General features: G+C 38.6%; 2 protein-coding genes across 2 annotated transcripts in view; both read right to left on the reverse strand.

The window, feature by feature from the left end:
• Window positions 1-5,831: 5,831 nt before the first annotated feature.
• PPP2CB (protein phosphatase 2 catalytic subunit beta) lies at window positions 5,832-38,342 on the reverse strand. The gene is made up of 7 exons (XM_029935709.1): window positions 38,213-38,342; window positions 15,214-15,423; window positions 13,468-13,641; window positions 11,377-11,466; window positions 11,108-11,269; window positions 9,374-9,492; window positions 5,832-6,613 (listed from the first exon to the last, which is right to left on the reverse strand). The coding sequence occupies exons 1-7, from the start codon at window positions 38,312-38,314 to the stop codon at window positions 6,541-6,543; spliced, it is 930 nt and encodes a 309-aa protein (XP_029791569.1). The 5' UTR covers window positions 38,315-38,342; the 3' UTR covers window positions 5,832-6,540.
• A 27,745-nt stretch (window positions 38,343-66,087) lies between these two features.
• The window catches only part of TEX15 (testis expressed 15, meiosis and synapsis associated), a 70,808-nt gene continuing 64,806 nt past the window's right edge, over window positions 66,088-72,089 (reverse strand). Inside the window, exons 9-11 of the mRNA XM_029935720.1 lie at window positions 70,152-71,037; window positions 69,926-70,028; window positions 66,088-66,171 (exon numbers count right to left, since the gene is read on the reverse strand). Of these exons, the coding sequence (XP_029791580.1) occupies window positions 66,134-66,171; window positions 69,926-70,028; window positions 70,152-71,037 (1,027 nt within the window). The 3' untranslated portion in view covers window positions 66,088-66,133. The remainder of the gene's footprint in view (window positions 66,172-69,925; window positions 70,029-70,151; window positions 71,038-72,089) is intronic.

Below are 72,089 nucleotides of genomic sequence, written 5' to 3' on the forward strand. Positions count from 1 at the left end.
TTCAGGGGAGGGCTCTGAGCTGTCCACACAATGCCCAACATGGGGTTGGAAGCTGAGCTGAAGTCAGAGGCCCAACCGATTGAGCCACCCAGGCACCCTGGTATTAACTCTTCTTTAAATGTTTGGTAGAATTCACCTGTGAAGCCATCTGGTCCTGGAGTTTTGTTGGGAGATTTTTGGTTACTGAGTCAATTTCTTTGCTAGTAATCAGTCTGTTCAAATTTTCCATTTCTTCCTGATTCAATTTTGGAAGGTTTTATGTTGCTAGGAATTTATCCATTTCCTCTAGATGGTCCAATTTGTTGGCATATTATTTTTAGTGGCATATTATTTTCAGCAACATTCCTTTGTATTTCTGGTATCAATTGTTATTTCTCTTTCAATTCTAATTTTGAGTTCTCTTTCTTTCAGTGAGTCTTATTAAAGTTTCATCAATTTTGTTGATATTTTCAAAGAACTAGCTCCTAGTTTCATTGTGTTTTTAATCTCTATTTCATTTATTTCTGTTCTAATATTTATTTTTCCTTTCCTTCTACTGACTTTGGGTTTTGTTCTTTTTCTAGCTGATTTATGTATAAGGTTAGGTAGTTTCTTGCTTTATTTTTTAATGTTTATTTGTTTTTGAGAGAGAGACAGAGACAGAGATGAACAGAGGAGGGGCAGAGAGAGAGGGAGACACTGAATCTGAAGTTAGCTCCAGGATCTGAGCTGTCAGCACAGAGTCCGACACAGGGCTCGAACTCACTAACTAACTGTGAGATCATGACCTGAGCCAAAGTCAAACGCTTAACCAACTGAGCCATTCAGGTGCCCCCAGATGTTTCTTGCTTTTTGAGGACATAGGCCTGTACTGCTATCAGCTTCTCTCTTAGAATTGCTTTTGCTTGGGGCACCTGGGTTGCTCAGTTGGTTCAATGTCTGACTCTTGATTTTTGGCTCAGGTCATCCTCTCACAGTTTCTGAGATCAAGACCCATGTCAGGCTCTGTGCTGACAGAGTGGAGCCTGCTTGGGATTCTCTTCTCCCTCTCTCACTAGCCCCTCCCCAAGCTAGTGCTTTCTGTCTCAAAAAAACAAATAAAAACATTTAAAAAATTGCTTTTGCTGCATCATAAAGATTTAGACCACTGTTTTCATTTTCATTTGTCCCCAAGTATTTTTAAATTTCTTCATTTTCTTGCTTGACCCGTTTAGTAGCATACTATTTAACCTTCCTGTGTTTGTGTTCTTCCGGATTTCTTTTTAATGTTTGTTTATTTATGTTGAGAGAGAAAGAATGCATGTGTGTGTGAGCAGGTTAGCAGCAAACAGAGGAGAGAGAATTCCAAGAAGGTTCTGCACTGTTTTTTTTTTAATTTTTAAAAATGTCTTATTTATTTTTGAGACAGAGACAGAGCATGAGAGGGGGAGGGGCAGAGAGAGAAGGAGACACAGAACCGGAAGCAGGCTCCAGGCTTTGAGCTAACTGTCAGCACAGAGCCTGACACGGGGCTCGAACTCACAAATGTGAGATCTGACCTGAACCGAAGTCGGAGGCTTAACCGACTGAGCCACTCAGGCACCCCTGCACTGTTAACACAGAGCCTGAATTGAAGCCTGGTCCCAGGAACCACAAACTCATGAGCTGAGCTGAAACCAAGAGTCAAACACCTAACTGATGACTCAACTGAGCCACCCAGGTGCCCCTCCAAGACTTTTTCTTGTGATTGAGTTTCATGCCATTGTGGTCAGAAAAGATGCATGATATGACTTCAATCTTTAATTTGTTGAAAATTTTTAATTTGTTTTGTGACCTACTGTGATCTATTCTGGAGAATGTTCCCTGTGCATTTGAAAAGAATGTGTATTCTGTTTTGGATGAAATTCTCTGAATATATCTGTTAGATCCATCTGGTCCAGTGTATCATTTTCTTCTGTTTAAAAAAAATTTTTTTTTTAATTTTTGAGAGACAGAGACAGCACAAGCAGGGGAGGGTCAGAGAGAGGGGGAGACACAGAATCTGAAACAGGCTCCAGGCTCTGAGCTGTCAGCACAGAGCCCGACGTGGGGCTTGAACCCACGAACGGTGAGATCATGACCTGAGCTGAAGCCGGACACCCAACCGACTGAGCCACCCAGGCAACCCTCCAGTGTATCATTTAAAGTCACTGTTTCCTTGTTGATTTTCTTTATCCATTGATGTTAGGCAGTGTTAAAGTCCCATACTATTATCACATTACTATCCATTTCTTCCTTTGTGCCTGTTAACAGATGCTTTATGTAGTTGGATGCTTTCATGTTGGGTACATAAATATTACAGTTGTTATATTATCTTACTGTTCTCTTAATTATTAGTTTTTGTGTGTGTGTTTTTAAGATTTTAAGTAATCTCTACACCCAACATGGGCTCAAACTTACAATCCTGAGATCAAAAGTCACAAGCTCCCGCAACTGAGCCAGACAGGTGCCCCAGTTACTATTATTACATAGTGTCCTTTCATTGTCTCTTGTCACAGTCTTTGTTTTAAAGTCTGTTTTGTCCAATATAAATTGCTACTCCTGCTTTTTTATTACGTTTGTGTATTTTTCCATCATTTCACTTTCAATCTGCAGGTGAATTTAGGTCTTATAGGCAGCATACTGATGGGTTGTTTTTTTATCCATTCAGTCATCCTATGTCTTTTTACATTTACATTCAAAATAACTATTGATAGATACATGCTTATCGCTATTTTGTTCATTTTAAGGTCACTTATCTGTAATTCTTTTCTGTTCCTTTCTTCTCTTTCTCTCTTCCCATGTGAATTGATGGTTTTCTCTACTGATAGCCCGGATTCCTCTATTTTTTTTGATATCTATTACAGATTTTTGATTTGTGGTTACCAATAGGCTTATATATAACATCTTGTGCATAGAGCAGTCTATATGAACTTGATGGTCACCTAAGTTTGAATCTATTTTTTTAAACTAATTACTTTATTTAATTTACATACAAGTTAGTTAACATATAGTACAACAATGATTTCAGTAGATTCCTTAAAGCCCCTTACCCATTTAGCCCATCCTCCCTCCCACAATCCCTCCAGCAACCCTGTTTGTTCTCAAGTCTCCTGTTTTGTCCCCTTCCCTGTTTTTATATTCTTTTTGCTTCCCTACCCTTATGTTCATCAGTTTTGTATCTTAAACCTCTTATGAGTGAGGTCATGATATTTGTCTTTCTCTAATTTCACTTAGCATAATACCCTCTGGTTCCATCCATGTAGTTGTAAATGGCAAGATTTCATTCTTTTTGATTGCCCAGAATACTCCATTGTGTGCAAATATATCATGTATGCGCCACATTTTCTTTATCCTTTCATCCATAGATATACATTTGGGCTATTTCCATACTTTGACTATTGTTGATAGTGCTGCTATAAACGTTGCATGTGCCTCTTTGAAACAGCACACCTGTATCCCTTGGATAAATACCTAGTAGTGCAATTGCTGGGTCACAGGGTAGTTCTATTTTAAAAGTTTTTGAGGAACCTCCATACTGTTTTGCAGAGTGGCTGCACCAGTTTGCATTCCCATCAGCAGTGCAAAAAAGAGATCCTCTTTCTCCACATCCTTACCAACATCTGTTGTTGCCTGAGTTGTTAACGTTAGCCATTCTGACAGGTGTGAGGTGGTATCCTGATGTGGTTTTCATTTGTGTTTCCCGATGATAAATGAGCTTGAGCATTTTTTTCATGTGTCTGTTCGCCATCTGGATGTCTTCTTTGGAGAAGTGTCTATTCGTGTCATTTGCCCATTTCTCCACTGGATTATTTGTTGTTTGGGTGTTGTTTGAGAAGTTCTTTATAGATTTTGGATACTAACCCTTTATCTGTCATGTCATTTGCAAATATCTTATCCCATTCCTTTGGTTGCCTTTTAGTTTTGCTGATTGTTTCCTTCGCTCTGCAGCAGCTTTTTATTTTTCTGAGGTTCCAATAGATCATTCTTGCTTTTGTTTCCCTTGCGTCTGGAGATGTGTCTACTAAGAAGTTGCTGTGGCCAAGGTCAGAGAGGTTTTTGCCTGCTTTCTCCTTGAGGATTTTGATGGCTTCCTTGTCTTACATTTAGGTCTTTCTTCCAGTTTCTTACAGCATACACGAAAATAAAGTGGTCCAGGTTCATTTTTCTGCAAGTCACTTGCTGTCCAGTTTTCCCAGCACCATTTGCTGAAGAGACGGTTTCCTGCTTTGTTAAAGATTAGTTGGCCGTTACGTTTGTGAGTCTATTTCTGGGTTCTCTATTTTGTTCCATTGATCCGTTTTTGTGGTGGAGCACTACAGTTTTGTAATAGAACTTGAAGTCCGTGATCATGATGCCAGCTTTTCTTTTTCAAGATCGCTTTGACTATTCAGGGTCTCTTGTGGTTCCATACAAATTTTATGACTGTTGTTCTAGTTCTGTGAAAAATGCTGGTGGTATTTTGATAGGGATTGCAATAAATATGAGGATTGCTTTGGGTAGTATAGACATTACTTTTCCTTTCAATCCATGAATATGGAATGTTTTCCCTTTTTTTTTTGTCATCTTTCATAAATGTCCTACAGGTTTCAGAGTACAGATCTTTGACATCTTCTGGTGAGGTTAATTCCTAGGTATATTATGGTTATAGTGCAATTGTAAATGGCATCGATTCCTTGATTTTTCTTTTTGCTTCATTATTGGTGTACAGAAATGCAACAGATTTTTGTACATTGAGATTGTATCTTGCAATGTTACTAAATTTATGCCTCAGTTCTAGCAATTTTTTGATGGAGTCTTTCAGATTATCTACAGAGAGTAGCCTGTTGTCTGATTTTTGCTATTTTCTAAATTGCAATGCAGTCAGAATTTGGTGTCTTATCAATTTTTTTTGAAAAATTTTAAGAGTTAGGGACTTATTGCCAATTTTTATAACTTTTCCATATAAATTTGACAAAATCTATATTGTTAGGGTGCAGAGATCTACATGTTTATTATAGCAATCTTATTAAGGACATACTCTACATCTTTGATTTAATAAGGAGTTGAAATCTGTTTTAATGAAAACTTGTCAGTTTGATTTCTAAGGATTTTTGCTTTTAAATTGAGGTTTTAGCATATACATACAGGTTTGGAATTAGGATTTAACTGTTTATTTGCATTGTTCTTGTGTTCTTAAATTTTGTCTATTTTACTAATGTAGCTCTATTCCAGGATCTTCCTGGTCTACTGCATCTTTTTATTTTCAACGTTATTGGACTTTGTTTTGGCATGTGCCTTGTAATTAGGATATAGCTGGATTAAAAAAATATCAAGTTTGACCTTTTGTCTTTAAATAGAGAACCCAAAAAATTTAGTTTTCTGTGTCTTCTAAGCTCCCACACTCTCTCAACACCGACGCTGTACTTCCTTCCCTACTTGGAACTTCTATTATACATCAGCAATGGTGCTATTACTATACTCCTTCACTAAACTCTTTTGGAGATGACCGTAATTTCTAGAGAAATATAACATATATTTGGGTTTTATTTTTTAAAATGTTTATTCTTGAGAAGCAGAAAGAAAAAGCAACCAGGAGTGGGGGAGGGACAGAAAAAGCGGGAGAGAGGATCCCAAGCTTAGTCCTGTCAGCGCAGAGGCCAGTGCAGGACTTAAGCTCTTGAAGCGTGAGACCATGACTTGAGCCAAAATCAAGAGTCAGATGCTTAACAGACTTGAGCCACCCAGGTGTCCGTAATATTTTTATCTTAAAATGGCTTTTCTATGGTCTAAAAACCTATTATCCCAATTTTTCTTCTCAAAATAAGCCTTACACAGAGAACACTACACTTAAATTACCCCAACACAACTTTTTATCGCACATCAGGAGGTTTTATTAAGTGTCAAAAAGCAGAACTTTCATTTAAAGTGTACCCCAGTGAACCAACTCGTTTCTGTTTAAAATGGAAAGTTTATTTGCTCAGTACACCAAATAGGATGCAAGCACTGTCATGACAAATATACAGAATTATGCAGATCAACATAAAACAGTAATTTAGTTTAAATGAAGGGAAACCTTTTTAAATGTTATGACAACATACTCCCAAGAATCTTTCTTCAGTTAATTTAACTATACGTTTCAATAAAATAAAGGGTGATGGGTTAAGTGGAAGTTAGCTTGCAAATTTTTGTTAAAAATAAAACTCCAACTGTATCAATTCATGCCAGTTAAACACTAGAACTAAAATTTCCAAATAAGTGCAAAAGGAGAGGAAGGAGTTAGTTACCTTTTTTGCTTAAACAGTCCAGAGGAAAATGGTTACTACAAATACAGCAGGCAAACTGTGAAGACTGACCGATCTAGAACATAGTGTTGTACTAAGTTTCAGTCTCAAATTGTGCTAAATGCTCATCATTAGTATGGCACATTTTGGTCCATGATATGGTTTTAATGCCAAGACAGATCCCAATTTGTTACAGAAACTCATAGATTACTGTTGCTTTTTTTGTTTTGTTTTTAAATATATATATTTTAAAAAGCCAGGAATACTTCCATATACAAAGGCAGGATTTTCCAGGAGGAGTTTACAGGAAGTAGTCTGGGGTGCGCCGGGTGACATGAGGCTCTCCACGACGAGGTGCTGGGTCAAACTGAAGGCTATCGGTGGCAAAAAAAAAAACAAAACAAAAAACACAAAGCAAATAGTTTATTGATTAATTTGCTTGCAAATTCAAATCCTTTTAAGATGACACTGTAGGGGCACCTGGGTGGCTCAGTCGGTTAAGTGTCAGACTTCGGCTCAGGTCATGATCTCACGGTTTGTGGGTTCAAGCCCCGCGTCAGGCTATGTGCTGACAGCTCAGAGCCTGGAGCCTATCTTCCGATTCTGTGTCTCCTTCTCTCTCTGACCCTCCCCTGCTCATGCTGTCTCTGTCTCTTTCAGTCTCTCAAAAATAAATAAATAAACATTTAAAAATAAAAAAAAAAAGATGACACTGTAGATCAGTGCTGGTTTCCCATTTTTACCGCATGTTGTTTACAACTATGCAGATTTTCTAACTGAGTCAATTTTGGCAGTTTTTCTTTCTAGGAATTTGTCCATTTCACCTAGTTACCTAATTTGTTGTCATACAGTTACTCATTGTATTCTCTTATAATTCTTATTTCAGTAAATTCTGCAGTGATTTTTTGGTAATATGAATCTTTATTCATTTTTGGTTGGCCAATCAAGGCTTTTTTAATTTGTGGAAAAGAATCAACTTCTGGTTTTGATTTTTTTCTATTTGTCTACTATTTACTTCCATATGTCTGCACTGGGTTTAGTTTGCTCTTCATTTTCTAGGGTCCTTCAAGTGTAAAGTTAGGTTACTGACTTGAGATCTAAGAATCTAACTTTTAATACAGGCATTTACAGTTATTTCCCTGCAAACACTGCTTTCATTGAATCCCATGAGTTTTAGCGCATTTGGGTAGAGTGCTCCCTATATGTTAAGTTAGTTTAGCAGTGAACTAGAAGACTGAAGAAACTATAATCTTTTGCCTAGTTCTGTCACTGAAGGTGCCATAAGTCTCCAACTACTGTTGAACTGTCTACTTTTCCCTTTGATTCTGTTCATTTTTGCTCCATAGTTAAGTGTGTATGTTTGTAACTAGTATGTTTTCCTAAGGGTTTGAGTCTCATCATTGTGAAATGTCTTTATGTAAAAATTTTTATTTTGAAATTTATTTTGTCTGATACTAGTTTAACCAGTTAAGCAGTCATGTGGTTGCTGTTGGCATGGTCTAACCTTTTTCACCTGATTTATTTTTAACCTACTTGTTTTTAATCTAAATTATGTGTCCTGTAGACATCATAAAGCTGGATCTTAGAAAAACAATTTAGTAATCTCTGCCTTTTGAGTGCATTACTTAAACCACTTATTCATGTTTAATATTGATGTGACTGGATTTATACCTGCCATTGTTTGGTCTTGTTTCTTGGTTCCTACTTTAACTGCTTTTTTATTAAAAGCATATTTTGGGGTGCCTGGATGGCTCAGTCAGTTAGGCATCACTCTTGATTTTGGCTTTGGTCCTGATCTCACGGTCAGAGCCCCATGTCAGGCTCTGAGGTGACAGTGCAGAGGCTGCTTGGGGTTCTCCCTCTATGCCCCTCCCCTATCTAAATAAACGAGCATTTAAAAAATAAAGCATAATTTCTAGTGTGCCATTTAAATTCCTTTAATAACTCTAGTTAAACTGAGAAGAGTGTGTATTTAGATTAACCTCACTTTTTCAAACAGTTTTTTTAATTTAAAAGAATATTTTTAATGTTAATTTATTTTTGAGAGAGACAGAACATGAACAGAGAGGGGAGGAGCAGAGAGAGAGGGAGACACAGAATCTGAAGCAGGCTCCAGGCTCCGAGCTGCCAGCACAGAGCCAATGGAGGGCTCAAACTCACAAACTGTGAGATCATGACCTGCGCTGAAGTCGGATGCTTAACCGACTGAGCCCCCTGGTGCCCCTAAAGTTTATTTTTTGATAGAGGAAAACTACAAAACTACTGGAAAACTACTCTACGTGCCATCCTTATGGTTGTGCCCTCTCACGACTAATCGAAGAAACAAACAAAACCCAACATACTGGTGCTTGATTGAATTGTGAGCCAAAATGTAAATTCCTTCAACTGTGATAGCAACTTCTACATACATTACCAGCCTTCTCACTAGATAAGGGTGGGCTCTAAAATTTTACTGACCAAGGAGGCTTCAGCACCACCTCTGACCAACAAGTAGCATGTGCCTACAGAGAGGGAACTTCTAAATAACTCTGTTGTGTAGTTAACAGAGGCTAAAAGATTAAAACCAGAAAAAAGTCTGAGCAGGGTCCAGGGTAGAATGATTGTGGGATGGTTTTGTACGAGGGATCTGGAAAGAGAGGGAAGGGACATGTTATGGCTCAGATACCACAGATGGTGGCTGTCACTACTGAGATTTAGTAGATTTTTTAGAATGTTTCTCTATGGGCTGTATGCATTTAGAATATTCAAAAACATTTAATTATTGTTTAAAATCACTTTTTCCAGATTGCCTCTGTTGGGGAGAGGGTTTGCCATGTTCTTCACTCCACTATTCCAGAAGCAGAAATCCTAAATTGTTTTTTCTTTTCTTTTTTAAGAGTTTATTTTGAGAGAGAGCGAGAAAGTGAGCAAGCATGTCTGAGCAGGGGAGTGGCAGGGAGAGACAGAATCCCAAGCCGGCAGTGTGGAGCTCAATCCAAAGCACTGAAAAAATAACCTAAGCCAAATCTGGAGTTCGAAGCTTAACTGACCGAACCACTCAGGAGCCCCAGAAATCCTCTACCTACATTTAAAATTTTCCTTCTAAAAGCAATTAAACACAGTTTTTAAATTGTATATAACATTAAGTTACTTACAAGGAGTACTTTAAAGTGTCATCTAATTCCATGATAGCAGCCTGGTTCCCACAACGGTAGCAGTAGTTGGGCGCGCTGAAAATGGTGACCACGTTCCGATCATGACACCAATTGTATCCCTGCAGCATTAAAAAACCCACAAAATTTCACCATAAAATAATTATAATCTCGACACAGGTAAGTTCAGAAAACTAAATCAAAAATTATAAATATTCTTGGTGGAAACACAGTCTTCTATGTCACCTCACATGGCATCCATCCTAACACTGTGCACTTGCACTGAACACTCAACTGTCGGGCACAGGGTCCTGGGGCACGGAGGCTCAGTGACGGTGCTGTTCTGCTTAGTCCTATGCTTAAGCTCTTGGCCAGGATGGGTACTAAAATTTCTCCCACAATGATGCAAGATTTCACATAACTTTTCCATATAAACTATATCAACTTTTGCTTTATATATATTCGAGTCTATTTATTACTAGGTAAACACAAAGCTAGAATTATTTCTTCCCTAGATCCCTGGGCCAGTTTTCAATAGTAATGACCTTTTTTAAATTTCTAACTATACCTTTTATCTTAGAGCCTATTTTGCTTCACATTTTTAGTTGTATTTTGGATAAAAATCTACGCTGCAGTGTCATGTTTTAAGTTTTATTATTTTTTTCCATTATGTTTTAGACTCATCCCAAGTAACAGCTGAATTTTGATTATCTACTTCAGAGTCTCAGTATTTTTGGGAAGTAGAAATTTTCATCCATTCACATCTCTTATGATTACTGATAGAATTAGGTTTATTTTTACCATTTGAATTTATATTCCTTATTAACCATATTCTCATTCCTCCTGCGTCACTTGGGCTGAAGTTTTCTCGAACATCTTGAAGCCATTCCCTACTGATCTGAAAGGATAAAATTCTATTTCTATTCCTTTAGTATTTATAAAATAGTAACATCATGGTCGAGAAATCTGGCAGCCACCACCAACAAACAATAGGATAAACAGATTCCGTGACTCTAATATGATGCATTGAGAAGCATATCACATTATTCTGCAATATGTCTGCCCAAAATGCCTGTTCTGAATCATAAGGACATCAAACCACAAATGAAGGCTATTTCTATAAAACAGAATTGCGTGAGGTCTTTAAAAATATAAACATTATGCAACACAGAAAATCTGAGGAATTATTTCTGCAACAAAGGAGTCCAAATACAGCATGATCCTGGATTAAACATGCACATACATAATTAAATTTTTAGTATATCATTAATGTTCTTGATAGAAAAACTTCAAATGAAGTGTTTAGATCATAGTAATACATCAATGCCAATTTCTGGACTGTAAGAACTATACTGTCTTAAGAGAAAACTCTGTTTTTGCAAAATATACACCGAAAATTGGAGACAAAGGAGTATCATGTCTTTAGCTGGCATTCAAATTAAGTTCAAAAGAAAGTAATGTGTGCACGGAGGAGGGCAAACTAGAAGGTAGAGATGGAATGATAAGCAAAGATGAAAGTATATGAAAATTCTTTTATTTGAGGAATCCCAGTGTAGGATATAAGGAAATTTTTTGGTAATATTTCTGCAACTTTTCTCTGGCCAACTAGTTCTTTCTCTACCTGCTAAAACCAGCCAAATATTTTCTTCATTCATTTAGGTAATAGGGAGGAATATTTCATGAAGCCTTATTCCAGAGATACAGATTTATTAAAGATCCTGTAGCAAAAGGACGTACCTCCATTACAAGTTGGTGAGCTCGAGAAACCAGTGTGAGGCCGTTGGCATGATTAAATGTTTCAGAAATGTCTTGTCCAAATGTGTAGCCAGCACCACGCGGTGAAATACCCCACCCACCACGATCATCTGGATCTGACCACAACAGATCACACATTGGGCCCTGGACAAGAAAATTAAGTGTAAGTTATAAACTGACAGTTAAGTTTAACTCCTTTAGCTTTACCATAGTGTGGTGGTACTTTTTTTTAAAATTAAAACTAAGATTACCTCATGTGGAACTTCTTGTAAACGATCCAACGCTCTTATATGATCCAGTGTATCTATGGATGGAGAGAGGCCACCGTGAAGGCAGAATATCTGTTTATGAATTAAAAAAATTTTGTTAAATACTGAATATTAATGGAGAGTCAGCAACAGTTATAAATGTCAATCCTAATAGCTCTCCTTTTTAAAATAAAGTTTAATAATACTCAGTTGGAAAGTTTATAAAATACAATGGAAAAGGAAACAAAAATTGTATCATGAGAGCGAGCTATTGATGGCTCAGTTGGTTACGTATCTGACTTCGCTTTGGCTCATGATCTCATGGTTCTTGAAACTAAGCCCCCAGCCAGCCTATGTTCTGACAGCACGGAGCCTGTTGGGGATGGTCTGTCTCCCTCTCTCTGCGCACCCCCCACTCCTGTGCATGTGTGCTATATGCACGCTACCTCCCTCAAACTTAAAAAAAACTTCCCCCTTATATTCCTAAATATTCTGTATTGTGTTTTTCCCCCTTCTTTAGTGAATGTGATTTCCATTCTTGTGACTCACCATTACATTTTCTGACATATAAGAATTTTTTGTTTTTCTTATAGCAAAGACACTATCAATTCTTACTCCGTTTTTCAGCTTTCTTAAGAGTTCTGAGTACATAATCGTGTTAGCAAAATATTTGTTAATTTCTTAATGTTTATTCTTTTTAGTACACAGGTTAGACCTTCCAAAACAAAACTGAAAAATCTAAATTTTGGGGGGAGGGGAATAAAATATCTATTCCAAGACCTATTCTCTAGGGATTGTGATCAGAGAGATAATACAATTTTAAGAGGGCATCTTTGTCCTGATTTTGAGGAGATTTCTGGTGTTTTGCTGATTAAGTATAGTCAACGTAAGTTTCTTTATTCAATTTATATTTTATTTTACTGAACTGAGTTTTATTTTTTGGTGCTTGCCATGTCTGGTTTGGTATGGAGATTATACTAGCCTCAAAGAATGAACTTTGAAGCGCTCCATCTTTTCCTAAACTCTGAAACACAGATGTTTCCTAAAGGTTTGGTACAATTTGCCTACTTACCTATCTAGACCTGGTTACTTTTCCAATTTCTTCTATGTTTAGCAGTCTATTTACACTGGCCTAATTTCTTTAAAAACTAATTTGCCAAAATAAATTTCATCTATCTTTACAAGTTGAACAAAATAAAGCTGTACCCTGTTATTGGTATGTAAGTAACCACATCCACACTGATAGTAATGCCTTCTCATTCCCTAGTGTTTTTTGGTACCCATTTCTGCCTCTATCCTTGTATTTTTAATGTTTGTTTATTTTGAGAGCAAGAACACAAGTGAAGGAGGGGCCGAGAGAAGGAGAGAGAATCTCAAGCAGGCCCCGCACTTTCAGCATGGAGCTTGACAAGGGGGTTGATCCCACAAACATGAGATCATGACCTGAGCCAAAATCAAGAATGTGTGTGGGAGCTGGGGAGGGGAAAGAGAATTTTAAGCAGGCTCCACAGTCAGCATGAAGCCCAACTAAAGGCTTAATCCCACAACTCTGGCATCATGACGTGAGCCTGATCCTAAATTAAGAGTCAGACGCTCAACCAGCTGAGCTACCCAAATGCCAGAAAAGATGCCCTTCTTAGTGAAGAAGGTGTGATATACAATATTACTGCCTGCAATTACCATGAAAATAGGAATAGAAAGTTAATGGTAATCAGCAAACTGTGTATACCTGTGGAGCTAGTTTTAAAAAATAGCCTTGCTTTACTAGTATTGCCCATCAGGGTCTTAAGCATTTATTTATGGTATTTATCTATAATAAAAAAAGCATACTAGCAAATTCTTTGGCCAAAATATTCACACGTCTGAGACCAACAACAGAGATATCTGCTGGTTCCAATATGCATAAAACTTATCCCCAATTCCATATCCTAAAATTTTAATTACAAGGAAAAGAGACAGATAAAGCTAAGGAGATGTAGGTAGCATGTCATGTAAATCTAAACCCTAAATTACTATCAGAAAATCTTAAAGAGGAAAACAAAAACATGGCTTTTCTTCTATTCCTCCCCGCCCCAACCATATAAGCACACACACCTGTCCATCTACTAATGCTGTAAGTGGAAGATAATCAAACAGATCTGTAAAATACTTCCAAACATTGGCATTTCCATACTTCCGTAGACATTCATCATAAAAGCCATACACTTGGGTAATTTGTCGGCTTTCGTGGTTTCCTCTCAATATTGTAATGCGCTCTGGATAACGTACCTGGAGGAAAAGCAAAAAAATTCTTGGTATTAGTGTTAGGTCAGAAATTTGCTTAACATCTTTCTTTAAATGGCTCTTTTGTATTACCTTTTTTTTCCTTCTCTTTTGTATTACCTTAAATGCTAATTCTTTTTCAGAGTTAAACATTTTCTCCTTCTTTATCGATTGACCTTTGAAATATTTATATTCCTTCTTCATTACTATTTATACCACCCTCATTGGAACCCTTATTAACTGTTATCAATATTAATAAAATTATATCTGATTCTTGGTATTTAATGTCTTCTTTCATCCTCAAATAATCACCAGTCTTCTAGGTCTTTCCAGAACACTATGATATCTTACTAATAAATGGATACCAAAGGTCAATGATTTGGACCTGAGACACAAATCACACTATACAGCAACTTCTCTCTCCCCTTTCAATTTTTATTTCCCACAGAAAGACTGTATTTGCTAACAAAAACACAAATAGGCCCTTCCCAAATCTGGGCAAGGTTTCCTATGTATTTATAGCCTCCTTTTCATAACAAAACACAGAGACATACCTTATAAGCATACTATTTAATTAGGAGTGTGATAAGAAGTATGAAAAAGCATCAGATTTTATAAACCAAATTAACTAAAAAGCAAATACATACTTCAATTTATATATTTATTAACTAACCATTATATGTCCAAAATTAAGCTTAGTGTTTGAAGGTAGGTGCCAGGTCCACATAGAGGTAATACATGACTTAGGCTGTTTAGGGACTAATGTTACTATGCAGCTATGAGACATAAATACTACAAGGCAATAAACCACTATGTAATATAAATTAGGAGTGAAAGACTAAGTTTCCCAGTACTTGAGAGTAGAAGGAACAAGGCTAAAACTGGCTGAAGGCTTCCAGGAAAATGTAGGACTTAAGCGGACTCTTGACAGATGGGGGTAAGAAATCAGAGTCATCTTGTGGGGAAATTTAGATAAGGAAATAATGAGACAGGCAGAGTGTTTTGAAACTCTTTGGTTTGAAATACAGAGTTTATGCTACCAACTACTAGGAGGTAAATTCAGGCTAGACTAGAGGGCCAACCACGGGGTTTCATTCTATAGGCTATATGGAATCTCTGAAGAGTTTGGGACCAAAGATGAAGTGCTAAATAACAGATTTAATCTCAAAGCATATGCAAGGCACATTTGGAGAGGTCAGAAACATTAATTACCACACTTACACTATTTGAAGCTATGAAGCAATGAAGATATGTATTGTGTGATAGAAAAAAAAGACAAGAATAATAGACTTCTCAAGGCAAGAATTAAAAAAAGACTAATTATGAAGGATACCTGACTAAGTAAAAAAACGATTCCAAGACCTCAGCTGTGGATTACCTAAGGGAATGATCAAGTTCAATGTTATTTTCCTTTCTCTCTCCTTTTACAAGATGTGAAAGAAACAATTATATTTTAAGGGGCTATAAACTAAATGGATCATAAATATAACAGATGATCTGCAATACCGTCATCCTCGTCTTTGGCTGGTTTGAAGCCTGACCCCCCTCCAAAAAATATTAATGTTTCATTAATCATACCTTTAATGCCACAAGAAGAGTCACAGTCTCCACTGAGTAATAGCCTCTGTCTACATAGTCGCCCATGAATAGATAGTTTGTATCTGGTGATTTCCCACCAATTCTAAAGAGTTCCATAAGATCATGGAATTGACCATGTACATCTCCACACACGGTAACAGGACAACGGACCTCTTGTACATTTGATTCTTTTGTTAAAATTTCCTTAGCCTGTTAAAAGAAAAAAAAGGCCTTTAATGATTTCATTTCTCTTTTTATTTGTTGTGTATTAAAATATGGGGGAAAAGATACCTGAAAGGAGCCTTAGAAAATCATAAAAGCATAAAACTAAAACCACAACGAGACACCACTTTACATATACCAGAATAGCTAAATATCAAAGGTAAGAAATGTTGCTGAGGATGTGGAGAAATTGGAACTCTCACCACTGTTGGTGGGAATGTAAAACGGCACAGCTGCCGTGGAAAAGTCTGGCAGTTCGTAAAATGTTAAACATAGAATTACCATGTGATCCAGCAATTCTGTTCCTAGGCATATACTTAAGAGAAATGAAAACTTAAGTTTACATGTGTTAATGGCAGCTTTACTCGTAATAGCCAAAAAGTGGAAACTACCCAAATGTCCAGTAAATGATGAAAGGATAAATGTGGTATTACTCGTTCGACGGAGCATTAGTCAGCAACGCGAAGTATTGATACATGCCATAGCTCTGAACACGTCAAGTGCAAGAAGACAGGCACAAATGGCCCTATGTTTTATGACTCCATTTACATGAGATGTTCAGACCAGGCAAACATATAGAGATAGAGAGATCAGTGGGTGCCTAAGGCTGACAGGACTAGGGGAGAAAAGCTAAGTGGTACGGGTTCCTTTGGTGGGAATGAAAATGTACTAATATTTTGGTAATATTTAGTATATCTGCAAAATGCTAAAAGCCAGTGGGCTGTATGTTCTGAATGCACTGTATTTATCGAAATATATCAATAGAAATTCCATCTCAAAAAGTTTTTTATCTAAAACAAAATCTTATTTGCATTTTTAAAAAGGTCAATAAAGAAAAGTTACATACCAATTATTCAAATGTTTTGTATTTCTGGCACCAAATTATAGGCTAACATTCAACTTCCTTATTCCAACTATTTTACATTTGAGTCAAATTAGAACATGGCATTATTTGGGGCGCCTGCGTGGCTCAGTCTGTTAAGTGGCTGACTTTGGCTCGGGTCATGATTTCATGGTTGGTGAGTTCGAGCCCCGTGTCAGATTCTGTGTCTCCTTTTCTCTCTGTTCTTCCCCTCCTCGTACTCTTGTCTTTCTCTCTCTCTCAGAAAACAAAACAAAACACACACACACACACACACACACACACACACACACACACACAAAACCATAGCATTTGACAGCCCTGAAGGACAGAATTTATACATAAACGATGGCAAAATATGTAAATAAGTGTATGGATTAAATTAAAGTTCATTATGTCTCAGCTACTCAGCAACTCTGCCTAATAGAAAATGAGCCCAGAATCAGAGAAAATTAAAAAGGCCTCTTAAGTAATAAAACAATTATGTAAAGGTTTACGTACCTCCCCACCAATCTGCCAATAGAGTGTCTTAGGAATTATGTACAAAATTTCAATAAGCTATTTATAGAGTTTCCAGATCTATGGCAGATTAGGAGCGGAAAACCATGAAGAATAAGAGGTAAGAACTGGACCAACGAAGACAGACAATGTAAGATGAGGGCAGAGACAACGACACGGCAACAAAAGTCAAACACCAAGGATGAAACAAAGTAGGACCGGGAAGAGGAGAGCTTAAGGCTGGGAGGAGAGTAGAATTTTAGGGACGGACATTTCCCTGTCTTGCAGATGTGATCATCTCAAGAGCACTTAAAAACATGGATTTTGAACATCTATACAGAAGTTCTTGCTGCTCTGGCATCTCTGTCAACAGACTTCAACATTCTTGCCAATGGGTATGAAATAGTATCTTTTGATTTGCAACTCTAATAGGCACACCTTTTTTTTTTTTTTAAATTAAGCAGCTTTTAATGTTTTAGTGGTCATTGGATTTTATTTTATTTTATTTATTTTTTTTTTTGGTGAAATGCCTACTCACAAAATTAGCCTCATTTTCCTATTTGGTTGTGTATATTTTCCCTATAGAGTTGTACCAATTGTTTTAATTATGAATATTCACCTTTTATTGGTTTTATGCATTTTATATATCTTCTCTCAATTTGGGGCTGGTGTTTTTATTTTGCTTCTAGGGTCGCTAAGTTTCTTTGGTTGTTTCAAAACTTGAAGACAGCCAAATTTATCTCTCTTCCTCCTTTACAGGTTCTGCTCCTTGGGTCTTATTTTAGAAATTTTCCTCCAGATATAGGTCAAAAAGGCACTCTTGTATTTTTTTTTTAAGTAGGCTCTCCACCTAGTGCAGAGCCCAACACTGGGCTTGAACTCAAGACTCTGAGATCAAGACCTGAGTTGACATGGGTCTGAGCCACCCAGGTCCTACAGCCCTCCTGTATTTTCATCCCAGTGTGGTTTTTCACATTTAATAGACCTTGATTTCAGAAGGAATTTGTTATATGACAATGTAGGAATTCATCTAAGCAGAAGTTGTGGACCTGGGTGGCCCTCACGCTGAGCCCTGACTATGCAGTTGCTCCTCTACTTCCAGGCATGGAATGCCACATGTGGGGATGTGGGATCTGGTTTTTTGAGCAGGTAAAGGCAGGACGCACAGTCTGGAGATAGGTGGGAGCCAGGTGGAGTGCACCTTGACCAGTGACAACAGGGAGTAAAGAAGGGAAGAGGGCACTGATCTGCCAGCCTGTTTGTTCCTTTCATGGACACTTCTCCGAGGTATGATTTCTCTGGATTCGGCAGACGCCCCACCTCCCAAGGCAAAGCATCACATACCACACTGCCTCACAGTTTTGGGCTACCTGGGCTTACACAGCCCCCGAATAAAGTGTCAGCATCTTCATCCTTGCGTCAGATTCCCTTCTCAGTGGTCTACTACCCCTGTTATCAATAACAGACTGATTTAATTACTATGAGAAATGATGGTAACGAGAAGTGAGGCTCTCATTTCTTCAAAACTATCTGGTTTTGGTCATTTCATTAGAACCTGCTGTATGAATTAAAAAAAAAATTTGTCAAGGCTCATTAAAATTATGTTGAGATTTTGATTCAAATTGCACTGAATTTATATAGTAGACATTTTTAGAATACTAAATTTTTCCACTGATAAATATGGTATTGACAATTACTTAGATTTCCTTTATTCTTCAGTCAGGTTTCTGTTAATTGTCTAGAAATGTCTACATGTTATTACAGCTGTCATACGTAATCCAAGGTAATCTATATTTGATACTATGCTGGGATTTTAAAAATATCTCTTATGCCAGACTTTTATATAATACTCTTAGAATACTTAAAACTTTATTTAACAATTTAAAAATACATATTTATTTTTGAGAGAGAGGGAGAGCACAGTGGGGGAGGGCAGGGAGAGGGTGCCTGACACCAGAGCCGCATGTGGGGCTCAAACTGAAGAACACGAGATCATGACCTGAGCTTAGGCCAGTGGCCCAACCGACTGGGCAACCCATGCACCCCAAAAAACTTAAAACTTTCGTTTATAGATTCTCTTGGATTTTTCATATACACTACAGAATGGTTATTTTTTTGTTTATAAATCCTGTAATTACTAATGTCTTAGTCTGTCTGGCATGCTATAATAAAAATGCCATAGACTGAGTAGCTTAGAAACAACAGAATTTTCCTTCTCACAGTTCTGGAAACCAAAGAGTAAGATTTTCTGAAACTTAGTAAGATCACACTCCTTTGACTTATAAATCTCTTAATTTCTTAAGTTAGGGGATATTTTCTTGTCATGATATGGAATCTGCTGTGTTTGTTGAATTTCCTATTTCAGAGGTTTTTAAGGCGGTGGGAGATTAAGGAGTATACTTGTGATGAGCACCAGGTGACGTACGGAACTGCTGAATCACTACACTGTTTCCCTGAAATTAATATAACACTGTGTTAACTACACTGGAATTTAAAATTAAGAAATTTTAATTATTTGAATTATTTTTAATCATATTGTCTTTCTTTTTTGTCACTTGCATTCTTAGTGATTATCTTAACTTTCTGGAGGAAGGTTTTTTTCCTGCTACCTCTGTTCTGCTAATTTTGTTACTAATTATTACTACTGATTTTTGCCCTCAACTTGCTTCCTAAATCTCTATTCATCTGCTATGCTATGTTTTTTTTGAGCTTTTTACTTAATCCACATCAGTTTTTTTTATAACTTGAGCACATCTGGGTAATTTCTTCCTGTTCGTTGGGGTAAGGTTTGCTTTTATTTTTACTTTGGGTTCTTTGTGTAATATTTCTCAAGCTCTGTTCCTTTCTTGCTTGCTGTAATTTGCTTGCCATGCTATTCTCATTTTGTGGCTCTCAGTCTAAACCTTCTATTTCTGCCAATATATGGTGGGTGATTTATTAACTCCCACATGTGAGACTGGTTTGTTTTTCCCAATGAACCAAGGGTTTCAAGTTAAAAAAAGAATTTTTTAAATAACCTTGACACTCAACATGGGGCTCGAACTCATGACTCTGAGATCAAGTTGCATGCTCTTCCGGCTAAGCCAGCCAGACACCGTGAACCATAGGTTTAAAGATGAGGTAGTTAATTTCATTTATGTTTGTAGCCAAAAGAGGAGGTAAGAGGGCTCAGAGGAGGATGTGTGGGGTCTAGAATGCCTGCAAACTGCATTCACTTCTGAGGTTTTTTAGGGCTCACTCCATTCTCATAGGGGAACACCCTCAGGCTTTGGACATATTTCCCAATGAATGTCTTGTCTTTGGGCAGCTGTGACGCATTCAGTTCTGTCACTGTCAGGCCCACTGCTCATGGTCCGTTTCTTTCCAATAGCTATTTCCACTATTTCTCAGACAAGAGACCAAGGTCTCATTTAGTGGTCTCTTTTTGGAGATGAGGAATATCAGTGGAAACCCTCTGGGGTTTGCTGGTTCACTCATATGGCTTGGTGTGGGAGGGTACAGTGAGGAGTGGGTGCCACTTGGTGATCACAGCCCTGGGCTGTGTCTCTTTTCTTTATAGTTACTGATTATTTCTTGTCAGTAAATAAATGGCTCAGGTCATGATCTCATGCTTCATGAGTTTGAGCCCCGTGTCTGGCTCTATGCTGACCGCTCAGAGCCTGAAGCCGCTTTGGATTCTGTCCTCACCAATCTCTGCCCTACCCCGGCTCACGCTGTCTCTCAAAAATGAAACGTTAAAAAAATATGCTTCTTTTCCATTCATGAGATTGGCAAAAAAGACATTCACTTACAAGCTTATTCTCATATCCTCATAAACATATGGACATTTATATATCTTTTTTGGAGAACAGTTGACATTAGCTAACAAAATGTGAAGTGATCTAAGGCAAAGACTGCTTAACCTCAGTATCTAGTCTCTCTTTCCTTCTCCATAATCAAACTAGTTATAGTCAAGGGAGCCATGCTCCCACCTTGAAGGCTGCCTTAGTTCAAGCTGCTACATCAAATACCACAGCCTAGGTGGCTTCAACAACACAAACTGCTTCCTCACAATCCTGAAGGTTGGAAAGTCCAACTCCAAGGTGCCAGCTGATTCGATTCCTGGTGAGGACCCTTTTGCAGAGGCATGCCTTCTTGCTACATTCTCACATGGTGAGAGAGAGAGATCATCTCTCCAGAGTCCCTTCTAAATAAGGGCTCTAATCCCATTGGCGGGAGCTTTATCCTCATGACCTAACTACCTCTCAAAGGCCCCATCTCCAAATACCATCACACGGGTAATTGGGCTTCATCTATAAATTCTGGGAGGACACAAATTATTCCATCCACAGCACCAGCCTCTATGTAGCTACAGACGGCAATGAGACTAAGTTCTGGTCAGTGAGATGTAAGGAGTGTTATGTGGGAACCAGAAAATTTCCCTAAGAAGGGGCCATGCCCTTCATTACTCTCCATCCTGTTTCCTGAAATGTTTATTTGATGCCTGGAACTCCAAAAGCCACCTCAGACCACAAGGACAAGAGCTGCTGCCTATTAACAGCAGAGGAGAGTGCTGGAAGATGTGGCAAGGCTAAAAAACATCCACAAAGATATATTCACTTCCTAATCACCAAAACCTGTGAATATTACCCTCTTACGAAAAAGATGTGATTGTGGATTCTGACAGGAGGAGCTTGTCCTAGATTATCCGACAGGCCCTAAATGAGGCAGAAGAAGTTTTGAACACACACACACACACACACACACACACACACACACACCCAATCTATGTGAAGACAGAGGCAAAAGGAAGTGATGTGGCTAAGAAATGCCACGAGCCACCAGAAGCTGTTAAAAGGTGAGGGACAGATTCTCTTAGAGCTTCCGGAGAGTGTGTGTGGCCCTGCCAACACCTTGATTTTGTACTTCTGGCCTCCAGAGCTGTGAGAGACTATATTCCTGTTTTAAGCTACTCAGTTTGTAATATTTTGTTACGGCAGTGACCGGAAAATAATACAGCAAGTGTCTGTGGGTTCCTAGTAATTTTGTAGGGCTACCATATCACCTCTAGATTTGCCTATACATAAGAAAAATATAAACTGCTACTTTGGTTAAACCTTTATTTTGGGTTTTCTGTTACACATATGAAACCTAATGCTGATACTTGATATAAAGGGCACATTTGATATATAAATGAAAAAAATTAAGTCCTAAAACTACTACATGATCACCTACTAAATAAGGAAAACGATCTAGGTGCTCCACTCCAAGAAGCTGTTCTGCCAATTTTTAAATATGTTAGGTTCTCCAAATAGCTGGTTTAGATCACAAGGGCAAAATACTTACAGCAAAGTCAGCCAAGTCCAGTCAAACCACTAACGCATCAGGGGAGTGGAGTGTAAAGAAAAAAAGTCCTTAATATAAGAACAAGTTTACAAAGGGCAAATCCCAAACAGCTAAAGACTGAGAAAACAATCAGCAGAAGACCTTCAAAAGTTACATAACCTCCTGCAATGGAACTATCAACTAGGGGGAAAAGGTCAATGGCAACAGGCTTAAAATGAGAAAATTGTTGTCGTTTACTTAGCAAGCAACAAGTCATTTGCTTTTCAAGTTAGATAGGAGCAAGTAACCAAGATTTTGCAGAGTTAAAACAGTCAAATTATGTAACATTAATAAATTAACAAGCTAATCACATGAACAAATCTGCTAAAGGAAACATTACCAAAAATAGAGGAAACATTACTTAACATACAGTAACTGCATAGGACAACATTTGTTAGGACGGCAGACCATTCACTTTGATGTACACCATACACAGCAATAACCCGACAATCACCTGGCACATCAAAATATCCCTGAAGAGTAACATTCATGTATACATGTAACACACATTTGCGAAGTATATGTTGTAGGCCAGGCATCAGAGGTAAAAAGAGGAAAGATAAACTCTCTAGCATCAACAGGCTGGCTTAGATGGGCTCAACCAAACAAAATAATAATTTCTTATACAAAAAATAAATAAATAAAAAGGAGAAGCCTAGGAAAATATTTATAGCACACAAGGTAACAGAAACCTATTGACATCTATCATCTAAAGATATATGGAGAACAAACTATAATAGTTCTTAAAAAAATCACTATTGGTAGTCAGTATTAAGAGGTCATATTTTTGAGAAACCCTAAGAAACTATAGAACAGTGGGAATATAAAGCTCCGAATTAGCGATCTTTGTTTCAATTGTTAAACGAAAGAGGGCTTGTAATTATTTTTATAGTAATTGACTAAAAATGTAATTTAAAGTTATACTTTTCTGCATTAAAAAAATTTTTTTTAAATGTTTATTTATTTTTGAGAGAGAGAGAGGGAGAGAGACAGATCATGAGGTGGGGAGGGGCAGAGAGAGAGGGACACACAGAATTGAAAGCAGGCTCCAGGCTGTGAGCGGTCAGCACAGAGCCCGATGTGGGGCGTGAACCTACAAACTGTGAGATCATGACCTGAGCCAAAGCCGGATGCTTAACCAACTGAGCCACCCAGGCACCCCACTTTTCTGTATTTTAACATCAAGAAATTATTTTTAAGTCTAGGTAAAGAGATTTTTATAATATTGATGGCTTTCATAGTTGTAAGCCTTGTGTGATGCCTAGGTGGCTCAGTCAGATGAGTGTCTGACTCGCTTTCAGCTCAGGTCATGATCTCAAGGTCGTGGATTCAAGCACTGCACTGGGCTCCTCGCTTAATGTGAAGCCTGCTTAAGATTTTCTCTCCCTCTTACATATGCTCTAATTAAAAAAAAAAAAAGTTCCAAAACATGTAATATTGAGACTATGTTGAAGAAACTAGTAATAAGACTATGTTGAAACTTTTTATTTCAGTGTTAACTGCTAATAAAGTATCAATCATACAACCCACATAAAGAAAAGCTCTTTTTAGCACTTAAATTTTAAGAGTATAAAGGAGTCAGGAAACTAAAAAGCTTAAAAAAAAAACCAACTCTACGTTAATGCTTCTGTTCTGTTGACCTACATGGAAGATGAAAGGGAGAGATATGTAATAGTGGTCAGGTTCACATTTCTGCAAAAACATGTAACCCATTCACTTCAACTTGTTTTCAGTGACTATTAGTGTCCTATTACACTAATCGTAAGTACTGATGTTAGAATATGTAAAACAAATTGCAATGAAAGTTTGCAAATACACTGTAGGAGAGAAAGGGGGAGGGTGGAGGGGAAGGGAATCTTAAGCAGGCTCCTGTCATCTCAGAGCCTGAGATGGGGCCAATCCCACGAACCGAACTGTAAGGTGACGACTTGAGCTGAAATCAAGAATCAGATGCTTAACCAACTGAGCCACCCAGGTGCCCCTCTCCAGGTTTCCTTTTGATTCTAGGGTACCAAGTACTGTTTCTGCTTATATTATCCTGGTAGACTTTCCCAAGAGTTATCAACAATGAAGCCCATATTTTTTTCTTCTCTTTGCCTATAGTTAGAGTGAGAGTAGATGTATAGAAATCTTCCAGGAAATAGGAACTCTTCTGGTTCAAATCTGTGTAACCTTTAGATTTACATACTTTTCACTTTCTTCATTTAGATAAGGTACCTATTTGTCTGTATCTCTACAATATGCAGTCTTGGGGTGCCTATCTGGGCTCAGTCAGAGGAATATATGACTCATGATCTCAGTATTGTGAGTTTGAGCCCCAGGATGGGTGCAGATTACTTTAACTTAAAAAATATGCAGACTTACTTCCACATGTATAATCTGGAAATAGCTATCCTTTTCTAAACTGATATTCTTTAGGGGTTGGTTTTTAGCTGTGTGGTAAATATATTATTTTATTATCATTACAAATACTGAAATTACCTTTTTTGGGGGGGAGAAAAAAGACACACTGTGGGATTATTTTTCTCACGTTAACGAGAAGCCTGGAGGAAGGCACCCTGGATTGGTGTAGCTTCTCAAGGGTCACCAGGGTAGCAGACTCTTTCCATCTACCTTTGTGACCTGCAGTGAATAGAACTGTCACCCATGGTCACAAAACGGTGGTGCATCTCTAGTCACTGTATCTGGTGCCCTATTTCAGCAAGGCAAAGGGACAAAAGACTAACAAGTACACACTAGCCTAGCCTATCCATGTTACAAAACTCTCTCAGAAGTCCCACTCAGCCACTCTGTTACATCTCATGGGCTAGCTGCGACACATGTTCTCTGCTGCCCCGATCCATCACTGGCATGTGAGCCAGAGTCACTAAAAGGTGTAATTCCAGTTACAACTGAAGGAAAGTTTAAATTGTCAATCATCTCCTACATGGGACTGAAAAACAGCTCAAAAATGTCTAAAATCACAAATGAAACAACCTTTTTGCCAAGTTTACTCCATAAGAGAGCTTCCCAATTTTGTTCAGGAGAAGAAAAATCAAACCGAACAGCACAATCATTAGAATGTTCGTTCAGAGCTGATGTCTTCTATTTATTACTATTATTTAAAAAAAATCAACACTCGGCTGATGGTTCCAACTCTGAAAAGCAATGGTTTGATATGCAACCCTTATCACTTACTGTCTTATTTAAATATAGAAATAAAAAGCACCTTGGAACTAGAGGGTATTATGCTAAGTGAAATTAGTCAGAGAAAGACAAATATCATGACTTCACTCATATGAGGACTTTAAGATACAAAACAGATGAACATTAAGGGAAGGGAAGCAATAATAATATAAAAACAAGGAGGGGGACAAAACATAAGAGTCTCTTAAATACTGACTACAGAGGGGTTGCTGGGGGGGGGGGGGGGGGGGGGGATGGGCTAAATGGGTAAGATGGGTAAGGGGCACTAAGGAATCTACTCCTGAAATCAGTGTTGCACTATATGCTAACTCAAATGTAAATTAAAAAATAAAAAATAATTAAAAATTAAAAAAAAGAAATAAAAAGCACCAAAATACAAGTATTATCACATTCAATTGTTCTTTTAAGGATATATGGGTATCTTAAACCAGCAAAGGCTTCACAAAATTACCTCGATGAGTTAAAATACGATACAGAATGTGTCTATGTTTCAAATTAAAACTCCCTGAGCCTCTAACTATGTTAATAGGGAAGACAGTACTTCTCAGGTCAGTGTAATATCCATCCCACCTCCCAATTTTTATCTCCACTGGAGAGATACTCTGATGTTTTTAAAAATCTTGACTTTTAACTCACACCCGTTCTTCAGGTTTCCTGGCTCAGCAAGTGATCATACTGTTGTAAGACCACTTTGGCTTGCCTTCAGAGAAATTATGTGTTGGACTGGCAGAGTATACAGTTCACCTGATATTTAGAATTCTCCATGTAAAAACCTTTGTGCGTCAGGGCCCCCCAGAACCATCCCCAGGTTTGGTGGTGATTCACAAAGATGACCAACAGAACTCAACATATAGTCAAACTCATGGCTATGATTTATTACAACATAAAGATACAAAGTGAAATCAGCAGAGGGAAAAAGCACATGGGGGCAAAGTCCTGAGTAAATCGGGCGTAAGCTTCCACAGTCTCCCAGGGAAGCTCATTAGACTCAGTGCTCAGGATCTGCAATTGGGAGCTGGTCACATAGGTACCCTCTTGCCAAGCATATACCAAAGTGAAGAAAGCATGTGCTCAGTAGAAATCATACTGTTTGCACACAAAGTTTGAGCATAGTGAGCCAATCGTAATGGGATGGTGGGAACTCTCCCCAAATTCAAGTTCCCAGGCACTATACGAGGGCAACCCTGAAATGAAGCCTTTCTACAGATAGCGGCCTCAGGATTGCTTTGCCACCTTTATTCACCTCATGATTGTATATCTAACTCTTGAGTGACTTCTGGTTTTAAGTTTATTTATTTTGAGAGAAAGAGCACGCAGAAGCAGGGGGCAGGGGGCAGGGGGCAGGGGAGAGGGGGAGAGGGGGAGAGGGGGAGAGGGGGAGAGGGGGAGAGGGAGAGAGGGGGAGAGGGAGAGAGGGAGAGAGGGAGAGAGGGAGAGGGAATCTCAAGCAGGTTCCATACTGCCAGAGTGCAAAGCCCAATGCAGGGGTTGAACCCATGAACCCATGAGATCTTGAGCTGAGCTGAAATAAAGAATTGGATGCTTAACCGAATGAGCCACCCAGGTGCCCCTCATGAGTGATTTTTAGTGTGACTTAGCACCCAAACTTTAATTATCTCTAGGACACAGATAAGACCAAGTTTAAACCCGTGAAGTGAATGACTGTGGGGATGGTAAATGGCAGCTGGCCGGAAGCTGTTACTGCTGCACGCAATGCTGTATACCCCTCCATTTAAACTTGTTTCTTTTCTCACCCATTTAAGACCTATTCTTTCTTGCTGCTATGAACCAAATCTATCTTAGGAAGAAAACTGAAAAAACAAAAATTTGGGAATGATGTTTATATAAAATAAGATGAACAAAGTATTTTTCCTCCTACCCATGTTTTAGGAATGCATAACACGTTTTTAGTACTAAAATCTCCTCTGTCCAACAGGTGACATTCTATTTCTATTTTTGTGCTGGTGCCCATCACCAGAGCCATATTAATGAGAAGCTACTCTATTTGGTTTTGGTAGAGTCAGTACAGTAATTTTCCCCCCTCTACTTACACATAAATAATCTACTCTAAAACATTATAGGTAAGTCAATCTGAAGAAGGCTACAGAATGGACTGATCTATGAAAGAAAGGAGATTAAATGAAGTTAAAAATCCTACAGAGCTAAGTTAATATAAGCAGGGTGCCTGTCCTCCTATAGTTACAAGGTTCTTCCATAAATGACATCTGACCTACTTTTTACTCAAATATACAGTACTATATTAGTACGTACAGTACTATATTAGTTTCAGGGGTACAACAGAACGATTCAACAATTCTACACATCTCTCAATGTTGAAGAATCTCCGAGTTCCCCTGAACTATTTCACTCAGGCACGCCCTTAACCCATCCCTCTGGTAATCATCCTTTTGTTCTTTTTTTGTTAAAGCCTTTTTTTTTAAACGTTTATTTTTGAGAGAGGGAAGAGCAAAGAGAAAGTGGGACACAGAATCTGAAGCAGGCTCCAGGCTCTGAACTGTCAGCACAGAGCGTAATCGGGGGGCTTGAACCCACAAACTGTGAGATCACGACCTGAGGCGAAGTTACACACTTAACTCACTGAGCCACCTAGATGCTTCAGTTTGTTCTCTGTATTTAAGAGTCTGTTTTTGTCTGATTTTTTTCTCATTTTGTCTCATTGTTTCTTAAATTCCACATATGAACGAAATCATCTAGTGTCTGTTTTTGTCTTATTTCACTTAGCATTAGGTCCCTAGGTTGATTCATGTCGTTGCAAATGGCAAGATTTCATTCCTTTTTATGGCTGGGTAATACTCCATTGTATATATACCATACATTGTCTTTACCATTCATCTATTGATGGATACTTCAGTTGCTTCCATGCTTTGGCTATTACATATGATGCTGCAATAAATACAGATATGCATATATCTTTTTGAACTAGTGTTTGTTTTCTTTGGGTAAATATTCAATAGTGGAATTACTGGATCATAAGACGATTCTACTTTTAATTTTTTGAGGAAACTCATACTGTTTTCCATAGTGGTTGCATCAATTTACATTTGCATCAACAGTGCACAAGGGTTCCTTTTTCCCCATACCCTCACCAACATTTGCTATTTCTTGTGTTTTTGACTTTAGCCATATAGTTACAAGCTTCTTCCATAAATGATAAATGACAGCTTTTTTTTTTTAAATACAAGGAAATGAACTTTTCCTTTCAGTTCAGCAACAGTCAATTTGTATATACACCAAGCAATTTCAATCGTAAAAACACATATAAAAATAAATCATATGAATGGATCAAGAAGAAGTGGTATACATATACAATGGAATACTACATGGCAATGAGAAAGAATGAAATCTGGCCATTTGTAGCAAAGCGGATGGACCTAGAAGGAGTCATGCTAAGCAAAATAAGTCAGGCAGAGAAGGACAGATACTATATGTTTTCACTCAGGTCTAACAGGGGAAACCTAATAGGAGACCATGGAAATGGGAAAAGGGAGGCGGGGAAGAGTTAGGGAGAGGGAGGGAAGCAAATCATGGGAGACTCTTGAATACTGAAAACAAACTGAGGGCTGAAAAGGTAGGGGGGAAGGGGGCACTTGTGGGGAAGAGCACTGGGTGTTATATGGAAACCAACTTGGTAATAAACTATTTAATTAAAAAAATAAATCATATACTCTGTTGAAATAAAAATAATGGAGTGTATGTATATAGGTCATGATATATTGCTCAGTACAAAAAGTTTTACGATGTTATACCTATGATCACATTTTAACAACAACATTATACCAAAACATCCCCCTCCCCAACAGAGGTTTTTTGCCTCTTAACAACATGGTCTGGAAAACTATGTTTGTCTCTGAGGTTAAGAGGGAAAGCTGGGTCCAACAGTGAAGAGCATTTGCATTCCTTCCCCTACATTTCTATGTTTAAATTTTAAAAAACGATGTGACACTTTTTAAATCTGAAAAAAATAATTTTAAACTTCAAAAAAATTCCAGATGGCAATAACGTAATTATGAAAACCAAAGAGCTATATCCATATGATAGAATTTTATTCAGCCAATAAAATGAATGATGAATTGATATATGCTAAAACACGGAAGAATCATGAAAATTTTATGCTAACTGAAAAAAGCCAGACAAAAAGACTACACATTGCGTGATTTCATTTACATAAAATGAAGACAATCTATAGAGAAAGTAAATCAGTGGCTGCCAAGGAATGGGGGAAAGAGAAAATGAGGAGTAACTGCTAATGGGCACAGAGTTTCTTTTTTGGGGTGATGAAAATGTTTGCAATACTGCTGTAGCCCAATGGAGTTAGAACAAAATTTTTTAGTGGATTTGAATCCTACCCAATCATTTCTCTTTAATATAGGCAATTCTCATTTTGTATTAGTTTCTATATGCATGAATTTCAGTCACCAAGGTTTAGTTAAATGAGGCCCCCCAATAACAAGGTTCAAATTTAAGTTAACACAGGGTATTACTGTAATTAAAAATTGTGCTGCTGGGGTGCCTGGGTGGCTCAGTTGGTTAAGCAGCTGACTCTTGATTTTAGGGTTGTGAGCTGAAGCTTCACGCTGGGCTCTGCACTGGGTGTGAAACCTACTTAAAAAAAATTTTTTTTTTGCAGGGTGCATGGGTGGCCAGTTGGTTAAGCATCCAACTTGATTTTGGCTCAGGTCGTGTCATGGTACATTGCACTGGGCTCTTTGCTGACAGTGAGGAGCCTGTTTGGGGGGTCGGTCTCTCTCTCTCTCTCTCTCTCTCTCTCTCTCTCTCTCTGGGCTCTTTGCTGACAGTGAGGAGCCTGTTTGGGGGGTCGGTCTCTCTCTCTCTCTCTCTCTCTCTCTCTCTCTCTCTCTCTCTCTCCTGACTCTCCCCTGGTCGTGTGCTCTCTTCCTCTCTCTCAAAATAAGTAAATAAACTTATTATTTTTTGCTGCTGGTGTACAAGTTACTATATAAACAAGAGATGTAGCATCGTGATCAATAACCAATCACATCACTTCCTTCAAAACTTTTAGGGATGGGTCACCGCACATGTGTTACTACGTTTACACCCAGACAGCACAGGGTAGAGCTATGTTGCCTCTTTATCTTCTAGCAATAAACTCCTATGACATTTTACAAAAATGGATACTCAAAAAAAGGGATTTGGTCAACAATGATGAAAATGAAGCAAAGAAAAGTGGTAAAACTGAAAATGAAACTTAGATAAAAATATATAGAAGAAATGGCTGCAGGATCTGCATACTTCTGCTGCTAGAGAGCTCTAGATCCTCAGCCAGGAAATAAATAGACTTAGTGACATAAATAAATAGGAAACTTACAGACATATATGAGGAAAGTGGTTGTGACAAAAAGAATGAAAACTTCCCAGGGGAAGTGACGCTGGCAAAACTCGTATTAAAGAAGCTCTCAGAGACACCTTACAACTTTGAAAACACAAAGGACAACATGGTGGCAACTGATCCAAACTTACGGGAAAAAAAGGTAGGGGCACCTGAGTGGCTCAACTGGTTAAACAGCTGATTTGAGCTCACATCATCATCTCACTCACATCTGTGCTGACAGTGTGGAGGCTCCTTCACATTCTCTCTCCCTCTCTCTGCCTTTCCCCCACTCACACTCGCTCAATCTCTCTTTCTCTCAATAATAAACATTTTACAAAACGCAGGGGTGCCTAGGTGGTTCAGTCAGTTAAGCATCCCACTTTGGCTCAGGTCATGATCTCATGGTTTGTGGGTCAGTCTGAAGCCTGCTTTGGATCCTCGGAGCCTCAACCCCCCCCCCCTTTCAAAATAAACATAAAAAAATACATATTTTTTTAAAACGCAGATTTTTGTACCTGCCAAGACATAATTAGTTTCTGGGATGGAATTAAGGAATCTGAATTTTTAAATTTCTTTTCCAAGTGTTTCTTATGCATACATGAAGTTTAAGGAAAAACTGGACCATTTGACCACACAAAAATGCTAAAATTTCCAGTAAAAATGACAAGAATAGGGATAGAATATTTTAAGCATTAAGTGGTCAGGGCACCTGGGTGGCTCAGTTGGTTGAGCCTCTGACTTCGGCTCAGGTCATGATCTCACGGTTTGTGGGTTCCAGCCCTTTGTCGGGCTTTGTGCTGATAGCTCAGAGCCTGGAGCCGGCTTCAGATTCTGTGTCTCCCTCTCTCTCTGCCCCCCCACCCCAACTTATGCTCTGTCTCAAAAATAAACAAACATTAAAAAAAACAAACATTAAATTATCAACATTTTGCATTTTCAAAGAGTTTAAAAAATCATGAAATGAAAGTGTTATGAAATTACAACAAAGAATATACCAACTCAATTTGCAGGAAAATAGCCTCACATCTTACACAATGACTCTGATAAATCTAACCCTGTTTTCTTCATGTATTTTGGCATTCCCCCCCCCCTTAATTTTTTATTACAAGTGCTTGTCACCTAAAATTTGTTATGAAGTAAAAACCTTTGTACGTAAGAGCCTACCCCAAAGACCGGTCTGGCACCTGCTCTTGCCTATTGGGAGGTGACTGTTAGGCCGCAGAATGTCTTGCTTCATGAGAGTGCCTTTGCCTGGGGGCTTTGATCACTGGACAGTCGAACAAGGTGACTTATGCTGAGGGCTTTGGGTGACCCAGCGCCAGTTCTGCCTCTGGAGACCAACGGCATCGAGCCCCCTCCTGAACTCTGCCCCCTGTCTCTTCCCTGGGCTGACTTTAGCCTGTATTCTTTCCCTGCAACCTCGAGCATATTCTGCGAGGCCTTCCTGTGAATTACTGAAGCTGAGAGAGCGCCTGTGGAACCTACTGGGCATGCAACTGCTGTCACAAACGAGGGCGGTCTCGGGAACGGTGCCCTCTAGCCCCTGCAATACACTTTCTGATCAGGAAAGTAAACGGCCTAATGAATAATTTGCCAGGCTTTCTCTGACTACTCCTGAAAGAGCCTCCTAAGCTCAAGCCGGTCACTCTCCTCTTTCCTTTGCTTTTCTTCCTACCAAGAATCACCGTCTGGCATTCTATTAAATCTGTTTATCATCAGTTATCAGTCCCCTCTTCTGTTCATTGCTGAATGTCCAGCACGTTAAACAGCGTCTGGCACATAGGAGCGCAGCTAAAATTTGCTGAATCCATGGTGTAAAAACACAATGACAGCATTTACTCAACCATTCATTCCTTTCCTTTCTCATTTCCCACAGAGGAAGCGTCTCTCTTGCTACCAAAGCAAAGGCAAGACTGCAGAGCTAACTCTGCTGCTTATCCAGGTTGTGTGGGAAATCTTTCAGAGACAGAAGACACTTCATAAGTATTTCCCTATGAAATGTAAAGTTCAAAATTAAAGGATAGGCTATATATTACTTTGGCACATTAAAAACCTATATGCTAAAAAGTCAAACAGTGTTTCATATGAGACCGAACAGGCAAGGGCACAATCTCACCTTCCACATCATTCCCAAAATAAGTGACCGCCTTTGTATGAAATACTGTTTAACAGTTCTTCAGTGGAACTTTCATTGCACGCTTTCATTGCACCATATCACAGTGCTATCGTAGTGCACGTCAGCTATCACAGTCTGCACCTCAAGAATATCATTTAATTCTGCTCGAAAAGTTATTTCCATCAAAGGGCATTTTGCAAAGCACAATAAACAGTCCCACACTACAAGAGACAGCAAACCAAGTCTTGGCTTGAGCTCCCCACCAGTCCCCAGGAAAGAAACCAAATCTGTAACAAACTGACCTCATTCCCTAGACTAATATGATTACTAAAGAAATGTAGACTTAAAAAGGTACAGGAAGCACAGACAAGATTTAATCATTAGTAAAGGGATAGTGTGGAAGAAAATATTTCTTTATACAAGTTATTTTAAAGAACCAAGATTAGGTTCACAATTAACTACACTTATACGAAGGAGAATCAGAACTATAAGGAAATCCGTTCAAAACAATTCAAATTCCTATTTAAAGTAGACTCAAATTGCTACACACAATAGATTACGTCTAAGACTTTAATGCCATTCTTCTTAGAAAAACTAAGTTCAGAAAATAGATACAGTTTATATAGTTTAAAACACAGTGACTGTTTTGGTATTAATTTTATCTTCAACTTCTGGTATTTGGTTTCCTTTTACCACAGAAGGGCTTTATTCAGCAAGTCCCTCATAGTATTTATCCTGAAGAAAAGACTGTGAAGAAAAAAAATCCTGCAAGCTCTTCAAATTAGAATAAAAGGCATCGACTACAAAGACAATTACTCCACGTGAAAAAAGATATATAACGTAGACATCTTCATTTTACCTACCTACAGATACGATTTTACACATCATATAAAGTTGAGAAATGACCTGATTTTTAAAAGTCTGCTTCCTAGTCTCCAGCAGTTCGTGCTAATCTGGTTTGCTGTGGTTTCTCTCCCTGCCGCTAGGAGAGGCTGGCTTAGAAAAGCAGGGAACATGACGATTGGTTCAGGCAGCAAAACTGGGTTTTAACCTCATATCCCACTGTAATCAGGTCATTCTGTGTTAGGGTTTCCACATCACTACATTTTAGACTCTATCAAATCACTACAAAAGCTTAAGGTAAGTTAAAATAAAGCACTTTTTAGTGCTTTCTGGTTACTAAAACCACTATATTTTTAGCTACAAGCTTTCAAAGAAAAAAGTAATCCAAAAGATTTTTCTTGGTTCAGAAAAATCATTCATTTTTATGAGTCTCTAATCTTCATTAAGATGGTTTTAAGCATTCAGGAATTTAAGTACGCTATTTCACATTAGCAGAGGTAAATAATATCCTAATGATATTTATTTCAAGGCTGAAGCCACAACCCAGAAACAGACTAACACAAAATTTACATATTTACACTCATACACAAACCTCAAAAATTAAAAAAGTTTATTTATTTATTTTGAAAAACAGAGGGAGGGGCAAAGAAAGGGAGAGAGAGGACTTCAAGGAGGCTCCCTGCTGTGAGCACAGAGCCTGTGTTCTGTGGGGCTTGATTTCACAAGTGGTGAGACTGAGACCTGAGCCCAAACCAAGAGTCCGACACTTAACCGACTGAGCCACCCAGGTGCCCCAAGCCTCAAAACTTTTCTAAGGAGGCACTCTGCAATCATCAGAATAAAGATCTGCTAACACCGGCTAAATCTCCTTACCTACTTACAGTATAATTGTCAAAGTTCTTCAGTATAAAATAAAGCTTACTGGGTAAAAGAGCCTAAAAAGTTTCTCTTCTTGAGATGCCATCAAGAGTTAAATATAGTTCTCGTCACACAATGTCCTGAACAGCGCCAGACCGGCTCTCCAGGCACACTATCTTTTAAAATTACTGTACACGCTGCTGTTGCAGAAATGAATCACAGAAACAGATTCTCTATGCACATTAGTCAAGTTTGCAATTAGCTTCAAAAGCTGGACTGTTAATTTAAGAGCTAGTCCTCTCAGAAGATGTACCTTACTTAATATTTTATGCAAGTAATTTTTTTCTACACAGAAATGAACCTCAAAGGCCAGACCATTCAGACCCATATTTTTTGTAGTTCTTCCCCATTTGGCATTAGGATGGATGGATTTACTTTCACCACTATCTCAAAACAGGGCTTTTACCAGTCCCACTTTGGTTTCAATTTCAGCTGACTCCTTCAGTTTTTAGGCAACCTGAATTAGAACAGGAATTTAATTTTGAGGGAAAAAAATCACCACCACATAATGCAATGAATGTCCTATAAAGTAAATTTTAATTAGACTCCAAAAAAATCCTGTTATTAAAAACATTCCATGTAGTCACACAGGACTGAACAAATAGATGGTCTGTATAACTAGGTTTAACATTTTATTTTTCTTTTATATTCTTTCTTTATATCTACCATTCTTGAGCTGGAAAGTCAGAGAAAGTATTAAGTAGACCAGGCAAGGAATTTAAAGTCACTTCACAAAATTGTTACTAATCCTTGTACTTTGTGCTTCAGGTAACAGGGACTACATGAAATACTGAAACTGTATTTTTCAGGGTTATACAAACACTGTACATAAAACTCTTTAGAAGTACATTCTCCATAGAGAAGTCACATCAACACAGCTATTTAATTTGCATCTTTTCCCAAAAGAAAATGAGATGATAGATTTAAAACACGATAAAAAGAAGCGCCTGGGTGAGTCGGTCAGTTAGCTTCTGACTTCGACTTAGGTCACCATCTCACAGTTAGTGAGTTCAAGCCCTGGTTAGGAGCCTGCTTCGGATTCTCTGTCTCCCTCCCTCTCTCTGTGCACTCTTTCTCTCAAAAATAAATAAACATAAAAAAATAAAACAAGATAAAACGGCTATTTTTATTTGGCTTTTTTCAAGACTCAGAGAGCTTATTGCTTGTCAGTACTTTATACAGGTGGTATCTTAATATTACTCTTGCCTTACAAAAAAGGAATTAATGGGGCAAAGAGATTGGGTTTAAACTCAGATGTGCTACTACCAGAGTTTACTGTAATTAAGTAAATACTTATTTAGTATACTAATACTAATTTACTTAGTATTAAGTAAATACTACACCTGTCAGGAAAAAAAATGTGAGGAGTAGAGATATAAAGTGGAAACCAAAGACTAAGGTTAGACAGTGGCTGGGAGAGGGTTGTAAAACTAAGCATGCTCAAAAGGGTGGCGAGAAAGAAATGCTCTATTATATCTCTCCATTCCATTGACAATTCCATCTAAAAGGTGAAGGCCAAAGATAAATGCCGGGGTATTTTCACTTAAAAATTCATATTTAGTGGATATGAACACTTTTTTTTTTTTAAAGTAGGAGGGGTGGCTGGGTGGCTCAGTCAGTTAAACATCTGACTTTTGATCTCATGGTTCATGGACTGAGCCCCATACTGAGTCTGTAATGACAACATGGAGCCTGCTTGGCTTTCTCTCTTTCTCACTCTCTGACCCTCCCCTCCCTCTTGTCCCTGCCCTCTCTCTGTCTCTAATTTAAATAAATAAATAAATAAATAAATAAATAAATAAAAGGGTGAGGAACATAAGCTTAAATATACCTACAAGGTCCTAGGGACTTGTAGTCCAATTTATTTAAGTGCTGAAGTACAGATAATCTCTTTTAAATACAGAAAGCTTCCTCAAGGGCTTAAGACTGAAGGGGATTGAGAGGTGGCTGGGTGGCTTGGGGTGAGTTGGAGCCCAACCTTGCACGTTGAAATTACTTAAATAAACAAAATTAAAAAAAAAAACAACTTAAGTGTGCTTGAGGAGTGGTAGGATACTCTTCTCTAAGCATGTATCTTAAAATTATGAGAGTCAAAGGGAAAAACTGATTCAACACCAGCTTTTGTTCACAACTTCAAGTCTGTATTTAATACTCACAGCAGGGTTAACCGACTCAACTAATTTCAAAACAACATATTTCAAAATTGAATACTGACACTAGGCCTTTAGAGTGCAATTTATAATGTAAATTTTAAGGCTCATTATAGGTTATCAAACAAGAAAACAATGTCAACTTGAAGCTAGAAGTAGTTTGTTTCAGAAAGAAAAAAAAAACCACCGTTGGCTTGGCACTTGTACTTACAGAAATTCTCCTGTGTTAAGAGATATAATTTAATATATAACAGTCCTTTGCAACATTACTTGTTAAAAACACTATTCTAGATTAATATTAGCTATTACTCCTCCATCCCCCTAAATTGCATAATTTTGAGAGTCCTATTATTTCCTTCTCCAATGCCTTTGAGGCATCCCGATTTCCAAACACAAATGATCAAACAACTCTTATAGATTATGCCTTAAAAATACAAACCCAACAGCATTAAGAATAAATAACTTTGTTACTCTTTCCTGTAGGACTTTCCTACATAAAAATGTGTGAAAATGTAGTCCAAATTAAAAAAACCGAATGAGAATTCTAGACTTTAAAGATGGAGTGCGATATAATTCCAGTGATTAAGCAAACAATGGACACAGAATTCAGAAAGTTGCCCAAGATCGCCCAACCAAGAACTACTGTCAGCAGTTAATCACCTATTTATTATTCTTTGAGTAGGGAAAAAAAAGAAACAAACAAACAAAAAAACCAAACCCAAAACGCTTTATAGATAGAAGAGAAATGGAAATAACTTTTTCAAAAGGGCTACCGCGCACCAAAACATGTACTCATTTATCATTTCAAGTATCACTGTTGCCAAACTTGAGACATGCTGTCTTGTTTTTGACAAACATTTTGCTTCCAAGAGTCCCTCTGTGCGAAGTCCAGTCACCATCTGGTTCGACCACAGTCAACCTCTATTTAAAATATCAGCCTGCCATTACACCCACCCCTCTACACACAAACGCGTGACACATCCCAGGTTAGTGATTTTTGAATGCCCCGATTTACCCGGGAAAAATCCTCCGTCTATTAACAAGTTCATTAATATTAATACCATCCAGATTAACTCTCCGGGGCATTTTCAAATAAGAGATCGCATTAATCTGCCTGCATTCTAAATCGCCGAAATCGCCAGTCCCCACGTGAAACGGTCAGGTCAGTAATCCCCGGAAGAGCGTCGGTGACCCCAATAAAATGTAGGGCCCAATAAAACGTGGTGCCACGTTTCCCCGCTCATCTACACCGGACCCCTTACGCCAGCGAAGTGAGCTTCGGGATGGGGCCGCAGGGTGGGCCCAGAGGGGACGCAGCGGGGCCCGGGGAGGCCCCCTCAAGACTGGTCATGGGGTGGCCGTCCCGGCAGGGAGACGCAGCCCCGCGGGGGCCCGGCCGGCTAGCGGGGCACAGCGCGGACAGGCCCGGAGAGGAGGGGCCGCCCCCACCCAGCCCAGCGCGCCCACATTTCTTCTCTTTTCTCTCTTACCTTTTCGCACAGCGTCCGCACTTGGTTCTCGTTAAGCTGTTTACACTCGTTCAGCTGCTCGACCCACTGGTCCAGCTCCTTGGTGAACGCCTTGTCGTCCATGGCGGCTCGATCCCCTTCCCTGCCGCCTCCCTCCCCCCTCCCCGCCCCTCCCCACCCCTACCCCGGGCGCCGCTCCCCTCTCGCGCTGCCGCAGACACCGCCGCCAGCTCCCAGCGGGAGAGGAGGGAGCCGAGGAGGGCGGCTGAGGGTCCCTCGCCCCGCCCAAGGCCAGCAGGCGGCTTCAGGCGCCGGACCTCGAGGAGACCCTCGCCCGCCCGGCTGCGCGCCCTGGGAGTCGGTGAAGGGCGCGAGAAGGTTGGGGGAGGAGTGAGGCGCGGGTCTGCCGCGCAACACCCGCTGGAGGCTGGCCACCCGCTGCTTCCTCCGCCTCCCCCCAGCCGGTTTCTCCCGGCTCTTTCGCCCCCTCTCTCGCTCTTTCTCTCCCCTCCCTCTGGGTTTCCGTCATCGCCCGGGCATTTCCGCCGAGAACAGGCGAGCTGGCGGCGCCGGCGGGGCTAGGGACGCGGGTATTGCACCGCCCCCTTGTGGCTCGGCGGACAAACGGCCCGTGGGGGGCAAGGGTGGCTCATCTTTTTCGCTCCTCCCTTCGCTATCCCACTTGGGATCCGGACCAATCTCTCCCGGTTCTTCCATCACATCCTTTGCTTTGGGAACTTAGACCCACCTTAGATTCCTGCAGGGCTGTTTCAGCGCCCTGGAGAGGAACTCGGAAACCTGTGCCTTTTCTCGGCAGCAGTGGCTCCCCAGCTGAGTCTAGCACTCTCCCATAGCAAGCATTCAACATTTATTAGGTGTGTAAATGAACTTTTTCTAGTCTTACCTCTGCCACTAAGTAGCTGTGGACCTTAACATCTCAAAGCCTCCCGTTCATGAATTTTCTGTACTACAACAATCCGTGTCCCTTCTGGCTCCAGCATTCTTTACTGCATTTACTGCAGTTTCCTGAGTTCTAATGATTTGTACATTCAACAAATATTTATTGACCAACTGCTAACTGCCAGCTCCCTTGTACAGCAGGCGCTGAACAGCCATACTGACTCTATAGAAGGCACGTGCTACCGCCAACTCAACCCAAGTGAGAGAAGAAGGCAAGTTTCCAATCTTGGCTTTGCTAACTTCATAGCTGTATTCTTGGGCAGTCACCCAATTGCCCCCAGCCTCCGATTCCTCTTTTGTTAAAAGGGCTCAGTAAGGTCTATGTTTTCAGGCTGTGAAGAAACATTTTACAAATGCCTATCCAATAGTATGGTAAGGGAGCAACATGTTAATTGCCTTTCCCCCCTTGGGCAACAGTTACAGAAAACTTTAGGAAGGTGGCATTTGGGGGGCACCTGGATGGTTCAGTTGGCTAAGCATCCGACTTGTGATCTCAGCTCAGGTCATGATCTCACAGGTTGGGGGGTTGGAGCCCTATGTTGGGTCCTGTGCTGACAGCATGGGGCCTGCTCTGGATTCTCTTTCCCTATCTCCCTCCCCAGCTCGTGCTCTCTCTCTCCTTCAGAATCAATAAACTTAAAAAAATTTACAAAAAAACAAAAAAGGAAGGTGGTATTTGAACTGAGGTTTGAAACTTCTCCCGAGGCAAAACCTTGAAGTTGCCTGAAGAAGAGGAAAAAATTTGCAAGAATCCCAAGCAAGCTCCACACTGACAGTGCAGAGCCCTATGCGGGATTCAAACTCAGCAGCTGTGAGATCTTGACCCAAGCAGAAATCAGAAGTTTGAGGCTTAAATGACTGAGCCACGCAGGTGCCCCTAAAATGTTTTATTTATTAGTTTGTTTATATTTTTATTTAAAAAATTAATGTTTACTTATTTTTGAGACAGAGAGAGACAAAGTGTGAGCAGGCAAGGGGCAGAAAGAGAGGGAGATACAAAGTCCAATGCAGGCTCCAGACTCTGAGTTGTCAGTACAGAGCCTGATGTGGGGCTTGGACTCATGGACCCCAAGAGCATGACCTGCGCTGGAGTCCTTTGCTTAACCGACTGTGCCACCCAGGTGTTCCTACCTTTTTCCTTTTCTTTTCATCAAAGAATTTTAAAATCATTGACTTCAGCAGATCCGTTGGCTTAAAATTACATCTGGAGTTCAAGCCTCATATTGGGATCTGTGCTGACAGCTCACAGCCTGGAGCCTGCTTCAGATTCTGTGTCTCTCTCTCTCTGCCTCTCCCTCACTTGCACTCTCTCTGTCTCAAAAATAAGTAAACATTAAAAAAAATTACATGTTAGATATAGGGCACTTGAGTGGCTCAGCCGGTTGGGCATCTAACTCTTGCATTTGGCTCAGGTCATGATCTCATGCTTCATGGATTCAGAGCCTTGTGTCAGGCTTCATGCTGAGCATGGAGGCTGTCTAGGATTCTCAGTCTCTCAACCGCGCCCCCCCCCCGCCCCTTCCCTGCCTGCTCTCTCTCTCTCTCTCAAAATAAACAAACTTAAAAAAAATTACATGTTAGATTTTGTTCTTACACAATTGATTAAAATATATAAATATTGATAATTTTCTTGATTTAAATGTTTTTTTAATTTTTTAAATGTTTTAAATTTATTTTTGAGAGACAAACAGAGACAGTGTGAGCAGGGGAGGGTCAGAGAGAGAGAGGGAGTTACAGAATCTGAAGCAGGCTCCAGGCCCTGAGCTAGCTGTCAGCACAGAGCACAATGTGGGGCTCGAACCCATGAACTGTGAGATCATGACCTGAGCCAAAGTCGGACGCTTAACCCACTGGGCCACCCAGGCACCCCTAAATGGCTTTAATAGGAATCATGTATATTTATATTTTGTAATATATCGAGGAAGTTATATGCTACATGTAAAATTATACATTGTTTTGTTCTAAAAAAGATTCTTCTAAACCATCATAATTCTCAAAAGCTTAAATGAGTATCTTTACTTCGAGTTAAAAAAAATTTTCTGATGATCGGAATGTGAAGATGATATTGTTGAAATTGACACAGGGAATTCTGGGTCAGAATCTCCATCAATTACGATGAACTTAAAAAGATAAAGTCAAATTGGAAATGCTCTATTTAAATTTAAAAGCTACAAATCGCTATTAGTAAACTGTTAATAAAAAGATCACAGTTCTTATCATTATGATTTTGATACCATAGTTTTCATTCTAGCTAACCCTGGTATAGCAGAGATTGCTGTAGTCTAGCTAATTCCCACTGTTCAATTCTGATTGGAGTAAAAAAATGCCCTGCTTAAAAGAAATACCAAGGAGTGGGTGTGTGGTGTAATTTTGGCAAAAGAAATGTAAGTAAAAGTAGGTAAAAGGGCTGCACAGGAAAGCCTGTAAAGGAGTGAACTCCAAATGCTCTTGCCTAGAACTCATTGTAGGAGAAGGAACAGCCATTTTGAAGTCACTAGAAAAAAGCAAGAGAGGGAAGACTGCATGTTAGGGATAGATAAGAAGAAAAAAAAGAACTTGGGTTCCTAATGGCAATGTGAAACTGGCCGAGCAGCTCCAGATTGCCTACTTCCGAACTTATTCTGAGTGAAAGAAACAAAAAGCAAAAAGCAACCTTCATATTTGTTTAAGCTTCATTTGGGGGTTTTGTTATAACTAAATACAAATCTGGCTGGTACATACAGATACCACTCATTTTATGCTTTGACTAAATGATAGGTGAAAAACCATCTGGTTTCTTTTGACAGTGAAGTTGAGCAAGTTTTCATATTTTCTGACATTTAGGTTGTGTATGTGAATTGGGTGTTCATCATCATTATTATTTTTTAATGTTTATTTTTGAAAGAGAGGAGCAGAGCACAAGTGGGGGAGGGGCAGAGAGAGGGAGACACAGAATCTGAAGCAGGCTCCAGCTTCTGAGCTGTCAGCACAGAGCCTGACGCGGGGCTCCAACTCACTGGCTGTGAGACCATGACCTGAGCCGAAGCAGGAAGTTTGACTGACTGAGGCACCCAGGCGCCCCTTGAGAGTTCATTATTTTGTTAGGATTTTCACTTCCTTATTACTGATTTATAGACTGTCTGATATACATGTTTTAAATATTTTACAAAGCGTGTTACTTGGATACAAGAATTTAAACATTTTTTTGGTTGTAGAGTATTTATTTCAGGCAGTATTCTAAGTACTTAAGTACTACATCATTTGTTCCCTTCATTACAAGCCTATGAAGTAAGTGCTAGGATTATTGTTCTAATTAACGAGATGAAGATCCTAAGGTAGAGAAAATCAGTAAGGGGCCCCAGGTCACTCAGCTGGAGCTGAGAAATGAAGCTAGGTAGCCAGAACTACATCCCCAATATCTGTGTCACACTCTGTCATCATGCTGTCCGTCATTCGCTTAAGGCTGTTTAAAGAGACTCCTCTGCCCCAAGAATGCAAGAATATTTTATTGTTTATTTCATATAGCCAAATAATTTCTGTAGATCTCCTTGCAATACATTTTTTTGGTGATTTTTATTATTGTGGTAAAACATATGATTTACCATTTAAATCATTTTTAGAGTGTTTTTTGTTTGTTTGTTTTTTAAAATGTTTATTTTTGAGAGAGAGAGTACGCAGGTGCATGAGGGGTGGGAAGGGCAGAGAAAGAGAGAATTGCCAGCAGGCTCCGTGCTATCACTGGGGAGCCCAATGCAGGGCTCAATTCCATGAACTGTGAAATCTTGACCTGAGCCCAAATCAAGAGTTCTATGTTTAACTGACTGAGCCACCCAGATGCCCCTGATTTTGTTTTTTGTTTTTTGTTTTTTTAAAAGCGAACTCTTTGAGCACACCATATACATTGTATGTTAGCTAACTTGGCAATAAATTATATTAAAAAATAAAAAAAATAAAGTAAGTTCTTTGCCCATTGTGGGGCTTGACCTCAAGGCCTTGAGGTAAAGAGTCGCATACTCTATGGACTGAGCCAGTCAGGTAGCCCCATTTTATTGTCTTTATTTTATTTTGAGAGACAGACAGAGAGTAAGCGGGGAAGGGGCAGAGAGAGAGGGAGACACAAAATCTGAAGCAGGCTCCAGGCTGTCAGCACAGAGCCCAACGTGGGGCTCGAACCCATGAACTGTGAGATCATGACCTGAGCCAAAGTCGGACGCTTAACAGACTGAGCCACCTAGGCGCCCCTCATTTTAACCATTTTTAAGCCCACAATTCCATGGCAGTAAGTACATTCACAATGTTAGGCAACTCTCACCCCTCTTACCTCCAGAGCTTTTCCCTAAAAAGAAACCCGATACCAATTAACAATAATCGTCATTCCCCAAAATATACATACACCCTACTATTATTTATCACAAAACTCAGAAGAGCCTTCACCTTGACACCCAAGGAAGCTTTTGCTGCTTACTCTAATACTCTTGAGTTATCTGGATTATTGATCTAACTCTAATACGCATTTTCCCATATTATATCATATCCCATTGAGTCTAAGATACTGTTTTTTTTTTTTCCCATACTGTAACACACCTGAAATCAAGTCCTATCTTACAGTCGGTGACATCTTAGAGTTCCTTTTAGAATTGCTTATAGCCAAAGTGCTGTGTTCAAGTTACTTGAGTTTGGTCCCTCCCCACTCTTCATTTCAGTGTGGGCATAGTATTTATTTAACAATTAATTTTGTATCTGCTTGCATATCGTTTAACTTACTCCTATCCTTCTTGATTTAACTTTTTTTTTTTTGCAAACATTACACAAGCTCCAAAAAGTAAAATTTATCCAAAAAGGTGAATTTGTAATATGTCCTTCTTTCTTTGACCCCTTTCATCCTGTTATCTCTGTAGTAACCAGCTTCATTGTTTTCTGCTTTTTCTGGGGTTCTTTTATGCAAAACTATGTATGTATATTCCCCCTTCTTTCTTACCCAAAAGGTAATATGTTAGGTACTCTATTGTCCTCTTTTTTCAATTTAATATTTCACAGAAAACACGCCTTATCGGTTCATAAAGATTGTCCTCATTCTGTTTACAACTGCATAGTCGTCTTCTGATGTGTGCGACATAGTTTATTCAACAGCGCCTAAATGAGAATTTAGCTGATTTCCCAAATTTTGCATTTTTATATTACTGGAAATTTATCATCTGGATAAATTCCTGAAACTAGGGTTACTCGTTACAAAGGCATATGTTGTGTAGCGTTAGCCTATAGAGATGGTACCACTTAACATTCCCGCAGTGTGTGAGAGCGCCTGCTTCCCCACAGCGGCGCCACAGAGCACGTGGTCCAGCTTTTAAAACTGTGCCAATATGAGGGGCGCCTGGGAGGCTCAGTCGGTTGAATGTCGGGATTCGGCTCAGGTCATGATCTTACGGTTCGTGGGTTCGAACCCCGCCTCGGGCTCTGTGCTGACCACTCAGAGCCTGAAGCCTGCTTCAGATTCTGTCTCCCTCTCTCTCTGCCCCGCCCCTACTCATGCTCTGTTTCTCTCTGTCTCTCTCTCAAAAAAAAAAAAACCATAAAAAAATTAAAACTGTGCCAATATGATAGGTGAGAAATGATATCTTAATGTGTTTTTAATTTGCATTTGTGCTTTTTCATTTTTCTCCCAAAGTAGGTTACTATGACTGGCTTAATTATGAATGATTCCCTGGGTCTGGAGGAGGGATGTATCTTCCCCCAATTTCAAGGGCTCTCCATGCAGTTATCTGAACAAAATTGGGGTTTGGGTAACATCAAAGAAATGCATTTCTAATTAGAGATAATGACTGTTGAGCAGGCAAAAGAGAATGTGTCAGAAACACAGGGGGTAGATCTAACCTAAGTTCTTTTATGCATGTTTTCCCACATGATCCTTGAAAGAAATTTAGATGTAAAAATACAGCGAGTAACTAAGAAACACACTGATACATTTATTAATGCTGATGCTGACTGCCAAGGTAGGAAGTAAATGTCAAAAATTGGACAGGTTGTTTTTCTTTTTAAATATAATAAAATTATTGGGGTGCTTGGGTGGCTCAGTCAGTTAAGTGTCTGATCCTTGATTTTTGACTCAGGTTATGAGATCTTGGGGTTCTTGGGTTTGAACCCTGCATTGGGCTCTGTACTGCCCATGCAGAGCCTGCTTGGGATTCTCTCTCTCTCTCCCTCTCTCTGCCCCTCACCTCCTCGTGTGCACTCTCTTCTTCAAAATGGATAAATTAAAAAAAATACAATTACTTAAAAAGTGTTGCTGAGATAAACTCTGAGTCACTATCTAAAAGCTATGAGTAATTCAGGGCATCTGGATTGCTCAGTCAGTTAAGTGTCCAACTTTGGCTCAGGTCAAGATCTCGTGGTTTGTGGGTTCAAGCCCAGTGTCTGGCTCTGTGCTGACAGCTCAGAGCCTGGAGCCTGCTTCAGATTCTATGTCTCTTCTCTCCACTCCTTCGCTGCTTGCACTCTTTCTCTCTCTCTCAAACATAAAAAATACAATAAAATAATAAATATTAAATACAGAAGTAGTGGATACAAATGACCACAAAGTAGCAATCAAAGGAGAAGAGAGTAACAGGGATAATGTTTTACAACAGTGAGAGCATAGAAAAACAAGATACTGTGGATAAGAATTAAATACAATAAATAAATATACTAAATATTGACAGAAGCAAAAGATTTCACTTGAAAGTGAGATGCTAAGTCTGAGAACTACCTTTGGAGATACATGTACAAAAAAAAAAAAAAAACCATGGGAGAATATCTGAGAGTATTCAGCAAAAATCTATGAGTCAATAAATACTTAGGGATTAAATCACCTGAAAATGTTACATGTTTCTACACAAAGACCCATTGATAATAACACTGATATCTAGAAAAGCAAAAGATACTCTGGGTAGTTCTATCTATCATCTATCTATCTATCTATCTATCTATCATCTGTCATCTCTTCATTTCTTCTATGGCCTTATTTAAATCTACTAAATCTATCAGAGGCCAGTAAAGTGAAAAATCTCTCATAATAATCCTTTTTTGTCCATTTCTGGGTTTCTAAAATTCTTTTCCTAAAATTTTTTCTAACTTAAAGTACACAAAGGGGCGCCTGGGTGGCTCAGTTGGTTAAGTGTCTGACTTCCACTCAGGTCATGATCTTGCATTTCATTAGGCTCTGTGTGACAGCTCAGAGGCTGAAGCCTGCTTCAGATTCTGTGTCTCTGTCTTTCTCTCCCTCTCCCCTGTTTGCACTCTGTCTCTCTCTCAAAAATAAATAAAGCATACCAAAAAAATGAAAGAAGTAAAGTACACATTAATGTTGTGTGTAATACATTCATATGTTATGTATTCATAATATTAATTTTATAATAACTTATTACTCTCACATTTTACCTTAAGGTAAGTTTGCTTGTTAATATTATCATGTTTTCTTTTCTACAGGACAATTGGTAAATCTTTGTCCAATATTAAACTGTGAAGTTTATCTTTTCACTTATAACATCTTTTATATGAAACAGTGGCATAATATAAATGGGCTAACCAAGAAGTTAAGGAGGAAATTAAAGAGCCAATGAAAATGATAACACCACAGCCCAACAGCTCTGTGACACAGCAAAGGTGGTCATAAGAGGGTATATATAAATCCAGGTCTTCCTAAAGAAGGAAGAAAAGTCTCAGACATACATCATAACTTTACACATTAAAGAGCTGGATAAAGAACAGCAAATAAAACACAAAACCAGAAGAAGACAGGAAATAATAAAGATTTGAGCAGAAATCAATGCTATTAAAACAAACAGAAAAAGGTAGAACAGATCAATGAAACCAGAAGCTGGTTCTTTGAAAGAATTAACAAAATTGATAAACCCCTATGCAGTTTGATCAAAAAGAAAATGGAAAGGACCCAAATAAATAAAATCAAAAATAAAAGAGGAGAAATCATAACAGAAATACAACCAGTAATAAGAAAATATTATGAGCAATTATACGCCAATAAAATGGGCAATCTGGAAGAAACGGACAAATTCCTAGAAACCTATAAACTACCAAAATGGAAACAGAAAGAAATAGAAAATTTAAACAGACCCATAACCAGTAAAGAAATAGAATTAGTAATCAAAAATCTCCCAAAAAACAAAAGTCCAAGGCCATATGGCTTTCCTGGGGAATTCTACCAAACATTTAAAGACTTAACACTTACTCTCTTGAAGCTGTTCCAAAAAATAGAAATGGAAGCAAAACTTCCAAACTTTCTATGAAACCAGCATTACCTTGGTTCCAAAACCAAAGACCCCACTAAAAAGGAGAACTACAGACCAATTTCCCTGATGAACATGGATGCAAAAATCCTCAATGAGATACTAGCCAACTGGATTCAATAATATGTTTAAAAAACTATTCACCATGACCAAGTGGGATTTATATCTGGGATGCAAGGCTCATTCAATATCCACAAAACAATCAATGTGATATATCACATCAATAAAAGAAAGGATAAGAACCACATGATCCTCTCAATAGATGCAGAGAAAGCATTCAACAAAAGACAGCATCCTTTCTTGATAAAAACCCTCAAGAAAGTAGGGCTAGAAGGATCATACCTCAAGATCATAAAAGCCATATATGAAAGACCCACAGCTAATATCATCTGCAAGGGGGAGAAACTGAGAGCTTTCCCTCTAAGAACAGGAACAAGACAGGGATGTCCACTCTCACCACTGTTATTCAACATCGTATTGGAAGTCTTAGCCTCAGCAGTCAGACAACACAAAGAAATAAAAGGCATCCAAATCAGCCAGAGGGAGGTCAAATTTTCACTCTTCACAGATGACATGATACTCTGTATGGAAAACCCAAAACATTCCACCAAAAAAACTGCTAGAACTGATCCATGAATTGAGCAAAGCCGCAGGATATAGAATCAATGCACAGAAATTGGTTATATTCCTCTAATAATGAAGCAATAATGAAGCAACAGAAAGAGAAACCGAGGAATCTGTCCCATTTACAATTGCACCGAAACCCATAAAATCCCTAGGAATAAATCTAACAGTGGCATAATAAATAATATATCTGGGGGAACTTGGCTGGCTCAGACACTAGAGTATATGACTCTTGAATTCATGGTCATGAGTTCAAGTCCCACGGTGGGCATAGAGCTTAAATATATATATTTTTACATATATATATGCTTATATATATATGAATATATTTGGTCTTTGTCCCTGGATCATGGCATAAAGCTTCCCAAATCCTTGGAATTTCCTGGGTGATCAGAGTATATTGATTATACTAATGAGGTGACTCATGTTTGGCTCCCAAATAGCTACAGGATGGAGTTGGTCACCCAAAAGACATGTCACATGACAGATTAGCCAACTTTGGGGCAGCCTGTCCTCAGAGGAGGTTGGAGCTTCAGATTGAGCTCAACCATGTGACCAATGATTTGATTAAAATGCCTATGCAAGAAATCTCAATGACAATTCTGGATATCAAAACTCAGTAGAGCTTCCAAGTTGGTGAGCACATCAAGGTGTATGGAGGTGTGGCCTGGATGCCACAAGGAGAGAGGGTAGAGAAGCTCTGGATACCCATCCGCTGACAAGGAACTTGCTCTGCACACTTCTTAGTTTGGTTGTTCCTGATCTATATCCTTTATCATCTAACTATAATTGTAACCACAGCGTGTCAGTGAATTTTGTGAGCTGTTCAAGCAAATTATTGAGCCTGAAAGGGTCATGGGACCCCTGAATTTGTAGTCTGCTTGGGATACACTTGAAATTTGTGGTTGCAGCTGGAATTGGGGACAGTCTTGTGAAGGACTATGCATTTCACTAGTAAGGGTTGTGCTAAGTGTCAGAATTGAAATGAACTCCAATATACCCGCTTACTATCATAGATTAGTTATAGAACAGTGCATCACAGTAAGTTTTTACCTTAATACATCTTTTGACAGGTGAACTTATGACATTTGCTGTCTTGGTTACAACTATAACTTATTGTCATCTTAACACTTTAAAAAATAGTTAAAATTGCTATAGTTACATAATTTTTAAAATTCATAGATATAATTTATATTCTTTCATAGTTTCCTGTGGAAATTATCTCCTTACTTTCTTTTGATTCTCGGATGCACAGGTATACTTAATCCTTTTATTTTACAGTACATTGCCAACATGTCTGTGCGAAATCCTTGTATTTTCTCTTTCATCCTGGATACAGGATCTCATTTCTCTCCTCTGAAAAGTATCCTTTAATGTATTTGACATATATCCTTAAATTATCCATGTAAAAGATACAGTATTATGTCTTACGTGCATATTCATATTGTGCTATGCATTTGTTTCCAATTTTACTAAATGAAGACCATTACTGTATTTAGCTTCTAACTTTTCTTTTTAACATTTTTTAAAGTTTATTTATTTTGAGACAGAGCAAGTGTGAGCGGGGGAGGGGCAGAGGGAGAGGGAGTGAGAGAATCCCAGGCAAGCTCCATTTTGTCAGTGCAAAGTCTGACACAGGGCTCTCTCATGATCTAAGCTGAAATCAAGAGTTGGCCACTTAACCGACTGAGCCGCCTTGGTGCCCCGCTTCTAAATTTTAATATATAATATTCCTCTGTATGAACGCACCACAGTTTATCTATTTCCTCAATGATATATTCCATCTTTCTGATTTTTTTTGCAATTCTGATGAGTATGAAGTGGTATTTCATTAAAATTTGCATTTTTCCTCTACTAGTTAGTTTGAACATCTCATTATACATTTGTTGGCCATTTGGATTTCCTCTTCTGTGATTTACCGATTCATGTCGCAGCAGGCTCAATATTCTTGTTTTGTTTGACTCCTGGGAGTATGTTCTATATGTTAATCCCTACTTTTATTTGTGTCAACTAACTTCCCTCTATCTGTCATCTCTCTGTGAAGTTCTTTGAGTAGAAACTGTTGTTTTCCTCTTTTGTGATTTTTGGGTCTTAAATCATTTCTTATTCTTAGGTCTATATTTTAGCTTATTAGTTCTTAGTATGTGAAAAGCCAGGGTCTAGCCAAAGATGTAATCATGGGGAAACACCACACAAACTCAAACTGAGGGACATTGTATAAATTTATAAATTTCAAATGTGTCAAGGTATAAATATCAAGGAAGCCCCGATGAAACATTCCAGACTGAAGAGATCTGGCCATGAAATATAATATGTGGTTCTAACCTGGATCCTTTTGCTGTTAAGACCCACTATTGGGACATAGGGTGAGAATTACATGGGGTCTAAGAATTAGACGATAGTAAGGTCTTGGTGTTAATTTCCTGATACTAATGATTGTGCTGTTATGTAGGATAATTTCCTTATTTGTAGGAAACACACACTGAAGTATTCAAGAGTGGTGAGGCATCAAGTCAGTAACTCACCCTTAAATAGTCCAGAAGTTTTTTCAACTTTTCTGTAAGTTTGTGGCTGTTTCAAAAACTGTGTTTTGTTGTTCTTCAGATCCAAATAGAGGTAAAATCAGTAATCTTTACCTGAAAACCAGGTCATTCTGCATCAACAGGAGGCCATTTTCCAAGTCTTTAAATATGAAAGATTATAATGCACATGCCAACCCCAAATTTCCAATTTCCTAAAATATAACAAAATATGATCAATTACCCATGTACAAACAAGAAGCTATCCTGTTTTAGTGTAAAATCCTTAAAACATGGCTTTCTGATCCCCTAACAAAATGGTTTTAATAAACAGTAGCTTTGTACATAGTAGTTATCTTGTGTATCTACAATTTTCTTCAATATGCTCTCATCTGGCATGGGACTCATGACATTACAGGAAAACCAAGGGCTACACACAAAAGATAAGTGTGGAAAAAACCCCCTTAGGACAAACATACAGTAATTGAGGAAAGCTATACATTGAGTATAGCGGTGATATCAACACACCTATTTTTGACACCATGTTTTGCCTATGTGTTTGGAGTGTCATAAGACTTTTCTATACATCAAGTGTGGGGGACATATTTTTTCCAATATTCAACTGGCTGAAAATATATCAAGCTATATACATATACATACATATAAATGGATATATATGTGTGTATATATGTATGTATGTATGTGTATGTATACAGTGAATTTTGGGTATTCAAAGCCAAGCAGCAGCTTTGGGGAAATGAAAATCAAAACCACAATGATATATTATCTCATATCCATGAGGATGGCTACTATAAACAAACAATCCAGCAATAACAAGTGTTGGTGAGGATATGGAGAAATTGAAATCCTCTTGCACTGCTGGTGGGAGTATAAAACAGTGGAGCCACCATGAAAAACATTATGGTAGTTCCTCAGAAAACTAAAAATGGAATTATGATGTGATTTATCAATATCACTTCTGGGTATACATCCAAACAATTAAAAGCAGTCTTGAAGAGATATTTGTGCACCAATATCTGTAGCAGTATTATTCATCATAGCCAAAAAAAAAAAAAAATGAAAGCAACCCAAATGTTCAAGGGATGAATGGATAAACGAAATAAAGTATTACATAAAATGGAATACTGTTCAGACGTAAGAAGGAAAGAAATTGTGACACATGCTACAACATGAATGGACCTTGAGGGCATTATGCTAAGTGAAATAAGTAAAAAAAAAAAATATTGTAAGGCTCCCATTCCTGAGGTATCTAGAGGAGTCGAAATCACAAAGTAGATTGTGGCTGCCAGGAACTGGAGGAGAGAGGAAAAGGGGTAGTTGTTGAATGGGTTTAAGGTTTGTTTTGCAAAATGTGTAAGTTCTGGAGAGGGTAGCACTTTCTTCAAAACTGACTGTGCCCATTCTTTCCTCTTCAAATGCTGTCCTGAAGCTTGTTCTGCTCCATATCCCTTAGGAGGGGCTGGCTCCCTACGTACCTTCCCTCTCTCCTTTACAAAGCTATTCCAAGACTATTTACTTCTGTGATGACTTCCTGGACCTATACCCTCCCTCTTAAACCTTTCTCACAGGTCAACTATACAAAGTCAAACAAAGTAATGTTTCAAATATGTTACCTATTGCAAATGCACACACACAGCCTGCTCAGCCGGCTATGTTACTGGTTGGTTACTTTCACCAATTTTTCAGGGCAAAATATTGCAACAGACTAAAATCAGATTTTCTCATTCTGCTTTTTGGGTTCTGGATCTAGGAAACTGCAATAATGAAGAAGTTTCTCCCATAACCTTGTGTGTACTCATCAAATGGTAAAGTAAAAACAATCTGTTAGTGAATATTTTATGCTGAGTATTCCGTTTTAAAGATTTTTAAAAATATTTTAATTTTTAAGTAATCTCTACTCCTAATGTGGGGCTCGAACCCATAACCCCAAGATCAAGAGTTTCATACACTACCGACGGAGCCAGCAATGCACCTCTTGAGTGCTCCCTTTAGATGTCAGTCAGAAGAAAAAAGCCAAAAGCAAAAAAAGATTTGAAGGTGGGAATGACAACAATTTGCTTGCTTTCATAAAGACAAAACGAAAATCCATTCCACTCGGTATAAATATACTCCAAGTTACAAACAGCACATGTATATTAGGCATCTTTTATTGCTGAGCTCAGCCATATGCTGGACATTTGGAATTAGAAAGAATCAATGAGACATTTCTGGTTTGGAAGGAGCTAACAGTCTTTGTAAGAGTGGAAGAGGCATGCAAGAAACCAGCCATTAAAACAAAATGAGGTAAATAATGTGAAAAATGCTTCTGCTTGGTGGTAATGGGTCTAAGAGGAAGACTATAATTCATGATACTAGGATTTAGGAATACTTGTAAGTAAGGCAACCCGAACATGAGTCTTTTTTTTTTTTTTTTTTTTTTTTTTAGTTTATTGTCAAATTGGTTTCCATACAACACTCAGTGCTCTTTCCCACAAGTGCCCTCCTCCATCACCACCACCTCTTTTCCCCCCTCCCCCTTCAACCCTCAGTTCGTTTACAGCATTCAATAGTCTCTCAAGTTTTGCATCCCTCTCTCTCCCCAACTCTATTTCCCTCTTCCCCTCCCCCTGGACTTCCATTAGGTTTCTCCTGTTCTCCTGTTAGACCTATGAGTGCAAACATATGGTATCTGTCCTTTTTTGCCTGACTTATTTCGCTTAGCATGACACCCTCGAGGTCCATCCACTTTCCTACAAATGGCCCGAACATGAGTCTTAAACAATCTTTTTTTGAGTTATACATGTTAAAAAGTTGAGAGGTCTTTGTATTTATTTTTAGAAAGGGGGGAGGGGCAGAGAGAGGAAGAGAATCTCAAGCAGGCTCCATGCACAGCACAGAGCCTGATGCAGAGCTTGATCCCACAACTCTAGTCAAAGTCTAGACTCAGACGTTCAATTGACTCAGGTCTTTAGACAGAGGAGACATATGTGAATGCATTATAAGCTAAAGCATTCTCCACTGACATTATGTGTGTGGGTGTGTGCAATATGGGGAAATAAGAGGGATACACATCACACCATCAATATTCCATGGAATGAGTTGACATGGAGGAACAAGAGACTTTACATCCTTCACAAGATCTCAGTCTAGCATAGTAACATGGCATTATCCATTGGTCAAACCATTGGTTTACCAGAGAAGTGAAAGGAAGTACAGGCATATCCTATAGAACATATCCCTCATCAAAGGATTCCTGGCAGGACTCTTCCTTTTATATTTTAAGTTGTGAAATACACAACCCTAACCAATTCCTAACTTTATAATTCAGTAGTATAATATTTTCATTAATATTCAGACATGTTTCAAAACGCCATGGTTGGGAATCAGTGGATTAGGAGTCATCAGTTACTTATTTAGCAGAAATTGCAACGTGAAAAACACACTCACTTTTTTTTATAGTTTATTGTCAAGTTGGTTTCCAAATAACACCCAGTGCTCTTCCCCACAGGTGCCCTCTCCATGACCATAACCCCCCTTCCCATTTCTCCCTCTCCCTTCAGCCTTTAGTTTGTTTTCAGTATTCAAGAGTCTTTCATAATTTGCCTCTCTTCCTCTCTCCGACTCTTTTGTCCCCCTTCCCCTCACCTCTGATCCTCTGTTAAGTTTCTCCTGTTAGACCTATGAATGACAACATATGATATCTGTCCTGTACTGCCTGACTTATTTCACTTAGCGTGACACCCTCAAGGTTCATCCACGTAGCTACGAATGGCCATATTTCATTCTTTCTCATTGCCATGTAGTACTCTATTGTATATATAAACCATATCTTTTTAAAAAATGTTTTTATTTATTTTTGAGACAGAGAGACAGAGCATGAGCGGGGGAGGGGCAGAGAGAGAGGGAGACACAGAATCTGAAGCAGGCTCCAGGCTCTGAGCTGTCAGCACAGAGCCAGATGTGGGGCTTGACCCCACGAACATGAGATCATGACCTGAGCCAAAGTCGGAGACTTAGCCAACTGAGCCACCCAGGCGCCCCAAAACCACATCTTCTTGATCCATTCATCAGATGATGAACATTTAGGTTCTTTCCATGATTTGGCTATTATTGAAAGTGCTGCTATGAACATGTGCCCCTATGCAAAAGCACTTCTGTATCCTTGGGTAGATCCCCAGCAGTGCTATTGCTGGGTCACAGGGGAGTTCTATTGACAATTTTTTGAGGAACCTCCACACTGTTTTCCAGAGCGGCTGCACCAGTTTACATTCCCACCAACAGTGAAGGAGGGTGTCCGTTTCTCCACATCCTCGCCAACATCTATAGTCTCTTGATTTGTTCATTTTAGTCACTCTGACCTGTGTGAGGTGGTATCTCAGTGTGGTTTTGATTTGTATTTCTTTGTAAGTTCCTTCCTGATGATGACTGATGCTGAGCATTGTTTCATGTGTCTGTTGGCCATCTGGATGTCCTATTTGAAGAACTATCTATTCATGTCTTCTGTCCATTTCTTCACTGGATTATTTGTTTTTCAGGTGTGGAGTTTGGTGAGTTCCTTGTAGATTTTGAATACTAGTCCTTTATTTGATATGTCATTTGCCACTATCTTTTCCCATTCTGTCAGTTGCCTATTAGTTTTCTTGATTGTTTCCTTTGCAGTGCAGAAGCTTTTTATCTTGATGAGGTTCCAACAGTTCCTTTTTGCTCTTGATTCCCATGCCTTTGGGGATGTGTTGAGTAGGAAATTGCTGTGGTTGAGGTCAAGGAGGCTGTTTCCTACTTTCTCCTCTAGGGTTTTGATGGTTTCCTGTCTCACATTGAGGTCCTTCATCCATTTTGAGTTTATTTTTGTGTATGGTGTAAGAAAGTGGTCTGGTTTTGTTCTTCTGCATGTTGCTGTCTAGTTCTCCCAGCACCACCTGTTCAAGAGGCTGTCTTTTTTCCATTGGATACTTACTCTTTCCTGCTTTGTCCAAGATTAATTGGCCGTACATTTGTGGGTCCAGTTTTGGGTTCTCTATTCTATTCCATTGGTCTATGTGTCTGTTTTTGTGCCAATACCATACTGTCTTGATGATAACAGCTTTGTAGTAGAGGCTAAAGTCTGGGATTATGATGTCTCCCTTTTTGGTTTTCTTCTTCAATATTCCTTTGGCCACTCGGGGTGTTTTGTGGATGCATATGAATTTTAGGATAGTTTCTTCTAGCTTTGCAAAGAATGCTGGTGCAATTTTGATTGGGATTGCATTGAATGTGTAGATTGTTTTGGGTAATAATGACATTTTAACAATGTTTATTCTTCTGATCCATGAACATGGGATGTTTTTCCAATTATTTGTGTCTTCTTCAATTTATTTCATAAGTTTTCTACAGTTTTCATCATACAGGTCTTTTACATCTTTGGTTAGGTTTATTCCTAGGTATTTTGTGATTTTTTGTGCAATTGTGAGTAGGATCAGTTTCTTGATTTCTCTTTCTGTTGCTTCATAATTTGTGTATAAAAATTCAACCGATTTCTGTACATTGATTTTGTACCCTCCGACTTTGCTGAATTCATGGAACAGTTCCTGTGGGCTTCTGGTGGAGTCTGTCGGCTTTTCCATGTAGAGTATCATATCATCTGTGAAAAGTGAAGGTTTGACTTCATCTTTGCCAATTCAGATGCCTTGTATTTCCTTTTGTTGTCTGATTGCTGATGCTAGGATTTCCAGCACTATGTTAAACAACGGTGATGAGAGTGGATATACTTTTAATGTTCCTGATCTCAGGGGGAAAGCTCTCATTTTTTCCCCGTTGAGGATGATATTAGCTCTGGGCTTTTTGTAAATGGCTTTTATGATGTTTAAGTTCCTTCTATCCCGACTTTCTCGAGGGTTTTTATTAAAAATGCTATATTTTGTCAAATGCTTTTTCCGAATCTATCGACAGGATCATGTGGTTTTTATCTTTTCTTTTGTTAATGTGATCTATCACATTGATGGATTTGTGAATATTGAACTAGCCCTGTAAGCCAAGAATGAATCCCACATGATTATGGTGGATAATTCTTTTTATATATTGTTGAATTCAATGTGCTAGTATCTTGTTGAGTATTTTTGCATCTGTATTCATTAAGGATATTGGCCTGTAGTTCTCTTTTTTTGTTGGGTGTCTGGTTTGGGAATCAAAGTAATGCTGGCTTCATAGAATGAGTCCAGAAGTTTTCCTTCTATTTCTATTTTTTGGAATAGCTTGAGAAGAATGGGTGTTAAGTCTGCTTTAAATGTCAGGTAAGGGGCACCTGGGTGGCTCAGTCAGTTAAGCGTCCAGCTTCAGCTCAGGTCACGATCTCACGGTTCGTGGGTTTGAGCCACGTATCAGGCTCTGTGCTGACAGCTAGCTCAAAGCCTGGAGCCTGCTTCAGATTCTGTGTCTCCCTCTCTCTCTGACTCTCCCCTGCTCGTACTATTTCTCTCTATCTCTCAAAAAATAAATAAAAGACATTAAAAAAATAAAAAAAAAGTCATGTAGAATTCCCCAGGGAAGGCACCTGGCCCCAGACTCTTATTCGTTGGGAGATTTTTGATAACTGATTCGATTTCTTCACTGGTTATGGGTCTTTTCAGATTTTCTACCTCTTCCTGTTTGAATTTTGGTAGTGCATGTGTGTTTAGGAATTTGTCCATTTCTTCGAGGTTGTCCAGTTTATTGGCATATAATTTTTCATAGTATTCCTTCATGATTGCTTGTATTTCTGAGGGATTGGTTGTTATAGATCTATTTTCATTCATGATTTTGTCTATTTGGGTGTTCTTTCTTTTCTTTCTCAGGAGCCTGGCTAGAATTTTATCAATTTTGTTTATTTTTTCAAAAAAGCAACTGTTAGTTGGTTCTTTCTGCCCTGATCTTTATTATTTCTCTTCTTCTGCTGGGTTTGGGGTGTTCTTGCTTCTCCCCTTCTAGTTCCTTTCGGTGCACTGTTAGATTTTGTATTTGCACTTTTTCCAGTGTCTTGAAATAGGTTGGGATTGCAATATACTTTCCCTTAGGACTGCCTTTGCTGCATCCCAGAGAATTTTGGTTGTTGTATTTTCGTTTTCATTTGTTTCCATATATTTTTAAATTTCTTCTCTAATTGCCTGATTAGCCCAGTCATTCTTTAGTAGGGTGGTCTTTAACCTCCATGTTTTTGGAGGTTTTCCAGACTTCTTCCTGTGATTGATTTCAAGTTTCATAGCATTGTGATCTGAAAGTGTGCATGGTATGATTTCAATTCATTTATATTTATGGAAGGTTGCTTTATGCCCCAGTACATGATCTATCTTGGAGAATGTGCCATGCACACTTAGAAGTAAGTGAATTCCCTAGGCTCAGGATGTAGAGTTCTAAATATAACTATCAATTCCACTGTTCCAATGTGTTGTTCAGGTCCATTGTTTCTTTAATGATTTTCTGTCTGGTTGATCTATCCATTGATGTAAGTGGAGTTTTAAAATCTCCTGCAATAAGCATATTCTTATCAATAAGATTGTTTCTGTTTGTCACTGTTTTATGTATTTGGGTGCTCCCGAGTTTGGCGCATATATGTTTATAATTGTTAGCTCTTCCTGATGGAGAGACCCTGTAATTATTATATAATGGCCTTCTTCATCTTTTGTTACTACCTTTAAAGTCCAGTTTGTCTGATATAAGTATAGCTACTCCAACTTTCTTTTGACTTTCAGTCGCATGATAGATATTTCTCCATCCCCTTATTTTCAATCTGAAAGTGGCTTCAGGTATAAGATGGGTCTTTTGTAGATGGTAAATAGATGGATTTTGTTTTTTTATCCATTCTGCTACCCTGTGTAGTTAGATTGAAGCATTCAGTCCATTTACATTCAGTGTTATTGTTGAAAAACGTGGGTTTAGATTCATTGTATTCTCTGTAGAGTTCATGCTTGTATTGCTTTCTCTGCTAACTTGTATTCCTTGCAACATTTCCCTCATAGAGTCCCTCTTAGGATTTCTTGTAGGGCTGGTTTGGTGGTGATGAAAATGTTCAATTTTTGATTATTTGGGACAGCCTGTATCTCTATTTTGTTTTTTTTTTAAATTTTTAATATTTTATTTATTTTTGATACAGAGCATGAGAGGGGGAGGGGGAGAGAGAGAAGGAGACACAGAACTGGAAGCAGGCTCGAGGCTCTGAACTGTCAGCACTCGAACCCACGAACGTGAGATCATGACTTGAGCCAAAATCAGAGGCTTAGCCGACTGAGCCACCCAGGCGCCCCGTCTCTCCTTCTATATTGAATGACAGGCTTGCTGGATAAAGGATTCTTGGATGCTTATTTTTTTCTGTTCATCACATTGAAGATTTCCTTCTATTATTCCTTTCTGGCCTGCCAATTTTCAGTTGATAGGTCTGTAACCACTCTGATAGGTTTCCCTTCTTATGTTAGGGTCCTTTTATCCCTAGCTGCTTTCAGAATTCTCTCATCTTTATATTTTGCCAGTTTTACTATGATATATTGTGCCAAAGGTCGATTCAAGTTACCTCTGAGGGGAGTTCTTTGTGCCTCATGGATTTCAATGTCTATTTCCTTCCCCAGATTGGGGAAGTTCTCAGCTAAAATTTTATCAAGCACCCCCTTCAGGACGTTTCTCTTTCTTCTTCAGGAATTCCTATGATACAGGTATTGTTCCGTTTGATTGTGTCACTCAGGTCTCAAATTCTCCTTTCATGCTCCTGGATCAATTTCTCTCTTTTCCTTGGCTTCCTCTTTTGCTATAACGGTGTCTTCTAATTCACCTATTCTCCTCTCTGCTGCCTTCATTTTATTACGCACCTCATTTACAGCATTTTTTAACTCATCACAGGTATTTTTAAGGTCCCTAGTCTTTGTCTCAATAACTTCTCTGATGACTTCCATGCTTTTTTCAAGTCCAGTGAATAATTTTATGACAATTGTTCTAAATCCTTGCTCAGTTATGTTGCTCGTATCTGTTCTGAGCAGTTCTGTGGTTGTGACTTCTTCCTGGAATTTCTTTGGAGGAGAGTTTTTCCATTTCATCATTTTGGCTAGCCTTGTCTCTTGTGTTTTAAAAACTCATTATACACTCTGCACCTGTGAGTATTGCTATATTAAAAGAAGCTCATTGACTGTTCAGGGCCTGCCCATTCAGGAAGTATTCTTTTAATGGTTTCTCTCAGTTTCTCTTATTGGGCCTTTGGTTATTTTATATCCCTACTCAGTGATATATGGGACTCTCCACCATGTGTACTTTGGCTTGTTTCCTCAGATTTCCCTGAAAAGATAAACACATGGAACAAAAGCACGCAAATGCACAGACAAATCAAACAAACAAGCACACCAAAAGGGGGAAAAGAAAAGAAAAAAAAAGGAGGGTGTTCAAAAACAACAAAAGACAAAGAGAGTCTAAAAGCGTTAAACCAGTGGCGGGGAGAGATAAGACTGAGATAAGGGAAAATATATCTGAATGACAAGAATTGATCTAATCACGGCAATGCATCAACACTGGTCTTTCCCAGGCCAAAGCGGGGCGGGGGGAGAAAAAAGAAAAAAAAAGGTAGCTCTCCAGCATGAAAGGGTGTGGTTTGGTATAGGTCAGTCTTGCCTCCACTGCAGGTCCTGCTGGCTGCTCCCCAAGGCCCCATCTTGGTGCTTGTGGGGAGAAGAATGGTGGTGCCCTAATCCCTTCTCGAACCAAGTGTTGCAAGCCACTCTTCCAGGTCCAATATCCCTGTGCCACGAGCGGACCAAGTTGTATTTTCCAAGCCCTGCCTTGTTTCCAAATCCTAGTCCATGCACTTTAATGCTACTTCTCGAGATAAGATGTACTCCTGCAGGTGGGCAGCTTCCTTGCCAAGATTGAGTAGGGGGAGTTGGGGAGCAGGGGGTCTCCTGGCTCCACCTGGACTTGGTGCACCAAGCCCAAGGAAAACATGCCAGCTAAAGGGGATGCATTTTTCTCCCTGGGCCCTGCAGTTATAGATGGGGTGATAGGATCCCTCTCAGTCCTGGTCCGAGGTTTTCCTCTTGAAACAGCTCTATGAGTATTTGCAGCCTCTCTTTCTCTTGCCCTCCTCTCTCTGCGGCTCTGTGCTGGGGGGGTCGGGGGGCTCCCTCCCCTCCGAGCCTCCAGGCCCCGGCCCGTTTTTATTTCCCCAGTTCACACTCACTCAGCACCAAAGAGGCTGTCTTCTTTGTGGACTCTGTTTTCCTCCCATTTTTGCAGATCAGAGTATTGTGGCTTCAGTCCTTATTTTGATAGATGTGGGTGGGAGAAAATTACAGAGCTCCCTATTCCTCTGCCACATTGCCCCTCCATCCACTCACTTAATATAACTAACATAATCTTAGCCAAAGGACTAGAATTATTTGTATGCACATAGAACAATTATTTTTTAATCAAACGTGCGGAAACTTAAAATTACTGTAATGCTCTTTGCATATTCTATAATTCAAAATTTAAAAGAAGGGATCATGTATTAGGTACACAAATTGATGTCTGGAATTAAAAAAGCAAGTACCATGTCAAAGAAGAGAAATTTAAGACAGATCTTATATTCTTTTAAACCAATACTGGAAAATTTTAACCAATTTTCACAAAGATGACTTGAGGTATGAAAATATGTTGAAGGGCCTTCTGAATGAATGCATTATAACAATCAAATAATGCTTTCCTTCATGGGATTGATATAAAGGCTAGTTGGTGCACCCACAAACAGAATAGCATACTTTTAGCATGAGTCATATCATCAATAATGCTGACTGAAGGTAAATGGAATCTTTAACCTAACATGTTCAACTGACTAGTTTTCTCAAAACAAATATTTTCACATAAAAAAATGAATGTTAAAAAAAATCAATGTTATAGACGTGTTATTCTTATCAAATAAAAATATACTTTAAAAATGAAAGGAGTTACAAATCCCAAGAAATATGCAGCTTCCTGTGACAACAAATTAGAATGCAGTATATTATGAGATTAAGAGTTCCACAGAATATTTCAGAGAAAGCTTCTTACAAATTAAAGAACCAGAGGGATTCTTTAATGGGTACAAGATTCAGAAATAAGGTAACAACAATAAAGCAGGCAGCAGAGTTTACACCTCATGAAATGAGTAGGATTTATAGCCTTACTAAGTTTTCCTGTCTTAATCTCTAACGAGTCCTTTTAAATCTTATTTCCACATGGCATTACTAAGCAACAACTTCTTTCTTTCTCACTTTCTTGTCATTAGCCAACTAGGAATCTGCAGTCATTGTTCTTACAACTGTATTCATCAGAATTTAAAAAGTGTCTTATAAAGTGTAAGAGTCACCTTAAGGCGACCGAGCGGCCATTTTGCTGTGGAGAGTTCCATCCTGCACCATTTGAAAAAGCCAATTATGAAGCTCCAGCTTCCCCTCACCCCGACAAAGGAGGCAACCAATCCCACCCCACCACGGCCCCAAAATGCCCTTACTTGGTAATCTGCCCTCCCGAGACCAAACCCGGAACTCCTTCACCATAAAACACCCTGCTCTCCCATACCGGGCGGGACTTCCTTGACTCAACCCCTACTTGAGTCACAGAACCTTGCCCAGAGGCCGCAGACCCCAATAAAGGCTTTCTTGGCTCCATAACTTGGTCTCTTTCCTCTCGTCTCTGCCTCCACATGTTAAATCTTACATAAATTTAATTTTCTTCCCCCACAATCTATTTTTCTTTTTGCTTGAGATTTTGCATTTTTATTTATTTTTTTGTCAAATTGGTTTCCATACAATACACTCAGTGCTCTTCCCCACAAGTGCCCTCTGCTCCCCCTCCCCTTCAACCCTCGGTTCGTTTTCAGTATTTAATAGTCTCTCAGGTTTTGCGTCCCTCTCTCTCCCTAACTCTCTTTCCCCCTTCCCTTCCCTCTGGTCCTCCATTAGGTTTCTTCCATTCTCCTCTTAGACCTATGAGTGCAAACATATAGTGTCTGTCCTTCTCCGCCTGGCTTATTTCGCTTAGCATGACAACCTCAAGGTCCACCCACTTTGCACAAAAACAGACACATAGACCAATGGTATAGAATAGAGAACCCAAAACTGGGCCCACAAATGTACGGCCAATTAATTTTTGACAAAGCAGGAAAGAGTATCCAATGGAAAAAAGACAGCCTCTTGAACAGGTGGTGCTGGGAGAACTGGACAGCAACATGCAGAAGAACAAAACTAGACCACTTTCTTACACCATACACAAAAATAAACTCAAAATGGATGAAGGACCTCAATGTGAGACAGGAAACCATCAAAACCCTAGAGGAGAAAGTAGGAAACAGCCTCCTTGACCTCAACCACAGCAATTTCCTACTCAACACATCCCCAAAAGCAAGGAAATGAAAGCAAAAAGGAACTATTGGCACCTCATCAAGATAAAAAGCTTCTATACTGAAAGGAAACAATCAAGAAAACTAATAGGCAAGTGACAGAATGGGAAAAGATAGTGACAAATGACCTATCAGATAAAGGACTAGTATCCAAAATCTACAAGGAACTCACCAAACTCCACACCTGAAAAATGAATAATCCAGTGAAGCAATATGCTATTTTTCAAGCTGCATCAAAAACTAGGAGTGCTCAAGCACAGTCAATATTGTAAAAATTGGAATCAAACTGTGCCTGTAAGAAAAGATTAGTTTTAAAATGCCACATATACCTGAACACACTTTTTCCTCTAAAACTGCACCCATTGAAAGGATTATGTATGGAGCCTTATGTTTCAGACTTAAGTCATTACTTTAAAGAGTGTCTTTGGGGAAGAAATTGGTCTGAAAGGACTGCAGTGAAAAGCAATTTTGATATGTACACAGATTTAAAAAGCATACACCTCAAATAACTTATAAGTAAGGATGATTTGCCTTGGAAAATTCTGTCATAGGGCTCAAAAAGGCTCTAATGATGGCAAAGACATTGATGTCAAAGATACATAATAGGATACAATGAAAGTTCAACAAAATGAGTTAAAAAAGCATTTTAAATATTTTTAGATAACATACCATTAGTATTTAAACATGTATCTATATCTTTAAAAAGTTTATGTATTTATTTCAGTTCACTAAAAAACTCCTTTGGGAATATTCTCATTAGGGAAACGGAGGTAGAGTCTTTACCTAAATTTAGAACTTACGTTGTAGAGGCACTTTTACATCAGTGGAAGGCAGACTGATATAATTAAAACATAATATAGATGTTAGTTTGATGACTTCACTGAACATCTCAGCTTAAGTATGTATCATCCAGTCATTCTCTATTTCATTACTTTGCTTTTTCCATATTACTTCTCATGATATGAATGGGATGACTTACACGTTTATTGTGTCTCTTGAACAGCATGAGACCTGCATAAGGCAGGGACTCTGGTTTGTCCTATGAAACTCCAGGTAGTAAGGAAGTTTGTAGAGTGAGGGGAAAGGAAGGAAAGAGATGAAGGCAAAACCAGTTGCAGTGGATGGAGGACTCAGCACTTTAGTCATCTAATTCAGTCAGTTCTTTGTGGGCTGTTTTTCATGTAATTGGTAATGTGTAAACCAAGAACCATTCATATATTTGCTCATTAGTCAAACACAAAAGGGAAAAAAAACCCACTCAAACTAGAAGGAATTCCGTTTATTCACATAACTCTTAAGTTCCAAAACAATAATATTGACAAATAAGCAAGGGTTTTTGTTTGTTTATAATGTTTGTTCCAATTTTAATTTGTTCGTTTACTCTTAGGACCAAAACACATCTTTGAGAGGGGCAAAGAAGAAAATGCTCTAGTTTCTCATCTTCTGTTTCAAAGTGCAGATTTTAAAATGTAACTGAATATTTAGATACGTTTTTCATTTTTTTTGGAAGAAATTAAAACTCACTAAAAATATCACACGACAGTATCAAAAGAATCTGAATGTTGTTTAAAGAAAGCATCTTTTTAACATTTTTCTTGTTTACCTAACGAGACATTTTTAATGATAACTTTGTAACATCTTTCCATAGCCAAACATAAACCAAATGACTGAGACAAAAATCATTTTTTGAGTAACAGTTGGTATTACTGTTTTAGTATCTATTCAGGAGTTTGGATTTTTAGACTATTTTCAAATAAAACAACTCTTGGACACTCCCTCCTCCTGTGTTATTTTGATATTGCTTTACTTCTGTACTCTCCAGATTCCTTATTTCTTTCAGTTGCAGTCTTGGCTGGACTTTCCCTCTTTACAGATTTGTCAGAGAAGAACCCTAAGTATTCTGAATTCTATTCTATTTGATTACTGTGAGTAAAGAGGCTTATCCTGGGAGTTCTTAGTGTTTTTCTAAATTGAAAAATTAGTTGTTCTACAATAAATTTGGCTGAACTGTACATCTAGCCTGTGCTAGATAGCATAAAAAAATTTGCTAACACAGAAAGTTCGAGAAAACACTAAGGCACTGCTAGCTATCGTTTAGATTTGGCCAATGCAAATTTCATGTCACATTTTTTGGGCCCACTAGCACTAGGCCAGGTTGAGAGGGTTCTTTCTAGTTGGCATCTTACAGAAAACAGAAATGGGTGTCAGTGGGCAGAGAGAGTGCTGAAGACCATAGTTATACACTACACTCCTGTCCTATGATGATTATTACTGAGACATTTTTTGCTTTTGTGGAAAAAGAAAAATATCTATAACCACAGAATTAGAAAACTTCAATGTGCTTCATTATTTAAATTACTAAAATACAACTAGACTAATGGCATTGCCTAAAGAAATTATTCCTTATTACTTCCTACAAAATCACTTTTAAAAAAGTTTGAAATGTGAAATATATAAAAGAATCTTGTGGAAAGCACTCACTAGAAAAGGTGTTAAATGTGCTTTAATTTCAATATGATATAAAACTACTTCAAATATAAAAACTTAAAAAATCTCTACGAAGGACAAACACTGAAAATAAGCAAACCAAGTTCCCTATATAAAATATGCTTTATAAGTAAAAATTAGAAAATATTGAAATTAAAGGAATTTGTCACATTAGGCAATGTAAATTACATTAAGTATCAAGAATTATAAAATTACTGGTCTGATCAACCAATTCAATTAAAAAAAATTCTTCTTTAATCTAAGTTAAATGGCACAATGTTACCGTAAACAAGATATCATAAACTTTACAAAAATCTTATTTAAAAATGTTTACTATTGCTTAATTTTAATCATATTAAATGTTACATTTACTCTCCTTGCTCCATAAGAATAATCTCAAAATAATCTTTGTATGAGCTGTTAACAGTTGTGTTAGAAACACTTCAAAATATAAATTTCAAAATATTGTTAATTTTTCTGATACTGAAACATTAGCCTATTGAAAATATAGGTATTGAAAATAGCCTAGTACAGTTCAGTAAAATATTGCATGGAAATAATTTTAGTATTTTAGATGTTAGAATTTGACTTCCAATTGCATTATATGATACGCTTTTTTATTTAAACATCTTATAAAGAGCTATATGGTTTATACTTCCTACCACATTTACATATATAAAAAACATTAGTAAAAAAATGCTTGCAAAAATTGTTAAATCCCCTTTATTTCAGTAGACAGAAGACTTTTTTTTCAATGTCCTGGCTGGAAGGGTCCTTGTTGCCATGGAACTGGAAGAAAAAAGCACAAAGAGCTGAAATAAGTTAATGATGCAGACTAATGGCACATAATAGTACAGAGGAAGACTTGAGTTAAAACCAAGATATTAGAATTCAAACTGCACATCTGCTCTTTAATAGCCATGGGATCCTGAAAAGGTTACTTAAGGCTCTCCAAGGAGTACTTTCCTTATCTGTAAAAGAACAGTAATATCTCTATCTCCCCCTTAGATATTCTGGGCGATTTAAATGGGGTAAACGTGGGGCGCCTGGGTGGCTCAGGTGGTTAAGCATCCGACTTCGGCTCAGGTCATGGTGTCAAGGTTTGTGGGTTCGAGCCCTGTGTAGGGCTCTGTGCTGACAGCTATCTCAGAGACTGGAGCTTGCTTCAGATTCTGTGTCTCTCTCCCCTGCTCGCACTCTCTCTGTCTCTCAAAAATAAATAATAGACATAAAAAAATAAAAAAAAAATAAATGGGGTAAAGGATTCATTGTGCCTCACACACAGGGCTCACTTAGCATCTTCCTGTAGTTCCATTTATGATGCTGAATACAAGCGTCATGAGCAAAACATCAATATATCAGTCACGAGGATTTTCATACCCTTAGAAGGAGGTAGTTCTGAAAGCCTGAGAGGTGATCTCCTAAATTATTTGCACTCATGAAAATTGAATGATGTGTTTATTGCCTAATACTTTTAGAGATATTTTTGAATAATACAAAAATTAGATTAAAATTAGTAGATTAACTGTTTCTTTTCCTTTTATTTTCACTTGATTAGTATAACCAAGTAGGTTAACAATTAAGGTTTCTAAAAATCAAAGCTGGACTTGATTCCAGAGATATCTTTCTAATCATCACAAATAGCTTAATTATTAAGAACACTCAGGGCACCTGAGTGGCTCGGTTGACCATCTAACTTTGGCTCAGATCATGATCTCATGGTACTTGGGTTCAAGCCCGGGGCTGGGCTTTGTGCTGACAGCTCAGAGCCTGGAGCCTGGTTTGGATTCTGTGTTATTCTCTCTGTCCCTCTCCCGCTCATGCTCTGTTTCAAAAATAAACATTAAAAAAATTTGCTAAAAGAACACACAAAAGCTCAAACTGAGAACTTTTATGAAATTCAAAATTTTGTACTTTGGAAATGAAAATTTCTTTCATTAGTAGGTTTGCCACACCTACTATGTTGTGCATGTTTCTCATTACAGAAGCAGCAGTGTATCAAGTCAATCAAAAAGGAAAAAGCACGTGGGATGCCTGGGTGTCTCCTTCCAGTGAGCACTGACTCTTCTTTTTGGCTTGGGACATGATCTCACGGGGAGCAGAGCTGAGTCTGGCTGTGTGATGATGGGGTAGAAACGGCTTGGGACTCTCTCTCCCTCTTTCAGCCCTTCCCCTGGAGGAGTACACTTTCTCTCAAAATACATAAAAAAAGGGCAAAAAGGCAGCCATATACTTCCCTACTTCCACTCCTACGTCTTTCTCCTCTCCTTTACAGTTTCTCTTCAGGTTATGTTTTAGGTGAACTATTTCCAGTCCTGTTTAGATTCATTTGGTGGGCCAGGTGGGAAGGGAAGGACACAGGTAATTACAATACCATATAATACTCACATGCCATAACATGGGAGAAACATGCACAAATGGTACAAGAGGAAGTGTCTGTCACACAGGAGAACAGTAAGTAGTTCAATGCGGCCTCAACACAAAGGTGGAAATGGTGAGAGATGAGGCTGCATATACTGTGAAGGACCCTGCATTCCAAGCTAAAATATTTGAATTTTATCCTATGGGTCATAGAATGTCAGTGGCAACTCCAATGTAGTATTGTGGTCAGATTTTTTTTTAAACAAAAAAAAATATTTTTGTGTGTGTTAAATGTTTATTTTGAGAGAGAAAGGGCACAAGGGGGAGGAGTGGAGAGAGCGGGAGAGAGAATCCCAAGCAGACTCTGTGCTTTCACCACAGAGCCGGACTCAGGGCTTGATCTCATAAACCATGAGATCATGACCTCAGCCAAAATCAAGAGTCAGATACTTAACCAGTTGAGCCACCAAGGTGCCTCTATTATCATATTTTTAAAGTTTATTTTTAGTAATCTCTACACACCCAACATGCGTTTTGAACTCATGTCCCTGGGATCAAGAGTCACATGCTCTTCTGACTAGCCAGCCAGGAGACCTGGGAAGTAACTTTTTAATTTGAAAATTTCTCTACTTAACACCTTAAAAGATGGTTAACTTTACTTATAACACATATTACCTCTGATGGTAGAATATTGACGTATTTGTGATATTACCAGAATATTGGGGTGTTAGTGAATAATTGTAGGTTGTGCAGTATTAACAATTGTTTTTAAATTTTGATTTAATACTGGTGTATATAAATTTTAAATAAATTTAAAAAATATATGTTCTAATTATGATATTAAAAAACTCTTTTTCATGTTTATTTTTGAGAGACAGAGTGTGAGCCGGGGAAGGGCAGAGAGAGAGAGAGACACAGAATCTGAAGCAGGCTCCAGGTTCCAAACTGTCAGCATAAAGCCTGACATGGGGCTCGAACTCATGAGAACCTTGAGATCATGACCTGAGCCAAAGTTGGATGCTAAACCAACTGAGCCAACCAGGTGTCCCTAATTATGATATTTTATAAACAGAATTGTGCTTAAAAGAAAAAAAGTCAACTTCTAGTGGCAATTTACTAAGTTGTTTCATTCACTTATGCCAAGATATTATTTTAGAATACCAAGAGAAAGAGGAGTGACTGGGTGGCTTGGGTGATGAAATGTCCCAACTCTTGTGGCTCAGGTCATGATCTGAGGGTCATGAGATCCAGCCCAGGGTCCCGTTCTGTGTTGAGCATGAAGCCTGGTTAAGATTCTCTCTTTCCCTCTGCCCCTCTACCCAGCTCTCTCTAAAAACAAAAAACAAAACAAAAACAAAAACAACCAGAAATAAAAACAAACCAAGAGAAAGTTTGCTTTATCAGATTGAAATTTCTTTTCCAAATTGTTGTTTTACTCTTTTTTTGGTCCACTTATCAATATAATGTATTTTCAGAGTAGGAAATCTAGAAAATATAAAAAGCACTCTCCATAATCCTGATTTTATTGCCCAGAAGCAGACAAATTAGAATGTTGGTGCATTTCATTTCAGTATTTCTAGGCATTTTTTAAAGATTATTTATTTTTGAGATAGAGCAAGCATGGGCATGAGTGGAGGAGAGGCAGGCAGAGAGAGAGAGAGAGAGAGAGAGAGAGAGAAAGAGAGAGAGAGAGAATCTCAAGCAGGCTCCATACTTTCAGCATGGTGCCCAACATGGGGCTAGATCCCACAACCCTGGGATCATGACCTGAGCCAAAATCAGAGTCAGACACTTAACAGACTGAGTCACCCAGGTGCACCCAATCATTTCTTTATTTATACAGGTAAATTTATGACATGGTTTTAAAAACTGTCATTAAAATGTTTATAAACTCTGTGATTGTTGCATTGTATTTTGCAGTATGGATTAACTATAACTTACTTAACTATTTCCCAAAGTTGGGTTTTACTACAGGACGTATTTGTGATATTACCAGTCTTTGACAGACAGATTCCCATTTGACAACATAATTCAACTGCCTAAGACAGGAACAAGTCTATAAATCTGCACAGAAAAATGACTGCTGTATATATCACCATCTGTTGTAAATTCCATTTAAATAAATGTATAAAGATAAAAGTAAAAACTCAGTAAAGTGAGCATTAAAACTTATAAAACTCACCGTAAGTCCAAGGAACTTGTGGAAGCACACCTGAATTAGGAGGATAAGGGTATACAGCTGGTGGGAACGCTTGATGGGGGGCAAACTGTGGAAAACTCAGCTGCTGAAAATTATAAGAAATGGGCATTTGAGACTGAAAATACCCACTGACTGGCACAAAGTCATTTGCTTGCGGCTCCCCAGAAAAGTAACCAAAACAGTGAGAGTATGAAAGGCTAGAATGTACATTTTGGAAGCTACTTGCAATTGCCGTCAACATCGCAGGAGGCGGCTGTGCGTCGTACGATGCTGTCCCCTGGTATGCCTGGGTGATGGAGCTGCCGCTGCTGTTGCTGTAATGATAAACACACCACGCGTAGTAAGGGTATGAAGTTCCAAATGGACGCTGTGAAGAATTATGTATTGGGGCACATGCAGACTGTGGAAGTTCATTCCAACACGCTGCAGCATTCTGAGTTAGGACTTTTGAATGTTCATTAGTCTGTTCGTCAGAAAAAGAGTGTTCTGCGGTTTGATTTACATTGAGGGTTATGTTCCCAGATGCTCCAACAGGGTTAGTATTGGGACTCAATGTGTCCTCCATGTATTTCTCTTTTAACTCAGTTTTTTCAGGCTGTGTTTTATTTACTTGCAAAACAGGAAATTTGTCTTGGATGAATTTGGATTCTGAAGGATTGGTGCGTGCAGAATTTTTAATAGATGAATTTAATATTTCATTATCTTGAAGTGCAAAGACAGTGTTACTGGTTTCTAAATTGGTAGGGATGTCCCTAAATATGCCATCTACACTTTTTTGTTCACAACTTGCAAAACAATCATCTTTATCACTTTTTGCTTCAGCAGCACTAAAATTCACATCCCTTTTCTTCATGCTATTTAAGTTTCCCTGTTGTCCAGTGAAATCTTCTGAAGTAGCAGATGAAATATTAGTTAAGTCTATTTTGCCCTCGGACTTTGATGTGCAAGTGTCTTTTAAGTTCTTTAAAGGTAAAAGTGAGCCAGGTAGTGATCTTTCCATTTCAATCTTTTTTGGAGATACATGGTTTCTTTTCAGATTGTCAGATGAACTTGGCCCTATTTCACTTTCACTTTCGGGATGAGATCTTGTAGTCCTATTAAGTGTAACACATATATACAAACAACTTTAAATATATGGAGTCCCCAATTTTAATATGTTTATTTGAATTTTTATTCAGAATAATTCTTAAGATTTACATTTTCTCTATCAGCAGCATATGTGTAACTTATTTACCCAGTTTTACTCCCTTGCTTTGAATTTAGATACTTTGCTGCTGAAAGTGATATATTCCACACTGCAAATGTAGTTCTAATACATTTTGAAGTATATACAGTGCGTCAATATTGCAATTATCTTATGCACTGGACTATTCCTGACAGAGGTGTTTAGAAGTAGGCAACTATATCCATTTTTTTCCCTGTAGTTTTGCATACATATACCTTCAACTGTTGATGATTTGCTTCACTTGTTAAGTGGTCATATGTAACTGATGAACCTACCAGCTTTGGCCTGGCCCTGCCCTTGCCCAAAGACCACCTTCTGTTATCAGGAGCTACTAAGGTATTTTGTCTGTTCGAGGTGTGAATAGGAAACACAGACCTCCATAATATCATGCCAATTTAGTATCCTTGACATTTCTACCTAAATTTAGACAATTTCAAGCAGCCTCAAGGAAACATCCACTAGGAACATGTGTAGAGTCAGATAGTTAATATAAGTCCCCAGGATAATTATATTTTTGGGTATCTCATCAAGTTCTTTGAATTGCATGTGGAAAAGAACATGTTGAAAAGAAAAAAGCAATCATTCCTCCCCAGTCAAGAGAAATTAATTATTGGCCTGGAATCTATATACCCAACTCATGAAACCACAAGCCCCATATTTTACTTAATCCAGCCTCTCCCAAAGGCATCTGAATGACAACCTGTACCATCATCCAATTCCACGTAATACTTTGACATTTTGCAGAGTACAATTTGGACTTTATCACATTTCCAATGACGTTTCACTGATGTCTCAACCCTATAGACTGAGAGCAGCCTGTATGGTCAGTCTTTCATGTTCTCTCTTAGAGGGTCTTCTTTCATGAAGACAGCACCCTGTGTTAACTGCATCTTTGAACTTATTTTCTGCTATATGAGACAA

The sequence above is a fragment of the Suricata suricatta genome, chromosome 1, assembly GCF_006229205.1.
Source record: "Suricata suricatta isolate VVHF042 chromosome 1, meerkat_22Aug2017_6uvM2_HiC, whole genome shotgun sequence".
NCBI lineage: Eukaryota > Metazoa > Chordata > Mammalia > Carnivora > Herpestidae > Suricata > Suricata suricatta.

Excerpts from the sequence above, each read along its gene's own strand:
- PPP2CB (XM_029935709.1), bottom strand. The coding sequence starts at position 38,314 with ATGGACGACAAGGCGTTCACCAAGGAGCTGGACCAGTGGGTCGAGCAG. Across the intron at positions 15,424-38,212 it reads TGCGGACGCTGTGCGAAAAG|GCTAAGGAAATTTTAACAAA; the intron begins GTAAGAGAGAAA and ends TTCTTTTAACAG. Across the intron at positions 6,614-9,373 it reads GACACTTTAAAGTACTCCTT|CCTTCAGTTTGACCCAGCAC; the intron begins GTAAGTAACTTA and ends TGCCACCGATAG.